This window comes from Magnolia sinica, chromosome 6, assembly GCF_029962835.1.
Source record: "Magnolia sinica isolate HGM2019 chromosome 6, MsV1, whole genome shotgun sequence".
In the NCBI taxonomy this organism is placed as follows: domain Eukaryota; kingdom Viridiplantae; phylum Streptophyta; class Magnoliopsida; order Magnoliales; family Magnoliaceae; genus Magnolia; species Magnolia sinica.
The window spans coordinates 49,814,956-49,887,044 of record NC_080578.1 but is presented as its reverse complement, the minus strand read 5'-3'; the positions used below and the strand labels follow the sequence as shown (position 1 = coordinate 49,887,044).

The 72,089-nt window shown below is 39.5% G+C and overlaps 4 long non-coding RNA genes and 1 other non-coding gene across 6 annotated transcripts; all 5 read right to left on the bottom strand.

Annotated features, from left to right (window-relative positions):
• Positions 1–8,847: 8,847 nt before the first annotated feature.
• LOC131250356 (small nucleolar RNA R71) lies at positions 8,848–8,954 on the bottom strand. The gene has a single exon (XR_009173278.1). It is a non-coding gene; the product is annotated as a small nucleolar RNA R71 (small nucleolar RNA).
• A 37,956-nt stretch (positions 8,955–46,910) lies between these two features.
• LOC131250031 (uncharacterized) lies at positions 46,911–48,088 on the bottom strand. The gene is made up of 3 exons (XR_009172990.1): positions 47,887–48,088; positions 47,304–47,790; positions 46,911–47,213 (listed from the first exon to the last, which is right to left on the bottom strand). It is a non-coding gene; the product is annotated as an uncharacterized LOC131250031 (long non-coding RNA).
• Positions 48,089–48,696: 608 nt separating this feature from the next.
• On the bottom strand, positions 48,697–50,943 carry LOC131250032 (uncharacterized). The gene is made up of 3 exons (XR_009172991.1): positions 50,697–50,943; positions 49,034–49,156; positions 48,697–48,941 (listed from the first exon to the last, which is right to left on the bottom strand). It is a non-coding gene; the product is annotated as an uncharacterized LOC131250032 (long non-coding RNA).
• A 7,412-nt stretch (positions 50,944–58,355) lies between these two features.
• On the bottom strand, positions 58,356–60,156 carry LOC131250030 (uncharacterized). Of its 2 annotated transcripts, XR_009172989.1 has the most exons (6): positions 59,938–60,156; positions 59,587–59,739; positions 59,456–59,503; positions 59,286–59,335; positions 59,069–59,172; positions 58,356–58,480 (listed from the first exon to the last, which is right to left on the bottom strand). It is a non-coding gene; the product is annotated as an uncharacterized LOC131250030 (long non-coding RNA). The 2 variants fall into 2 exon arrangements; XR_009172988.1 differs by having other exon boundaries at positions 59,456–59,739.
• A 218-nt stretch (positions 60,157–60,374) lies between these two features.
• LOC131250029 (uncharacterized) lies at positions 60,375–62,214 on the bottom strand. The gene is made up of 2 exons (XR_009172986.1): positions 62,124–62,214; positions 60,375–60,819 (listed from the first exon to the last, which is right to left on the bottom strand). It is a non-coding gene; the product is annotated as an uncharacterized LOC131250029 (long non-coding RNA).
• Positions 62,215–72,089: the final 9,875 nt, after the last annotated feature.

Here is a 72,089-nt window from a genome sequence, read left to right as displayed (position 1 = left end):
GCAAGATAACAATGTGACACGGTTTTGAGGTAAAATTACAACCTCATTTCCTATTTCCAATTTCCGATCAGGTAGGAAAAGTAATAATCGACCCTTTATATTGCATTTACTGTGGAGAGGCAGTTTGCCTGCTGTAGCTGTCAGCAGCGACTGGATGATGCCGTGTGGCCCTACTGAGATGTTTGCGTTTTATACACATGTTGTGATGTATCTGGACGAGCCGCCACATATATAATAAATTTGAACTGTTAATTGGGTAAGATCTCTTGTAAGCAGGTGAAGAGTTTTATTTTTCTTTGGGATCAATGGTATAATATTTTTCTACAAAAAAATTGAGCCGTTAGAAATCCTTTCCAACGGCTCATATTCAACTTACATGTGTTGCTGTATTGATCAGAACCATTTATTAATTTTTAGTAGATAAAATTAAATTGGACTCTATTTAATTAATTTCCATCACACTTATGTAAGACTTAATATCACACACAGAGGGTGCATTACGTTAAATTGATTGAGGATTTTGTGCTATATAATACACCGCCAGTTGTACCAATTTGAACCCAGGGAGGGACATCCCTCTTTCCCTTTTCTTCCAAAAGGCTGGGGCACCCACCTCAGACACCACATGGGTGTGGTGTGTGATCCGGACTGTCCATCATACAATCCAGCACATTTTTTGCTTTAGGCCAAAAAGAAAATGAAATAGATCCAAATCTTGGGTGGGCCATGGAGTGGGAAATAGTGTGAATTGAATGTCCACTGTTCAAAACCTCCTAGGACAACTATGATGTTTATTTAAGACTCACCATGGACCCCGCCATGATGTATGTGTTAATCCATACCGACCATCCATCAGCCCAGCTCATTTCAGTACTTAGGCCTAAAAATGGGCCTGATCCACGGCCTAAATGGGCAGCATCTTGATGAACAAATACACCCGGCTCATTGGATTCTTAACAGAGTTACCATAATGTAATTTATTTACCTCACCAAACCTGTCAGTAAAATATGAAAAAAAATGGAAAAAACATTAAAAAAATAAAAAATAAAAAACAAACGATAAACAAACTCAATAGTGACGTCCCGTCCCTGTTGCCTTTTTAATTGTGTGGTCCAAGGGCAGTGGAGCCCATCATCTACGCCACGATTGTTTATATGTAAGATCCACACTGTCCAATCCATCTTGCCATCTCATTATAAGCAGGCCATACAAATAACGGGCAGATCCTAATCTCAGGCGGGTCATACGCATGAAACACTTACTCTTATAATTGGAAAATTTTTACAGGCTCACCATAATGTACCAATTGTATCCAGGCAGTCCATCCGCTTATCCAGATTATTTTAGTGTAGCAGCCCCACAGCCAGGCCGATCCAGGTCCTATATGGGCTACACCACACAAAACAGTGTTGATTTAATGATCACCGTTGGAACCCTCCTAGGCCCACCCTGTTGCCGCGTGCGTGTGGTGTATTTACACCTTCCATTATTCAAACCCTCAGTGATGTTAATTGTCATCTCACTTGCTTACAAGGTCACATATACTACGGTGAAGGGAAATCACAAATATCAATATATTCCAACTCGTTGTTCGTCCTAATTTGGTGTGTGCCCTATACATCCATACCGTTCACACGTGGTCCACCTTGATGTATACAAGTTAACCATTGCTTCCACCCGTTGTGAACCCTTGGTAATGTTCACGTGCAAACTCTTATATTGGCAGAACTACTTTGAAGTGGGATCCACTGCATTGTACGAGTTACACCTACGCAACCCTAGCCTACCTTAATCGTATTTATTGTATATCTGAGCCATTCAGTACCTTTAGACCACTATGATGTAATAAGTGTTACCCATGCCATCCCAACCATTGTAGACCTACCGTGATTATTATTTGCAATCTAACCTATTGATGACCCACTGGGAGATGGAGTACTCCTCTGTATTGTATGAATTTTATCCATGCCATCTATCTTATGGCCGTTTGACACATGTATGGTATATTACCACCGCCCATCATGCAAGACGCATTTGATGCATAATGTATGACCTGAGTAAGCCCAACAAGGTGTACCAATAATGACTAAGGGCTAACTGAGGTGTTTGAGTTTACAATATGCTTAGCAACACCTCGAATGCCAAGTACTTGAACATATATCATACTCATGCATTAGGCCAAATGTTGGCCCATTTAATTGAAGATTTCTGTGAATAATAAAGATCATTAATGACTTCACTTAGGCATTAGGGTGGTGGGCCCATTAGGCATAGGACACACTTAGAATAAAGTCATGTAGGCCCAATAGTAGAAACTGTATCTAGCCGAAGCCCCACTATTAATGGAATATTTGCCTTGCAGTAAATGAGATGCGATTCTAGATGCAAATAGTGCATGTGATTGTGATAATTATTGATGATAGCAATGGTGTTGATAAGTATGGATTAATAGTGGCATGCCATGTGATACTTTGTACATGTTGATGTTGATCATACTCATGCATCATAAAATAATGATATGTGAATCTATGCCAAAGTAAGTCAATCAATGCATAAGATATAACCTTTGCAATTAGATCGCATTGACTATGGAATTGATAAAGCTGATAGTGGCACATGACAAGTATATATGAAATTTCTAGCTTAATCGTTTAAGCAAATCCTAAACACATGGCATTACACGCATACTACGTGCACTTAAACATATGCCTTAGCATGAATGCTTGAATTTATCTATGTATCATGACATACTTGATGATGGAGATACTATAGTTGTACTGTATAACATGAATTGGATCTTGATAATTAAATCTAGATCTATAATGATGACATGGATTATTCCTAAAAAGTGACGGGACACCAAAAATATGAAAATAGTAGAGGATGGCGTGCCTATTGGGTTAAAAATTCCCAAACTCCGATGCTAGTTAGAGATGCCTTTCAATTCTGACATTTCATGGCAAAATGCCCAAGTTTTTCACAAATATAGCAATCAACGTTTCTTCTACTTTTTATTTTTGTGGATTTTTTTTTTCTTATTTACATTTCCATTATTTGGTTTTTGGTGATTTTTATTTAATTTTAGAAAGATGTGCCTTAGTAATAGATTATAATTCGAGTCTCTATTTCTAGGTTCCTCTTTTATCTAAACACGAAGAATGAGATCATCCGGATTCATTTCTTTTCTCTTATGTTGACGAGAAACTTTTGCATTCTTTTCACAAAAGGTGGAAGTTTTTCAATAATTACTGCAGATTGGAAAGCCTTGTCTATTATCATTACTTTGGATAGAATTTCATATGCTATCTTGCACGAATCATGAACTTTATGTATAACTTGTTTATTATCGGTTTTTTTGAAGTCTATATAATGATTATCAATGTATTTTTTATTATTTATTATTTGTTATTTATTTTTATTCCTCATCTTCATTTTTAAATTTCTTCTCTATGTTCTCCCATAATTCCATATATGAAGTATGATGACAATTTATGTTATGGTTTTTATTACTCATCGTACTTAGAATGTGATTACAACATAGGTAATTATCTTCTTCCCATTCATAATGACCAAAGGAAGTGGCAGGTTTGTATATATCAGAAGATGGAACTAATTTTTAATGACATAAATCAATTTTAGAGTTGTCAAATAAAATTTCATTTTCTGATGTTGTCTTTTAAAATATTTTCCATCAAATATTTTTATTTTATGATTTTCTGACATAATTAATGCCATTAAATCAAAATAATATAAGTAGCAATATATATGTCTTTAAAATATTGAAAGTAATATGAATCTAAACTTGATGGACTAAATATTGAAAGAAACTGGCTTTAGAAATTGCAATATTATTGTGTAATTAAAAAAAGATAGAAAAAAATTATAATTAAAGAAATTAAAATAAATATAAAACTAAAAGAGCTGAGGAACCTTACAGAAACGTTGTCTTAGAGATAAGGCCCCATTATAGATTTGGAATGATCTTAGAGAATAAAAACTTTAAATTTAGTGCATTCTCGATTTAGACTCCATGCACGTAACTTTATATATATATATATATATATATATATATATATATATATATATATATATATATATATATATCATGCTCCCCTGCGCACCTACGGACGTGCGCACCTTTGTACACGTGCTATGGGTGTCTAATCTAAACGGTCCATGTGATGCGGAATCCCATAAAATCCCATGTGACAAATTTTCACCTAGATCTAATTTTCTGGTGGGCCATAACAAAGAGAAACGCAAATCAAGGGAGGAAACTGTTTTCATTTTTCATAGCCCATCAAAGTCTTAGATCAAAGTAAAACTTAGACTCGGGGGGTTTCAGGAGGTGCTGCTTCACATGAACGGTTCAGATTTTGGATCCACATCACGTATGATGGGTTCTCAAAAAAGTTTGTACGTAGTACGTACGAACTGGTTCGCAGGTGAGCGTTTCCGTGTGTGTGTGTGTGTGTGTATATATATATATATATATATATATATATATATATATATATATATATAAAAAATAAAGAAATTAAAAAAGGAAAAAGAAATTAGGTTCCTATATTTCTCTAATGCAATAATGTAATTTCAAAAAAGGGTTGCTGTATCTCTTAAAAAGCCTATGAAGTGGAGGGAATTTAACTTGAATTTCAATTTTGAAATTTGAAATTTGAGAGGCATTGTAGAATTTGGTCAATATGACACGTGGCACGAGGAGGCTAGTTGCATGGATAACATTTGGTGTTCTTAAGACATAAAAAATTGAACTGGAATTTAAATTTAATTTTTTTAAATAAAAAATAAAAGTCTGAACTGAAGTCCCGACCCACATGTACACATCCTGCCTACTGTTCGGTGCGCCCATGTGGTAAATAAAGCAACCCAATCCCCCACTCATCGTCTCCACTAGAAAGTTTGCTTCGGGACAAGGATATCTTATAAGGCCTAATTTTTTCATACTCCCATTCGATGTGAGACAAGTAAAAAGACAAAAACGGAAAGATAATGCCATAAAAGATGAAAGCATGGAAGATGAAAAGCTTCTCAATTTTGTTTTCTTTTAAAAATTACTACTTTAACTAACAATTTCTTCTTTGAAACACAATGATTTAGTGCTACTTTTAAATTTTAGTTATTAAGAACTCTATCTCCACACACATGTACGACATCTAACCATTCATTCATTGTCCTTTATGTGGATGGACTTATGTCAAAAAAGAAATGTACGATGGAGGACGAATGAAAAGCCTGATCTTCTCTCGCCCGTGGTTCAAAAAATCTATGACTTGACTCATAACTTCATTAGGTCAACTTAACTGGATCACTGTTCAAACATATGTTACGGTTCTTCATGACTAGAAAATGTCAAGAAATTGCAGCGTGGATACCATCTTTTTAGTGAAGAAAATTTTGGTCATGCAAAAATTTTGAAATAATAATAATAAGATTTATACTTATATATATATATATATATATATATATATATATATATATAAAGACAAAAAAAAAAAAAAAGAAGGAAAGATAATGCCATAAAAGATAAAGGCATAGAAGATGAAAAGCTTCTCAATTTTTTATTTTTTATTTTTTATTCCTTTTAAAAATTACTATTGGTGATGCTGAAATTTGGTTATTCTTGTTAGATTGTCTGAAATTACAGTAAGACCGCTACTATTAAAGTAGGGATGTATGTCCAAGTATCCAAGAGGGGGGTGAATATGACTTTTAAAAGCTTTAAGCATACTAAACTATAAATTCAGCCAATTTAAATCAAGTAAGATTATCAAGAAACCATTCATATTCAAAATTTAAGATAGCGAGAAGTATGAGTGCTGAATTTTATCAAACATATATTATGCATAAAGTAAATATTTCAACGGTTAATACATATGAGCAAGAGCAATCATCACAAATATAACAATATATAGTGGTTCGGCTAGATGCCTACTCCACTCCCGGCTAACGCACTCTACCCTAGAGTGTACCGGATTTTACAATTCAATGGTTTTAAATCAGGTTAACCATAAATCTTTACAACCTACACAAGGTATGAACTAGGTGCCTACACAAGGTAAATCTAAATGCCTACACAAGGAAAATACATGTCTACACAAGGCAATAAGTCTTACATAAGGATACTATACGTATTCTCCAGTCGGAGGTCGTTGAGGGTCAAATATTGCATATTATCCCCCATTTATATCTTGGTTTATGAACATAATAATATTTAATGTTTTATTTTACTCATGTTTATGTTGCAAGGTGAATTTAAGAGCTTGAATTGAAAAGGGTAATAAAAGTATGGATTTGATGCTTAAGAATCACCAAGGCAAGGGATGGATCTTAGGAGACCAAGATTGAAGAATTCACATGCCAAACATTCAAGAAAACCAACTAAGGAATGAAGAGAATCAAATATTTAAAGTGAAAAAAAAAATCCTGAAATTGTCCTGAAAACAAACATATTCCTGAAATTGTTATGAAAAAGCATATTTTGAAACTCTGGGTCATTCCGTAAAATTATGTAAAGTAAAGTATATTTTGAAAAACTGCGTAGAGTGAAGTTTATTTTAGTAAATTGCATAAATTTGAGGCGGTTTCTAAAGTTTTCTAACTAGGTGCAAAAGTTGGAATTCCACAATTATAAATAGGACTCCTTATGATACTCCAAGGCATCTTCTAGGGTTTAAGGAGTAGAGCAAAAGGGTGGAGAAGCCGTCGCCAAGAGTTTTTTTTCTTCTTTCTTAGTTGTTTTAATGTTTTTCTTAAGAAACTTTGGTCCAATCATGTCTATGGTTGGCTAAACCTCTTAGCTAGGGCAAAGAGGTGAAGCTTGTAGCATGACAGGATGTTTTTATTGCTTTGATTCATGTTTATATTAAACTCAATGGATTCTAATTTGATTTAAGAAATACTTTCAGTTTTTAATTGTTTATTGTGACTCAAATTATAGTAGATCTACAATAACTTTGAGTATCTTCTTTTCCTGATTTAAGATTGTGAAATTAGTAAGTCGTGTTGTTCATCATCGTCCCTTGGGCATGGTAGGGTGATGAAATCCTTTCTAATTTTCACATTTATCCTGCTTTGAGATTATGAGATTGGTAAATTCTGTTGTTTGCCATTGTCTCCTGGGCATGGTTTGGTGATGGAATCCCTGCCAATTATCATTGTTCTCCTTCATTGAAAATTAGGTCAATGAAAGTTAAGATTTGGTTTTATTGATATATTTTTCAATTGTATAGGATAAGACTGCAATTCTAATTGTGTTACTTGAATCAAGTAAGAGGGCTTCTTGATCACTACAAGTGGATCCTTGGCACCCTAGTTCCCACCTTTAAATTCTTAGTTTTAATTACTTAATTAATAATTACTCTCTCAAATACTTTAGAATTAGTTTCACATCTTCTTCTAGTTCTACTTTTAGTTAATTTTAGAAACATCCAAGTTTCAGTCCCTGTGGATTCGACCTCAGTCTTATTGAGATTATTACTATATTACGACCCTACACTTAGGGTTGTGAACAAGTTTTTGATGTCGTTGTCAGGACTAATGGTTGCATTTTTCTAAGATTAACTAGTTTTGGAATTAGTTTAAGATTATGGTTTTTCTACTTTCTATTTTTAGGTTAGGGTTTTTTCTGAATTATTTTAGAAATTAACTTAGCTTTCTATTTCTATGTTTAGAAACTTTCCTTTTCTGTTTTTAGAAACTAATTCACTTTCTAATTCTAAGATAGAAACTTTCTTAATTTGTTTTTAGAAACTAATTTTTAGAAACTTTCTTATCTGTTTTTAGAAACTAATTCACTTTTTAATTCTAAGATAGAAACTTTCCTAATTTGTTTTTAGAAAATAATTTTTAGAAACTTATCTGTTTTTAGAAACTAATTTCCTTTCATTTTTCTTTTTTAGAAACTAGTTTACTTTCCTTTTTCTTTTTTAGAAACTTAGTTGCTTTCTTAGTTTTTTTTTTTAAAAAGAAACTAACTCACTTTCCTTTTTCTAGGTTTAAAAACTTTGGTAATTTGTTTTTAGAAAATTTTCTAATTTGTTTTTAGAAACTAACTCATCTTTCTATTTTATAAATTGTCTATTTCACTTTTTAGATACTAATTCACTTTCCTTTTTCTTTTGCAAGATCCTAACATAAAAACTTCTAATTTGGTAACTTCTTTCTAATTCTCTCTTTTTATATTTCTAGATTTTCATTTCCCTTTATCTTTTTAGGTTTAGGTTAGATTCTGAAATTGAGGGCTAAGAGTGTTTCATGCCCAAGTGGGTCCATGACAATACTCGACGTCTCTTGAGTGAAGGAGGATTGGTTGAGGGGTTATCTATCCATCATAAGATTAGACACCACTCGAGATCCACAGTGTTAACCGAAGTTATGGTTGTAAATCAACTGGCCAATTAACCTCTAAATCCACCCCAACCTAGGGTGAAGGAAGCCCGGGATGAGAACGAGGTGCATTGAGCACCCCCACCTCGTATTTTACGAGACTATTTACAAACGGCGGAAGTGAACACCCCTTCCTGTATGATTTTTCCAGAAAATACAGGAAACATAGATATCAAGCCAGGAGTGATCCAACTCCTTCCAAAGTTCCTTAGGCTTGAATATAAAAAAATTATTTACACTTGAAAGAGTTTGATAAGATCATAGCCACTTTATACTTTCCTAATGTGTATAAGGACACAATTCGGCTGAAAATCTTCCCTTTCTCCCTGAGAAAAAAGGCTAAGACGTGGTTACATTCACTATGTTCACGATCTATTAGCAGATGGAATGACATGACAAAAGAGTTCATAAATAAATTCTTGCCATATCATAAAATGAACACCATCAGAAAGTTGATCATGAACTTCGCCCAAAGGGAAGATGAAATATTCTTCCAATGTTGGGAGTGGTTCAAGGATCTCGTCAGTTCATGCCCACAACATGGTTTTGAAATGTGGTGCATAACAAATTTTTTCCATGAAGGACTGACATCTTACATATGCCAATTTTTCGAGACAATGTGCAATGGGAAATTCCTGAACAAAGATGTTGAAGAAGTGTGAGATTACTTTAATAAACTTGCCGAAACCGCACAATCATGGGACATCTCCCTAAGAATGAGCATCACATCTAAGCCTACTTAATCAAAGGAGAGAGGTGAAATATATCTTTTGAAAGAGGAAGATGATATCAACGCTAAAGTGGCTAGTCTCACAAGAAAACTCGAGGCCATGGAACTTAGGAAGGATAAGGATAAGGATAAGGAAGTTATCTGTTGTATTTGTACTTGTAACATTCATACAACTAAAAATTGCTCAACAATACCTGCGTTTCAAGAAATATTGAATGAGCAATCAAATGCTGTAAACAACTACCAAAGGCCTTTCAAGGCACTTACTTCGAATACATATAACTCCAACTGGAGAAATCATCCGAATTTCAGTTAAAGGAACAGACAATCTGTTACACCTCAAGGAATCCCTAATCAATTCTTAAATCAAGGGAAACCTTAAGAGGAATTGGTTCAAAATCCTCAAGAGCTCATCCAACAAAGTACTATTCAAGCCTTACAAGAACTCACAAAGGCTATACAAAGTATATACTCACGCATTACGGTTATGGAGAAAGGGATGCTTTCAACCCAACCTATCCCCAATCCTAAACCGCAATACGGAGTTAGTGAACCAAGCTCTTCAAATCTAATAGAACAAACAAAGTCTATCACCACTCTTAGGAGTGGGAAGATAATTGATAAATTTAATCTGGTAAGGGCTAAGAAGCCTAAGGACCCAGATGTAGATGAGACTGATAGACCTATCAATGCTCCACGTGAGGTAGAACCAGAACTTCAAAGCAAACCAATTGCTCCATTTCCCCAATGGTTGATAGCACCAAAATCTCTTTCTAACTCTCAGGATATTCTAGATGTACTTAAGCAAGTGAAGGTCAACATTCCTTTATTAGATGTTGTAAAATAGATACCTTCATATGCCAAATGTCTGAAAGATTTATGTATGACCAAAAGACGGCAAAACATTCAAAAGAAAATCTTCTTAACAGAAAAAGAGTGCCATCCTAAAGCCAGATGTGCCATAAAAGTACAAAGATCCTGATAGCCTAACTATCGCCTGTGTAATTGGGAATTACTGGATTGAGCATGCGTTTCTTGACTTAGGAGCGAGCGTAAATCTGATCCCATACTAGGTCTATGAACAACTAGGTATAGGTGAATTAAAACCCACCTGGACTACATTACAATTGCTCGATCGATCAATTCGTATGCCGAGAGGGATAATTGAGGATGTGTTGGTCTAGGTCGACAAATTCTACTATCAAGTAGATTTTATCATCTAAGATACTCAACCCATAGTGGATATGAGAACTCAAATTCTTGTCATCCTTGGTCGCCCATTCCTTGCTATATCAAATGTAATCATCAATTATAGGAATGGAGTCATGAATTTTTCTTTTGGGAATATAACATTAGAGCTCAATATCTTTTTTAATATGAGCAAACAGGCAGAGGATGATGATGATGCCCACGATGTTAACTTAACTGATTCTTTCGTGAAAGATGAAACTCTGATGACCTTATCCTTTGACCCTCTAATGACGTGTTTGGCCCACTCTCATGATTTAGATGATGATATGATTTCATGATTTAGATGATGATATGATTAGGGAGATGTGTGTCATGCTGGATACTATGTCGGTACTTAAAGTTAACTAGTGGAGGCCACAATTTGAAGAATTACCCCAAACCAATATAGTGCCTCTACCATCTAACCTCAAGGCACCAAAGCTTGACCTAAAACTTTTGCCCTCTGATTTGAAATATGCCTATTTAGGTCAAGATGAGACATACCTGATGGTGATTTCTTTCCACCTTGAACAAGAACAAGGGAGTATGCTTATTTCTACTCTCATTGAGCACAAAGGAGCTCTTAGATGGTCAATTGCAGACCTCAAGGGAATTGACCCTTTGATTTGTACTCACCACATTTATCTAAAGGATAATGTGAAGACCTCTTGGCAACCACAATATAGATTAAATCCAAATATGAAGGAAGTGGTTAAGGTCGAGGTTCTTAAGCTATTGGATGTGGGTATCATATACCCTTTATCTGATATCCAATAGGTGAGTCCAACTTAGGTGGTTCCTAAGAAGTCCGAAATCACCATTGTAGCCAATGCCGACAATGAACTCGTGCCAACTAGAGTTACTACTGGTTGGAGAATGTGCATTGACTATAGGAAATTGAATACCATCACAAGGAAGGACTACTTTCCTTTGCCCTTTATTAATCAAATCTTGGAAAGGCTGGCTGGTCATTCCTATTACTGTTTTCTTGACGGATATTTGAGCTACAACCAGATAGAGATAGCCCTTGACAATCAGGAAAAGACCACAATCACATATCCCTTTGGCACCTTTATTTACCGAAGGATGCCATTTGGACTGTGTAATGCCCCTGCCACTTTTCAGCGATGCATGATGAGTATTTTTTCTGACATGGCGGGACAATATTTAGAGGTCATCATGAATAACTTCTCTGTCTTTGGTCCTTCCTTCAACAATTGTTTGGAGAATCTTAAATGTGTGCTAAGCAATGTGAGGAAAATAATTTAGTATTAAATTGGGAGAAGTGCCATTTCATGGTTCGTAAGGCGATTGTCGTTGGACATATCATCTCGTCCAAATGTAGATTAAATCCAAATATGAAGGAAGTGGTTAAGGTCGAGGTTCTTAAGCTATTGGATGTGGGTATCATATACCCTTTATCTGATATCCAATAGGTGAGTCCAACTTAGGTGGTTCCTAAGAAGTCCGAAATCACCATTGTAGCCAATGCCGACAATGAACTCGTGCCAACTAGAGTTACTACTGGTTGGAGAATGTGCATTGACTATAGGAAATTGAATACCATCACAAGGAAGGACTACTTTCCTTTGCCCTTTATTGATCAAATCTTGGAAAGGCTGGCTGGTCATTCCTATTACTGTTTTCTTGACGGATATTTGAGCTACAACCAGATAGAGATAGCCCTTGACAATCAGGAAAAGACCACAATCACATATCCCTTTGGCACATTTATTTACCGAAGGATGCCATTTGGACTGTGTAATACCCCTGCCACTTTTCAGCGATGCATGATGAGTATTTTTTCTGACATGGTGGGACAATATTTAGAGGTCATCATGAATAACTTCTCTGTCTTTGGTCCTTCCTTCAACAATTGTTTGGAGAATCTTAAATATGTGCTAAGCAATGTGAGGAAAATAATTTAGTATTAAATTGGGAGAAGTGCCATTTCATGGTTCGTAAGGCGATTGTCGTTGGACATATCATCTCGTCCAAATGAATTAAGGTAAATAAGGTTAAGATTAATCTTATCTCTAACTTACCTCCACCCAAGAACATATGAGACGTGCGATCCTTTTTAGGACACACTGGATTTTACAAGAGATTCATGAAGAACTTTAGTCACCTCACTCATCCTTTATGCAATCTACTTCAGAATGATGTACTATATGAGTGGATTGAGCAATGTCAGGAAGCTTTTTCTAAGCTTAAGAGCATGTTAACCACTGCACCTATCATGCAGCCACCTAATTAGAGCATTCCTTTTGAAATTATGTGTGATGTGTCCGATTATATTCTTGGGGTAGTGTTAGGCCAGAGAAAAGAGAAGAAGCCCTATGTTATACACTACGCAAGTAGAACTCTAAATCCTGCCTAAGTGAATTACTTAACTACAGAGAAGGAACTCTTAGCTGTGGTATTCGCTTTGGACAAATTTAGGTCTTACTCGATCGGATCTAAGATTGTCATCTACACAGATCATGCGACGCTCAAGTATCTTCTTTTTTAGAATGATGCTATGCCCCACTTAATAAGATGGATCCTCCAACTCCAAGAATTTGATTTGGAAATAAAAGATAAGAAGGGAGTATAGAATGTAGTGGCTGACCATCTTTCCCGCCTTGACCTCTCTAATTCCCTTGAGACGACAAATATAAATGACATGTTCCCTAATGAATAACTGTTTAAAGTCTCCCATTCACCTTGGTTTGCGGATATTGCTAATTATCTTGTCACAAGTTTCACATCGACACATTGGACTGTGCAAGATAAGAAGAAATTTTTTACCGAGGTACGCAAATTCTTCTTGGATGATCTGTATTTGTTTAAATATTACCCAAACAAATCTTAAGGAGATGTGTGCGACCAAAGTGTCATCTCCTTCTGTCATTCTAAGACCTATTGTCAAGCCCCAAACTCAGAAACCGAGCTTACATAATTCCCGATCATCGAATCTGACGCCGACAGCCTCCATATTACCCCATTCTCAGCTCCTGGCACCCATATACCTGGTTTCGATCTTGAGATCCTATGAGGAGGATTTTCAATATAAATTTGTTTCATAATAAGCATAACCACAAGCATAACCCATGAACAATGACCAAAACATTATCACAAAATCCACTATGATAAAAAACTTTAATGTACAATGCATAAAAGGAAATATAAGATAATATCGGAACTCCAAAAGGTCGGCTGCACGCTCCTACTCCTACTCAACTACGACTGCGTCCTGGCATCACCTGTACACATTTATCATGCATAAGCTTATAGAAAGCTTAGAGGGTGGTGTAAGTATGTATGCATGGTAAGTGTGATCAGAATATAATATCAGAGTAATGTGAAAACATGCTGATAAGTCCATGAATGCTATCAACTATACCAAGGCTATGCGATGCAAGGCATGAATGCTATTTGCCGCACCAAGGCTATGCGATGCAAGGCATGAATGTTATCGGCCACACCAAGGCCATACGATGTGATGCAAGGCCTACATAGCCAATGTCATATGCAAAATGCAACTCAAGCATACCAATCCACATATCACTCTAGCTCATCTCTGGAGCATTATATATCAATACAGTTCTCTTTGGATAATCACCGGGGTCTAGTACACTCCAAATGACACTATCCCTCCCCAAATGTGTAGTCCAAGTGAGCATAAGAGACATCACTATCCGCTTGGCCAATAGCTTGACAATACCTATCCAGCACATCGATAGCAGACCCATTTATGAGTTGGTCAGACTTAGCCTAACAATTATCCCCTACCCTCGGGTAGGTAAGGCCACACCCCTTTTCAACCGACTACGATACAGTGGGAGATGCGGCCTCCTAGTATTCGGCCCTCATGCGCTCATACATCCATTCAGTCTAGGCATTAGAGTATCATCCATGGTACCATAAGGGTTTAAGGACTTTCACCCTGGGACATCTTTCGCACCCTCGTGCTTAACAAATATTTTTGGTATCCAATCATGTCATTCACACTATATCTGTGGAGGTACAACCCTGATGTCGCTAGGGAGTATAGTAATCATAATAACACAATGCAAGATGCATGAGTCACGTAGTCCAATCATGCATCAATCCTACGCATACCGTGCGCTCATGTGGGACAACTCCACCTATCAGGGAGTCCCATAAACAACCTGCCTAATGGCATATACAATGGTCAACCACATCTCATAACAAGTATGCAGATGATGCGTATGGGCATGTATCATGATGCTATGCTATCACATACTCATAATCGATATCGATAACTGGCCTATATGCAACGCGGGGTCCATAGACGGACAACAAACCCATAACATGAAGGTCAATCCACAACTGTGGATATAGAAAATCTGATAGCATAGATCCCTCCGTCTACGATGATGACGAACTCTCCTCATAATAAGGTTAAGCCTAGGTGGCTTACTTATAATCTTAAGGATCCGAAACGGGCTTCCTTCACCATACTATCATATAGCCCATTAGATGCCCTAGGGGGACAAAATAAGTCTTAGATGGACTTTAAGATTAAAATAATCTTACCAACAACCAATGGGGGCCCAACATTTTAGGTTAGCCCAATAAGAATAGATGGATCATGCAATTATCAATGGGGCCCAATGATTAGGGTCAACCCACTCAGAGAAGGGTGAGAATGGGCCTAGCAAAGGCCTAAGGGAAGGTCATAATGTAGACATTTTGAAAGTGCTATATTAATAAACCCTAAGTATTGTCAAATTTTGGTGTGACAAACCAATTAAAGTTCGTATCTTAATTTGTATCAAGCTTGTGCATCTGTTCACATTGAATCTTCGACGTTCGTTTTATTCGTGCTGAATCTATCTTGCCGATATCTACGACGAACTTACCGAGGTCTTCAAATTGGAAGAAAGTGAAGACTTTCATATATTGAGTGAAGACAGAATTTTTAAGAACATTGTGGTTCAAGATCTGGAACCAAAAAAGTCCAAGAACTCAAGACCTAGTTGAAGATTATGTTTGGTATGTCGAGTTCAAGCTTTGAAGTTCGCAAGAATTAAAACTACTGAAGTGATCGATAGATTAAGTATTCATATATTCTATCTCACAAGTAAGGTATGATTGACCTAAATTGACCTCAGATCATGATTAGATCATTTCATACTTTCAGTCGGTCATTTTATAAGTGTAAAATTCTGTTCTTTCGACTAGCCCTAGCATTAGCTCAACCAGTCCTAGTATTTCCTCGACCAGTCTAAGATTTGTTATGAATTTTTTAAATTTTTTTGTTGATCTACGACTAGTTCTGAAAATTGCTCGACCAGTCATGTGAATAGCGCTCGACCAGTCATGCAGTGCTCGACTCGTTTTCCAACAAGTAATCTGAACTCACACGACCAGTCGTGTGGTGTCCACGACCAGTCGAGCAGGCCACTTGATCAGTCGTGGGACCCACAAGGCCAGTCGTGCAGCTGAAAAATCTTATCATGCCAGAATTTTTAAAAATCTGTTTGGATAAAGCCAGTCGTAGCTAACCAAAGGCCAGTCGTGCGAACCGATTTTTCACCTATAAATAGTGCTGGAATTTCAGAGTTTTCTATTCAATTCTTATCATTCTTAACCAATCACTCTGAGATAATTTTGAGTACATTCTAAGCTATTTTGTGCATGTTTAAGATTCTTTAAAGTAACTCTTATTTTTTATTTTAATTTTCTATTCCATTCTCATTTTGAAAAGAGATATTTGATTTACCCTTCCTTGAGTTCAAAATCAATACAAGGCCCTTGCTGATTTAATTAAAAATCATCTAGACTTTTTTTGCTTGTTCTGTAATTTAATTCATTTCTGGTTTGTGAGATTGTTCCAGAAAATTTCTATTCTGGTTTTATCTGAGGTGATCCAAAAAATCTTAGAGAGAGGGTTTTTTAGAATTGCGTAAGCCCATCTAAAGACACAATTGTGAAGGTTTTAGGTGAACCTTGAAAAACCTATTTTGATTAGTGAACGTTAATATCCCGAGGGAGTAGATATTAGGAGTGGAGTAGTTGTGTGGCTGTTTATTAACAGTTGGTGTACACACAAGCGAACCACTATAATTCTCTATGTTTGGTGGTTGTGTGATTTATTTCTTTATCTTTTATGACTAAGATCGTGGAATGTATTTGTGGATGTGAATGTTGTAATCTTTATATTTCAGCATTGTATGGTGAATGGTGTAATAGATTAGTTTCTATTTCTTTCATATCCTCTTGAGTTTGAGTTTTTGATACTCACCCATGTTCTAGTAAGGTTGTCCTGCCATAAACCATTGGTTTTTGGTGTTAGGTTGTCCTTAGAACCAAGTTTGTATCAACTTCTCATTACTTGATTTTTGAGGTTGTTATTTCCTTTTGTTATTTGTATTCCTTTTGGCTTTCTATTGTTTATATTTCGCTTATTAATAGCTGTTTGACATAGTCCTATTCACCCCCCCCCTCCCCTCCTCTAGGACAAATAGCTCAGCCTTTTCAAGTGATATGAAAGCATAATAGCTTGTTTATTTGGATTTAATTCCCGAGCTTACCGATCTGAGCTTTTAAGATGTTAAGTTTTGTAAATCAAAATGGGCCCCATACATATACCATGGTGGGCCTAATCACTTGGGCTTTATATATACCAAGGTGGGGTCCAGTTGAACTATAGATCTGTCTTATTTTTCATTTCAAGCTGTTAAGGTAAGCTCACCAAGTGGTTGGACAGTTTGGATGCAACATATGCATCAAGGGTGGGTCCCATAAAGATGGACGACATGGGTGAAACATATACCTCATGGTGGGGTCCCCCTGCCGTCCAGCAGCCAACTAAAATGGCCGGACGACATGGATTGAACACATACATCTAGGTGGGCTCCACCGTCCACAGCAGTGGATGGTATGAATAAAACACATACATCACTGTGGGCTCCACTGTCCACCTGGACGGTGGGAATAAAACACATATCATTGTGGGTCCCACGTGGGGCCACCGTAATGTTTATCTGCCATCCAATCTGTCCATGAGGTCACACAGACCTGGACGCTGAGGAAAAATAAATTTCATCTTGATCTAAAACTTCTGTGGCCCATAAAAGGGTTTTAAGGGCAGACGTACAGTCCCACTGTTTCCTCTGATGTGGGCCACTTGAGCTTTAGATGTGGCTGATTTTTGGAGGGGGCCCACTTTAAGTAGGGGCCCACCTAATGAACAGTTTGGATGACATACACACATCATGGTGGGGCCCATGGTTGGGATCGTGGGTCCCTGCTCATCCGCCCGTCAGCAGCAGGCGCTGCCTACGCCTCTGACAGCGGCAGCAACAATTCTGCTGTTGTGTGTGTATATATATATATATATATTAGAAATCTCATTTTTTTGAGGTTTTTCTGTCGTAGGGCCCGCATCAGGGGAATCCACCCTGCCCATTGGATTCTATGGCTTAAGACAAGCCAAATGAGCCCAATATTCGCTATATTTTTGGCGCATCAAAACAATAGGATGAATTTCAATGGTAAACACACTGTTTGCTATGCTATGGCCCGCTTGAGAGTCAGATTTACCTCATTTTTCGGCTCAACGCCTAAAATGGTATTGGAAAAAGGATGGACGGCGCGGATTGAATTTTTACATCGAGGTGAGGCCTACATGGACAGCCCTCTCCAAAGCTTGAGAATTAAGCTAATATTTCTTTTTCCTTTCACGTCCAGCGTCCTTGGATGCTGGACGGTTTGAGCATAACACATGTACAAAGGTGGGCCTTGCTCAGGTGGGCCACTAAGTGCTGGATGGTATGGATAAAACACACATGTAAAGTGGGTCTCACCTACAGATGGCTTGGGAAAAATACATGCTTCATGATGGGGTCCATTCGGGTGGGCCACACGGCCATATCACATAACAATAAAAGAAAATGAAAGAGAGGGAGAGAGAGAAAGGAAAGGTGGGACACACGTGTGATGGAGGGAACCTGACATTATGGGCCCTCCCTTGCATGATTTAAAGCATACAACAAGTGGGTCCCATTTCATATGGGCCCACCGATCAAAATCAACGGTGGAGATCCTTTCTCCACCGAAATAGAAGGTCTAGATGACCCCTTTGCAAGGTAGAAAATAAACATCATGATGGGGTCCATGGAGAATGGCCCATCATGGAATGATCATGAAGATCAAGGTGGGCCATTGGCCACATCATAGGGTCCAAAGTGAGAGCCATACCATCAATCGGTAGGCCTCACTTGGCCCATCACAAAAACATGAAAACTAGCTTATAGAAGCACCCACCGTTCGATCTTCTCGGTCCATTGGAACGCCGGTCTCCTTGTGCTTCACTTTGATGGAGAGGATGAGAAATGGATGGCTAGGATGAAGGATTTTGGGATGGGAAAGTGGGCCACACAAAAATCACTTTTCTGTCACACTTGGGATGCTTGGACGTCCATATTTTTCTCTCCTTTGTTGCTTAGAAATGTGTGAAGAGAAAGAGGGAGAGAGAGGGTTGTTATAAGAGAAGTGATGGTTGATGGATGTGAGGTGGTGGTGTACTTGACTAGCATGGGTGTGTAAGAGAGAGGATGAGAGAGAGTCGACTTAGTGGTTGCTTGACTTGTGGAGAAAGAAAGCATGGGTTGATTGATTTGAGTGATTGATTGATGGGACATGATGTAGAGATTCTCTTGGGATTGCAACTGCGTGGCGTTTCTTCGAAATCAATGCCGACCCACATCTCTCAGCCAGGGTATCAGATCGGTGTATGAGTCGTGGCGATGGAACCGCGACGACAGTGCGGTCGCAATGGTACAAGTCTTGGATTAAGCCGACTTGAATCTACAGGATACAACTTAGGGTCGCGCGCAAATATTGATTATCGGTCGCAGTTTGCCGAAATTCGATGGGAAGGGTCGCGGGATTCGACGAAATAGTACGGACTAGGATATAGGTCTTACACTCACCCTTGTAAGTCCTTTAGGAGGCCTCTGGCAGGAGTGTACGTGGTGAGTGCATTGTGTGGACCCTTGCTCTGTGGAGAGCATAAACATCTGGTTAAAGGTGAACCAGTCAAAACCTTGGGTTTGAGGTGAACCATATAAAACCTTGGGTTTGAGGTGAACCGTGTAAAACCTTAGGTTTGAGGTGAACCGTGTAAAACCTCCGTTAGGGTCTTGTGGAAGATCCTTGGCCACTGTGCTTAAAAGTGGGTACAATGTGTGGACCCTTGCTTCGTAAGAGCATAAACAGTCAGCCTCAGTGTAGGTTGTAAAGGTTGAAGGTGAACCTGATTTAAAACCTTAGGTTTGAGGTGAACTGCTGTGAAACCTCCTTAGTGAAATCTGGTACACTCAAGGGTTGAGTGCGGTTACCGGGAGTGGAGTAGACAAGTAGTCGAACCACTGTAAAAATGACTGTGTTTGAGATTGCTATTCTTTTGTTTGTGTGATTTGCTTTAACATTTTCAAATCTGAATATCTGTGATCACACCTCACACACTTACATAGTCATATCCATCATAAACTAGTTTAAATATTGTTTACTTCTTAAATAGTTTGTGATTGGATCCTCTACCGGGCTTGGAAGCCAGTAGAGTTACTTTTGAGTAATCTTAACATGTGTATGTTGTTAGGATTAGTGTAATAGGATTTTAAATAAACCATAAAACCTTAAAAATTCCTATTCACCCCCCTCTAGAACATATTGACATGTTCCCACTTCGACTAAAGCGGTCTTCACCGTAATTTCAACCACTTCCCATTGGCTTTCTTCATGAGGACCACGTTAGCGATCCAGTCTGGATAATGTACCTCCTTAATGAATCTGACGCTGAGCAGCTTCGACACTTCATTTGTTATGGCCAAGTACCTCTTGGCGTCGAACTCTCTTCTCTTCTGTTTCACTGGTCTGTGATCTGGATCCACATTCAGCTTGTGGACCATAACATCGGAGAAAATCTCCGGCATACATCTTTGTGTTGCAGTAAGGAAGCCAGCATCTAAGACCGATGGTTGGAATTCAATGACAATCCAGCAAAACTGTTCTGCTCGAGTACGACGGTCACCAAGTCCTCCATGGAGGAGTCTTCTGTAGGAGCTCTGGGGTCGAGGACATTAACAGTGAGGGTCTGCTTCACCAAACTCTTTCTTACAGGTATTGCATAACACCTCCAAGCTTCACGCTAATCCCCTCGGAGGTATTCGACCCCTCCCTCGACAGGAAACTTCATCATAAGGTGATAAGTAGATACGACCGCCTGCATCGCATTAAGGGAAGGTCGGCCCAGAATCACATTGTACACTGACGGCACATTCACTACAAGAAAGTCCACCAAGAGTGTGACTTGATGTTGCCCTTTCCTTGCTGCTACGGGGAGGGAGATGGCTCCCTCGTGGTTTTGATTCCCATAGACGGTGCCAAAAAATGTTGAGGTCAAAATTTGGACCACCCTCCACTCAATGTGTGAACTCGAAACGGGCCCTGGTCCTGTACAAAAAGATTAACAATGAAGACCCTAGCTTAAACAGGGGACCCTCCGATGCTTAAGTCAGGCTAGGGAATCTAGATTTAAATTGCATAATGTAGAGAGAGGGTCCAAGATATTGCATACCTATAGCAATAGGATCCCCTGGTATTTATACCTGTAGGTAGAGAGGATCGCGTCCGTTAATCTCGGCATGATTTACTTAATCACATGGATATTATAATCCTAGAGATATTATCTGCAATCTTTAGGTCATGTGGCGTATTGTGTCTTAAGGACACGTATCCTTGGGTGAGATCTTCGGTCCCGCATTTAGGTTAGTCTCCAGGATCGGTACGCGGAGTGTCCTCACCTGGGCTCGTCCTCAGCTTGTCCAAACCCGATGTTGAGTCCTAGATTCAGAGTGTCTGTCTAGGCTCGACCTCGTCTTGCTTAAGCCTAAGACTGAGTAATAGCAGTCAGAATTTACTGTCGGAATGCTCGGGGTTGGAGTTCATAGGATGTCGTCGTCTTTAGATGGGGATGAGAACATGGATGAGGGCTCGTCTCGAGAATGAGGGTGAGGGCTTGACTTGCCCATCCCATAGTCGCGACTCAAAGGTTGGCTTGTACTTGTCGCAATGTTCCCCTTTCGAGGTCTCAATAACTGATTCAAGTGGCTTAGGATGACCCTGATTGTCCTTATTCAGGTTTCCCCATAACAACATGTGTAAAGAGTACGTAAGATCATATTTCAAAAACCCGAAACTAAAAAATCCACCAAGTTGATGCCATGTGAAAACTGAATCCAATCTTTAATTAAATTGACTCGATGGTTAAAATTTGTATTTATATTTATAATAATAGACATTAATTAAGATGTGTTTGGTAGACACCTAATAATTAGTTGATCTCATTTTAGTAAACAATAATCATATGGTAGAGATCTTAATCTCCAATACATAATAACGGTTAACAAAAACTTATTATGTATTGGAGATCAATATCTCTGACACACCACTACTATTAACTAAAATTAGATCAACTCATTTTTAGAGTGTGTGTCTATATATATATATAAAGTATAAATCTAATTATTATTATTTTGAAAATTTTGTATGACCAAAATTTTCTTCTCTAAAAGACAATATCCTCACTGCAATTTCTTGACATTTTTTAGTAGTGAAGAACTGTAATATGTGTTTAAACAATGATCAAGTTGAGTTGACATAATTAAGTTATAAGTCAAGTCATAGAGTTTTTGAACCACGGGCAAGGGAAGATTAGACTTTGCATTCATCCTCTATCTTACATTTCTTTTTTTTAACATAAGTCCATCCATATAAAGGACAGTTCCGATGTCATACATATGTGTGGAGATAGAGTTCTTAATAACTAACATTTAAAAGTAGCACTAAATCATTGTGTTGTAAAGAAGAAATTGTTAGCAAATGTAATTGTTATGGGTAAAACTGGACTGACCGAGTAACAAGGATCCAATAAAGACAACAAGGCAAACAACTTGAATGATGGATTAGATAAGAGCTCGACCTCGAGAAGTCGAACACGACCTCCATAATTGATCCGAGTACCGATCATGACCGATGGCCTTAGTCACCTATTTAACATTTCACTATCGTGACCAATGAACAATTATAAGTATTAACCCAATCTTAATGATAGCCCCCGACCATGATCAACAGTTAAGCATGGTCTACAGGATCTTGGGCAACCCGACTTATAGGTCGATATCAGCTGTTGACCACGATCTCCTCAGATGCTGACCACTGTGAGATACTTCTCCATGTATAGGAGGATTACCTCCCCAAGATTTTTGCCAAAGATCCCGCCCATATAATCACTGCATATCCAGAAGATGATCCCTTCTAAGATACTTATCTGCGTAACGAAGGTATTGCCATGTACGTAAGAGGCATCAAGTGATTATAAATAAGAGCCTCACTGAAGGTAGAAGGTATGCACAAAAACCCTAATATGACTAGACCCAGAGTACTTATTCTAACTTAGGCATTGGAGGGTCCCTAGCTAGAACCATGGCCCGTATCGTTATTTGGTTTTGCAGGTACATCACGGTCTAACAAGGAAGACTAGATTTCAGCATCAAAAGTTTTGATGCCATTCGTGAGAAACGACAATCAAGCCACCCTGAATTCACCTGTTGTATCTCCATTTACTCTGCAAAGGCAAAATGGAGGAAGAGAGCCTTAGCCGCTATTTCCACATAAGCCCCCGCACCAGAAGAGTAGCATGTTGATACCCAGGATCCCCTTCACAACATCATACCGACTCTACTCCTAAGTGTCAATGCGAAGTCTTGCAACCAGGGAAGTCGACTCGTCTCCTTGGAAAATCAGGTTGAGGCCTTAACTGGCAATATAAACTGCATAATACGAGCACTGGAAAGGTAGAATCCACTCTTGACCATGGATCAGAAGTAAACGCGACAATCGAACTATCTCAACCCCCTCAAGTGCCTAACGACCCACACATAGTCAAGCAGCGACTAGGGCAACATAGTCATGCACCCACACACACCATGGGAACCATCGTGCTTACTGACTTTGACCTACGTCATGCGTTGGAGAGAAAAAAGTGCGAGAAAGCTCCCTAGGTGATAGCAAGGAACGAGGTCCTGTGGGAGGCCGAGCTCAGGGAGATTCGAGGACAACTCAACTATATTCAACAAACGTACCACGCTCAGATTCTGACCTCAGTTGAGGCCATGTTGGAGGAAACAAAACCACTGTTTACTGACGACATCATGAGATCTCAACTTCTACCAAGATTCTGGATGCCTCAAATCACTTCCTGCTCTGGAGTCGGAGATCCTGCCGAGCACCTGGAATCCTTCATGGCCTGGATGGAGTTACACGGTGCCTCTAGCTCAGTCATGTATCAGGTGTTCCCCCTAACCTTGTTAGGAGCAATGTGAAAGTGGTATAGACAGCTAAAACGGAAGTCAATTAACTCCTTTACCCAACTCAATAAAACCTTCATCACATAGTTTATCGGAGGAAAAGATATAAGGAAGCCAACAATCCACCTCCTCACTATTACCTGAAGGGAGGACGAGCTACTGCAAAACTATATTATTTGTTTTAATGAGGAGGCAGTGCAGGTGGATGGCTACTCTGACTAGATAGCTCTGACCGCCATGATATCCGGCCTATGGGAAGGAAAGTTCATCTTCTCAATTGGCAAGAATCCTCCGACCACCTTGGCCGACCTTCTTAACCAAGCTAAAAAATACTCTAACAAAGAGGAACTCTTCAGCTTGCGAAAAGCCACTTGGAGCTCGGGAAGATTAGCCAATGACAAAGCATAAGGAGGAGAGAGAACCCTCCATCGTTAACAGTAAGAACAGAAAGGATGATGATCCAAACAGAGGCTCGCATCCTAATCGATGACCAGAAAGCAAGTTCCGCTCCTATACTCCGCTAAATGCTACTCACGAGCAGTTTCTCATGGAAATTTACGACAAAAGGATTCTGAAGTGGCCAAGCAGGATGAAGGCCGATGCAGATAAGAGAGACAAACGAAAGTATTATCACTTCCACTGTGACCACGACCACACTACTATTGACTGCTTTGATCTCAAGGAAGAAATTGAGTCCCTAATTTGGGGCGTACATTGTGATATTACGTTTACAGAAGAAGGGATGCACGATCAGACAAGAGGACTAACAACAAGGCGATGGGAACAACAACAAAATGACAGGTGAGATATGCACTATCTTCGGAGGACCCGCGAGGGGTGGAGACTCAAACAGGGCTCGCATGGCTCATGCTTGGAGCATCAGTAGTAACAACACAGAGAATCATATTCATCTTATAAGTAAGGCTGTGAGCAGAAGTTGATTCCCTGTAACTTGACCTTTATTGAGGAGGATGCCCGAGGAATCCATCACCCACACAATAATGCCTTGATGGTGACCATGACAGTTGCCAACCACAAGATGCACTGCATATTACTAGACACTATCAGCTCGACTAACGTACTCTTCACTACCACCTTCAACAAGATGGGGATCGGGAGATCCCAACTATGTCCCGCCTGAACTCCCCTAAATTTGCAGGAGAGAAGGTCACCTCTGAAGGAAGTATACTGCTGCCTATGACTGCAGAAGAGGGTCATAACCAGACTACCATGATGATCGACTTCCTCATAGTCGATGGTCCTCTGTCTACAATATCATTTTAGGACGACCATCCCTCAAATCATTTGAGTAGTAGTGTCTACTTATCATCTCACGATGAAGTTTTCGATTAAGCATGGGGTTGGTCAAGTCAGAGGCAATCAGCACAAGGCCCGACAGTGCTATTAATGGCATTAAGGGTAAAAGTATGACAACATACGATGGAGATCAACTCCCTCGACCCTTGAAAAGAATCAACTAAAAGAGGGTTTCATGTGGAAGACCTAGTGGCTATCCCCATTTGCGAGGCCAACTCGACCCGCATGTTTCAAGTTGGTTTGTTGTTAGCCCTAGGTCATCAAGAGGAGATTGCCAGCCTACTAAAGTGACACGTTGACATCTTTGCATGGTCCCACTAGGACATACTCAGCATCAAACTAGAGGTGATGGTTCATAGATTGAACGTCAACACCAACCTTCGACCAATGAGGCAGAAACGACGAGTGTTCGAACCAGAACAGTACACCATCATTGGTGAGGAGGTCGGCAAGCTCCTAAAGGTTGGATTCATTGAAGAAATCTACTACCCCGACTAGATAGCAAATATCATGCTAGTGAGGAATTGAATAGAAAATGGTGAGTATGCGTTGACTGCACGAACTTGAATAAGGAATGCCCTAAAGACAGTTTCTCTCTTCTGAGGATCGATCAGCTAGTCGACAGCACAGCTAGACATGAGCTCCTCAGCTTCATGGATGCCTACTTAGGTTACAACTAGATCACCATGTGCACTCACGACAACTAGTAAATGACCTTCGTCACTGACAAAGGGCTCTACTACTACAAGGTCATGCCTTTTAGATTAAAGAACGCCGAAGCAACATATGAGTGCCTCGTCAACAAGATGTTCGTTAAACATATTAGACACTCCATGTAGGTCTTTGTCGATGACATGCTAGTCAGGGGCATCAGAGCAGCAAACCATGTAGCTGACCTCGAAGAGATGTTCACCATCCTGAGGAAGTACTAGATGAAATTGAACCAAACAAATGTGCCTTCGGGGTAAGCTCTGGAAAGTTCCTCAACTTCCTGGTTAACTAAAGGGGGATTGAAGGAAATCCTGATAAGATTTAGGCACTGCTGAACATGAGCTCGCCCAAAACTACAATGAAAATTTAGTGCCTCATAGGCAAAATAGTGGCCTTCAACAGGTTTGTCTCTAGAGCAACAAATAAATGTTTGTCTTTCTTCCAGAAACTCAAGGGCAAGACAAAGCCAAAGTGGGATGAAGACTCTGAATAATCCTTTTAACAACTCAAACGGTACTTAGAGTCTCCCCCACTACTTTCAAAGCCCGAGCAGGGAGAACCTTTGATACTTTACTTGCCCGTTTCAGCCGCAACAGTTAGCTCGGCCCTTATACGAGAGGTCGATGGCAAGAAACTTCATGTCTACTATGTTAAAAAGGCATTGGTCTAAGCTGAGACCAGATACCCTGATGTTGAGAAGCTCGAGCTAGCCCTAATCGTATCATTGTGACGCCTCTGCCCCTACTTCCAAGCCTACACCATTGTGGTCTCGACAAATTAGCCCCTTTATTAAGTGCTCTAGAAACTTGAATTATCAGAAGATTGACAAAGTGGGAAATCGAGCTCGACGAGTTCAATATTGAGTACTGACCTTGTGCTACTATTGAGGGCCAGGCAGTAGTCAAATTTATTAATGAATTCAGTAATATTGAGCCCCCTGAAAAAGCCAAAAACAAGGAGAAAACTGACCTATAAGAGTGGAACCTTAGCATTGATGGGTTCTCTAATTCAAAAGGAAGTGGAGCAGGAATAATCCTTATCGCACTCGACCAGATCTACACACATTATGCTTTAAGATTTGGGTTCCCAACATCTAACAATGTGGCAAAGTATGAGGCACTCCTCATCGGGCTTAAGTTGGTAAAGTCTATGAGAGCCTAAACCCTGAAAATCCAAAGCAATTCCCAGCTTATCGTCAACCAAGTTGCTAACAAGTACCAAGCAAAAGGAGAGAAAATGATCACTTACCTCTAGAAGGTAAGAGAACTTATCAACAAATTTAGTAAGTGTGAATTCGCCTCAGTTCCCCGAGCAGAAAATTCTTGAGCAGATGCTCTAGCAAAATTAACTACAGTGGATAATGACGACATCCCTAAATCAATCTCTATTGAGTTCTTACTTGAACCCAACATCGGCCAACCTGAACCGGAGGAAGAATTTCCTATCATCTTAACGCTAAGCTAGATGGACTCGATCATAGGATACCTCTAGTAAAACTAGTTGCCCGATGACAAGCTTGAGGCAGAGCAGCTCGATACACTATGATAGGGGATGTCCTCTACAAAAGAGTGTTCTCCTTACCATACCTGAGGTGCCTTCAGCCTAACAAAGTCGAATATGTACTCAAGGAGGTCCAGGAAGGAGTCTGTGGTAATCACTCGAGCGGAAGAGCACTCGCCCACAAAGTGATTCGATAAGGGTACTACTAGTCGACCATTCATGTGGATGTCAAGTAGTATGTAAGGAAGTGTGACAAATGCCAACGATTCACTGCGATGCCTCAACAGCCATCCGAGTAGCTGACCCCTATGACCGGTCCTTGGCCATTCACCCAGTGGGAGATCGACATCATAGGACCACTATCGATGTGCAGAGGTCAAACCAAGTTCATTGTTGTAGTGTCGATTACTTCACTAAGTGGACTGAAGCCAAGCTGCTGGCCAAAATCACTGAAAAGAAGATCACTAACTTTGTTTGGAAGAACATCATCTTTAGATACGACATTCCACACACTATCATCACTGACAATGACAAGCAATTCGATAACGCACAGTTTCGAGGATTGTGTGAAGGACTCGGCATTCGCAACGCCTACTCGTCACCTTGGCATCCACAGGCCAATGGACAGGTAGAAGTAGTTAATCATAAGAAATCACTTAAAGACCACGCTCAAGAAGTCTAAAAGGGTTTGGGCCGAGGAGCTACCGCATGTCCTCTGGGCATACCGAACAACAGCTTGGACATTAACCGAGCAAATGACCCTGACTCTGGACCTCCTCGAAGGAGAAAGGGGATGAGCACAGTTAAAGATCATCACCTATCAACAACGGGTCACCCAGTACTATAACTCCTGGGTCAAGGTGTAAAGATTTCGATTAGGGGACTTGGTCCTTCGTGAAACCTTCCAGAATAGCAAAGAGCCCGGCTCGAGAACTTTGGGGCCAGCTGGGAAGGAACCTACAAGATAACAAGCATAACGTGACTGGGTGTATATTGATTCATGGACATGGTTGGTCAACCCTTACCTCATCCATGGAATTCCGAGCATCTAAAGATCTAATATTCATGGGGACTTAAGAAGTCTTATAGACATGTTGATAGTGATTGATCTACTTAACATGAATTGAATTTACCAAGAGTAACCTCCCTTTCAAAAGGAAAAAATGTGCTTAGGATATTGCTACTATTTCCTTTCTACCATTTTTTTAATGAATTCTACAATAAAAGAACTTCTATAGGTCAGGGGAAGAGAAATTCTTTTAACATTATTTACCTCAACTATCCAACTATGCGTTCAATCACGGAGACTTCCCTCAGTTTAAGGGAAGAAAGTCATTCTCAATGCCCGGCCTACTACTATGACTACTACTATGTGGTCAGCCTATCGATTCTATCGTGCATGGCCTACCACTACATAATCAACTTATCAATCCTACATTGCTCGGCCTACTTACTCTACTTCGTTCGACCTAATAAACCTAAATCATTCACCCAATATTCAAGACCAATCATTACAAATAGTATATTTTCATTAATAGAAAAAGGATATTACAAGATGAATAACCAAATAAAATTTATACAAAGTATATGAGGGAGAAGGATGAGGCCTAGTCTAGTCCCAGGGATAGCTACTTAGTTCCAGCTTCGGCAGGGGCTAGGTCTTCGAAAGCATCGTCGACCAAGCAGTCCAAGTCAAGCTCTAGGTACTTTTGCTTGATAAGCTCCTGGCACTGCCCGTAGTCGAGATTGAAGTATTCCTCCAGCTCCTTGGTTTGCTCCCCAGAGGCCTTATATGCCTCCACTACCACTCTACTTGAATCGTTAGGATGTAGGCCTCAACCTCAGCCAACTTGGCCTCAACCTCTACTAACTTAGTTGTGACCTCCGTCGACCTGGCCGCCATCCCACCTAGCTCGGCCTCCATCCTCGTGGACTTAGCCTTCGCCCTTGCTCGCTCGGCCTTAGAGATGGATAGGTGTGACCTGAGCCCCTCCAATTTGGCCCACATTGCAACCCTCTCTCACCGAGCCTCCTTTAGTTTGGCCCCAAGAGTTGCTTGCTGCTCCCTCAATATCTACATGTCCCCTTAGAGAGCCTTTGCCTGAACTATGGTCGTGTCCCTGACAACAGCATAGACTTTAAGCTTGACAACTTTAGCCTGAAGGTCTGCCTCCATCTTCTCGAAGCTATGTCCCACCTCTCGGAATGCTTAGTAAGCAATTAAGGTGTGAGAGTGGTCCAAAGAAAGAAATAAAAAACATAAGACACCAGATGAGGAAGCAAAAGACAAAAAGAATAACATATTAAAAGAGAAAAAGAAGACCCACCTTTTATAAGGAGGCCACTAGGTCACCTAGGAGAGTCATTGAGTGGACGTTCAAGAGGGCGGTGATGTCCTCCTCAGGCACATGCCGAGCCATCCACTGGGCTAGGAGAGATATATGATAGCCCTGGGAAAAGGGCTCGACTTGCTGGCCTCAGAAGCCTGACGCCTCGAAGTTCCACCCTCCTTGGCTTGTGGGACGTCATCGGCGGAGGTCTATTCAACGTGATGAGCCACATCCTGGGACAAGGACGACTCCAAGTGTGAGGCCCGTATCCTAGCCCGCACCATTTTGTAGATTGCTGTGGTCCTCACGGTCAAATTCTGGTGACTTGTGATCTGTTATCAGCATTTGCACGCAATACTGAGTTGTGTCCTGTATATTAGAGTTGGCTCGGCATTTGCACGCAACCCTAAGTCATATCCTGTATTCTAGAGTCAGATCAACACGAGACTTGTATCCTTGCGACCACAGCGTCGCCGCGTTCAGTTTGAGAAAAACGCCGTGCGTTGCTAATCCCAAGAGAATCCATCACATCAATCCCATCAATCATATCAATCAAGTACACATCACTCCCATCACTCACACGTATCCCCAAGTACAACCACCCTCCCCAAAGTCAAGTCTCTCTTACAACCAAGTACACATCCATCACCCATCACCCATCTCTTACCCATCACACCCCATCACTCATCCGTCCCTCTCTCTCTCTTACAATCTCTCTCTCTCTCTCATCTCTCTCTCATTCTCCTAAGCAACCCAAGCACCCAACGTCCATGACTTCCATGGAGAAGCTAGTGAGGCCCACCTTCCTACCTCCCATATCCACCATCCAAGCTTCATCTCAACCTTTGAAGTGCATTCCATGGAGCTCTAGGATGCATCGGTGGAAGAAGAAGTCTAAGAAGATGATCGGTGGGTGTTCATCATCTCGATCTTTGATGATTTGAGGGCCCACATGTAGTGGGGCCCATCTTGATGTATGCATTGTTTAGGGAGGGCCCATAGTGGCAGGTTCCCTCCCCTTCTCACCAATCTTTCTCTTCTTCTCTATTTCTCTCTCCCTCTATTTCCTATTGTGGCCCACCTGATGAATGTGTGGATCCACGCCATCCACATGTTTTGGGACCCACCTAGATGTATTTGTTGTATATCATATCTTCTTTCCGTTTAGAATGGAGGGGCCCACTGCTACCCAGTGTCGGCAGATATGCGACCCCACCATGATGAATGTGTTGTATCAACTGTCCGTCCGTCTGGACGTGACCCATTGTGATGTGGATTTCATCCACACCGTGCATTTGTTTTGCTACAGCAGCAACAACTGTTGCTGACATCAGCAGGTATGTGGCCCCACCATGATGTCGTGAGTATATCCACCATCCACACAGCAGGACGGTGGGACCCACCTCTCTGTACACCTCCTATCAATACCACCCACCTATTTGGAGATGTGGGCCCACCCACACGTGTGACACGTGTGGGGTGGGACCCACCTTAGTGTATGCATTTTAAATCCACACTGTTTGTCTGGACGCTGGGCTACATAAGATATTATATATATAATATAATATACATATTATATAATATAATATATATATATATATATATTATATCTGATGGGCCCCTGCGTGGAACCCATCTTGAGTATATGTTATTTATCCAGACCGTCCATCTGGACGGTAGGCTAGCCATGACGTCACCAGGCTTTAAGGGTCCCACCATGGTATGTGTTTTATCCCATTGTCCATCTGGATGGTAGGGACCTCTGTGATGCGTGTTGCATCCCACCGTCCAATACATGGATGGTGGGGACCACTGTGATGTATATGTTTTATCCTCACCATCCATCTAGATGGTGGGTACCACTGTAATGTATATGTTTTATCCGCACCATCCAGATGGGATGGTGGGCCCTCCTATGATGTATGTGTTACATCCAAACCGTCCATCCATTTGGTAAGATCATCTTGGGTGGGCTACGTACGTGAACCCCACTCTGATGTATTGTTTCATCCAAACCATCCATCCATTTGGTGAGCCAGTCCTAGGCTTGGGAAGAAAAATAAGACAGATCTAGTTATCAGGTGGATCACACTGTAGAAATAGTGGAGTTGAACGTCTACCATTGAAACCCCTTTTGGGATTACAAAATTTTTGAACCAATATGATATTTTTTTCCTCTAAATCTAGGTCTTGTGACTTTATGAATAGATTGGATGGGAAATAAACCCTATGTTGGGGCCCACTGGAATTTTAACTGTGGGACCCTTTATCACCACTGTTATGTGTGGTATGGTCTGGATGATCCATTGGATATGATTCATTTTTTTGAATAATGCTCTAGATGATCTTTAACAATAGATGAATGGTGTGTTGGTTCGGCCCATTTGATTCAACTCATTTGATCTGCCCATTTGATTTAGCCCATTTGATTCAACTCATTTGATCGACCCATTTGATTCGACCCATTTGATTCAACTCATTTGATTGACCCATTTGATTCGGCCCATTGTGATGTATATGCAGCCCATGAGTGAGGCCCGATGTGATGTATTCATGGCCTATGGAAAAGGCCCATTATGATGTATTTGTGGCTTATGGGCAAGACCCATTGTGATATGTATTAGGCCCATGACGCGTGGCCCTTTTAATGTATTCAAGGCCCAGATACATTGCCCATTTGATACATATGAGACTCATGTGTAGGGCCCACGTGTTATGTATTTGAGGCACATGGGTTGCGATCCATTATGATGTACTGAGGCCCATGGGTCGTGATCCATTGAGATGTATTTTCTGCCCATATCATGTGGCCCATTGTGATGTATTTCTGACCCATTTGGTAAGGCGTAATGAAATGTATTTCCAGCCCATATGGCGTGGCCATTGTGATGTTTTGTAACCCATTTAATGAGGCCCATTATGATGTGCATTAGGCCCATGGGTTGTGGCCCATGCGATGTATCTAAGGCCCATGTGCAGGGCCCACCTGCTGTGTATGTAGCCCTTGTATGAGGTCCATTGCGATGTATATTAGGCCTTTATGTGAGGCCATGGGCCCACCTCATATTTGGCTTTATATGGGTCACTACTTGAGAACGATATTGGTTGAATGTCCACATTGATGGGCAATGATGGTTGGATATCCACAATGTGACCTTCCCTTAGGCCTTGTTAGGCCCATTCTCACCGATTCCGATTGTTGATTTCGATTTCGATTGTCGAGGCCGATTATAAAGGCTGATTCCGATTATCGAGGCCGATTCTGATTGTCGATACCGATTCCAATTATCGAGGCCGATTATTAAAGCTGATTTCGACTATCAAGGCTGATTGTTGAGGCTGATTCTGATTTCGATTATCGAGGCCAATTCCTATTATTGATTCTGATTTTGATTGTCGAAGCCAATTCCTATTATTGATTCCGATTCTGATTGTTGAGGCCGATTATCTTAGCCGATTCTGATTATCGAGGCCAATTGTTGAGGCTAATTTCGATTCTGGTTGTCGAGGCCGATTTCGATTGTCGAGGCCTATTCCGATTCTGATTGACGAGGCCAAGTTCGATTGTCGATATCGATTCCGATTGTCATGGCCGATTATCGAGGCCGATTCTGATTGTCGATACCGATTTTGATTGTCGAGGCTGATTATAAAGGCCGATTTCAATTGTCGAGGCCGATTGTTAATGCCAATTTTGATTCTAATTGTTGAGGCCGATTGTTAATGCCAATTTTGATTCTAATTGTCGAGGTCGATTATCAAGGAGATTTCGATTATCGAGGCCGATTGTTGAGGCCGATTCTGATTCCGATTGTCGAGGTCGATTGTTGAGGCCGATTGTATATGTCGATTGTCGATGTCAATTATCGAGACTGATTTTGATTGTCAAGGCCGGATATCAAGGCCAATTGTCGAGGCTCAATGTGATATATATGCAACCCGTATTTGAGGTCCATTGTAATGTGCATTCGGCCTGTGTTTGAGGCCCAATGTGATGTATATGCGGCTTGTATTTGAGGCCCATTGTGATGTGTATTTAGCCCATGTTTAAGGCCCAATGTGATGTATATGAGGCCTATGTGATGAGGCCCATTTTGATGCATTTGAGGGCCAGGTGATGGAGCCCATTGTGATGTATGTTAGGCCCATGCAAAAGGCCCATCGTGATGTGTATTAAGTTCTTGAGTGGGGCCCATAGTGTTATATATTTGGCCCTTGTGTGAGGCCATGGGTCCGCTATATGTTAGGCTCTATGTGGGCCATTCCTTGGGGATAATGTTGGTTAAATGTCCACATTGTTGAGGTCGATTTTCGATGCCAGTTATTGATATAGATTATGAGTATGTGATAGCATAACATCATGATACACGCCCATACGCATCATCTGCATATTTGTTATGAGATGTGGTTGACCATTGCAATGTCATTGGGCAGGTTATTATGAGACTCCCTAATAGGTGGAGGTTATCTCACATGAGTGCATGGTATGCATAGGATTGATGCATGAGTGGATTGTATGACTCATGCATCTTGCATTGTGTGTTTTGATTACTATACGCCCTAGCGACATCAGGACCGTAGCCTCCACAAGCATATCGTGGATGGCCAAATGAGACACTGAAAATTTATTATTAGCATCGGGCTGCCATAGATGGCCCTGGGTGAAATTTCCTAAACCCTCTTGGTACTAGAGGACGCCCCAACGTTTAGATTGAGATCAGGATTTCAGTTGGGGTGTGCGACTAACCTGAGATCAGGAGTTTACCACATTGAGTCTGACTATCCAAATCAAGTATGGGATTGGTTTGGATAGAAGTCCCTTGTGGTGGACCCCATAGCCTGCGATACTATGTACTATCATCCCGGCTTCACACTCTAGCTTGGACATTTCATTCAAATCGCATTTGCATAATCGATCCGCATTGTAGAGCTGATCTACATTACTTTCTCAGTAATGATATTTGACTCATTATGATCTGCATTGCGTACTCTAATGTTGTATGACTCATGGACTTGTTAGTATTTTTGCTTACTTTGATATTGTATGATTATGGCATTAAATTATATACTTGCCACTTACCTTGTGCACACACTTTCACCACCCTTTAAGCTTTCTATAAGCTTATGCACGATAGATGTGTGCAAGTGATGTTAGGTTGCAATGACGTTGAGCTTGGAGTGTGAAGCTGTCTTCTGGAGCTTTAATTTTATTTTGACATATGTATTTCCCTTTCATCATTGTATTTAAAGTTTATATTAGTGGATATGTGATGATGATGTTGCCTTTGTGATTTGGGTAAACTTGTGGTTATGCTTATTATGCATTAAATGTACATTAGGAAAAAAATATTCCTCCTTATAGGATCCCAGGATCAGAATCTGGCGTATGGACACTAGGAGCTGAAAATGGGGTACTACGGAGGCTGTCGGCACCGAATTCGGTGATCGGGAATTTTGTGAGCTCGGTTTCTAAGTTTGGGGCGTGACACCAAGTCTATAACCTCCATTGCCACTTACTGAGGAGAAGGACCTTGCATGGGGGAGCCTTCAGAGCCGCCCCACTTATAGCAACCGAGGTTAGCTGCTCGACAATAAGCCCTCTGAGGACAGGCTCAGGTATGTCCTCCGTGGTGATAGATGAGCCCCCCCTCGGCAGACAAGAGGAGGGACAAGAGCCTTTTTAATTGTACTCTTTAGACGTTCTTTCTTGGCCTTGGAAGGAAGCTTAATCTTCTTTGGAGGGCAAGGACGGCCAACCATATCTATAAAAGAAGATAACTAAGTCAAGCACGAAGAGATAAAATCTGAAGGTAGAAACTTAAAGGAAATCCAATTACAACGTTCCTACCGGCTCGACTAAAGACAAGTCAAACTGATACAGAGATTGAGGAGTGATCAACCTCCTCCAATTCCCCTCGGCAACACTCTGCCCCTTCGCATGATTAACTTGTTAAAGTTACAGCTTAATCTTCTTCGGAGGGCGAGGACGGCCAGCCATGTTTACAAAACAAGATAACAAAGTCATGCACGAAGAGATAAAATCTGAGCGCAAAAACTTAAAGGAAATCTAAATACAACGTGCCTATCGGCTTGACTAAAGACAAGTCGAACTGATACAGAGATTGAGGCGTTATCAACCTCCTCCAATTACTCTTGGCAGCACTCTGCCCCTTCACGTGATTAACTTGCTGAAGTTACAGCTGAGAGAGTGTGGGTTGTTTCCGAGGAAGAGCTACAAAGAAAAACAACTAAGGTCAGCAAGTAAAGCCATAAAAATAAAGAAAAATGTACTTCAGTAGCTTGGTAATTTCTGACCTAGATATGCGAATGTAGTGGGCACCCGAGAATGCAGCCTGGCCACCTCAGCCGTTGGGGCCTCCCACTCTCCTCACACAAAGAACCACTTATCCTTCTAGCCTTTGTTAGGCGATGTGTTATCAATGATGAGGGCCTAACCCTTGTTCACTCGCATAGAAAAATAATACCATCCCTAATGAGTAGGTTTGGCCTTCGTTCTATACAAATATAAAAACACATCTACGGATAGATCGGCGTGCCCAAGTTGACACTTCAAGATAAAGGTCCCAAACAAGGGCCTCCAAGCATTCAGAATGAGTTGGCTTAGAGCCAGCCTCAGGCGGTAGATGACCTCCCTAACGATAGGGTGAACACGAAGCCGAATACCACACTGAAGGGCGATGATGTATATGGCCGCCTTGCCCTCGCGAGGCTAGCTTGGGACTTTTCCATGTTCAAGAGCTCGGAGCACCACAGACTTTGGAATCTGGTACTCTGCCCTAACTCAGACCACATCGGCATCTTACAACCTCAACCTAAAGGTGCTAACATCCTAAGACAACCCCATAACAGGCTGAGCTGTCGACCTCTTCAGAGTGGACATCACTGCCTCCTCTTGACCTCCCGACACTAGAGATAGTGCACCCGAGAGTGTGCCCAACTGGGATTCCACAGTTTTAGGGTTGGACTCCCTGTGGAATGCTCCAGACACAGAAAACCTATCGGAACCGTCCGACATCTTGACCAAGAAAGAAAAGAAAAAGGGAAGCTAAGAGGACCAGAAAAGGGAAAGATTGGCCGGAAAAGCAAAAAAGGAGAGGATTTCCGACTTATTGGAAATCGCCTAGCCCGACAGTAATAGAGAATGGCAGAGGTGAAAGAGAGTAAATAAATTTAGTGGGGGGGGGGGGGTATCCCCCTCCCCTATTTATAATCTCCTTGGCTGTGGCATTGATTGGCTGCATTCAATGCCAGAACCCGAAGAGGTGCTACAACACACACCTCTTTCTACGTGGCAGTCACTGGTTTGCGGACAAACTCAACCACTGGGGTAGGGACATGTGCCATCTTGCTACTCATTCAGAAATGAAGAGGTGTTGCTCTACGCACGCCTCCTCATATGACCCATCAATATCATTACTAAATCATCATTGACTCCCACGCTTGATGCCCTTTCCTCTTCTACAACGAGCACTGATGGTTGTATCCAAGCTGGCCTCCTGCACAAGCCCTCATCCTCGAACATCAGTCCAAGTCCAATTACTTTCCAAGCCTCTGGAAAGCGCTTGGAAGTAGTGGGGCTACTGTTATGGGCAAAACTAGACTGACCAAGTAATGAGGATCCAATAAAGATAACAAGGCAAACAACTCAAATGAGGGATCAGATAAGAGCTCGACTTAGAGAAGCCAAGTATGACCTCCAAAATTGATTCGAGCACTGATCATGAGTGATGGCCTCAGTCGCTTATCTAGCATTTCACTATTGCGACCAAGGAACAACTATAAGTATCAACTCGACCTTGAAGATAGGCCCTGACCATGATCAATAGTTAAGTTCGGTCTATAGGATCTTGGCTAACTCGACTTAGAGGTCTGCATCAACTATCGACCACGACCTCCTCAGATGCTGACCACTAGGAGATAATCCTCAGTGTACATGAGGATTACCTCCCCAAGATTTTTGCTAAAGATCCCGCCTATATAATCACTACATCTCCAGGAGATGATCCCTTCTAAGATATGTATTTTCCTAACAAAGGCATTGCCATATACGTAAGAGGTACAAAAGATTATAATAAGAACCTCACATACGATAGAAAGTATGCACAAAAATCCTAATACGACTATACCTAGAGTGCTTATTCTAACTTAGGCATCGGAGGGCCCCTAACTACAAGTAGAGCCCCCATCGTTATTTGGTTTTTTAGGTACATGACAGTGAAAGTTCCCTTGTTTGTCAATATACATGAATTGTGAGTTCGTCTGTCAAGTGAGACTTAAATCGAAGATCATAAGTTCAAGACTCATTAAGATGAAAATGTATGAATGCGCTTAAAAGGTAAATTGTTGTTGATTTTTTTCCTTTTTTTTTTTAAATTTATGATGTTAAACTTATATGTATTTATGCGTGGATGAATGTAATGTGGATAAGATTGTTTGTGTTTGGATTGATGTAGTTTATGTTTGGATGAATGTAGTTTATGTTGGAATTACGTAGTTTGGGTTTAGATGGATGTGAATGTGAATATGATGAAATATATTATGTAACAGGTATATATCACGAAGAATATGATGAAATATATTGTAACAGGTGTATATTGACCCTCTCAAATTTGAAAATGTGCTTTGAAGGATCATGAGGGATGGTCCATGACAGTCCTTTTTAAGGACGGTCTATGGCCGTCCTTTGAAGGCTCATTAGAGACAGTCTATGACAGTCCTTTTTAAGGACGGTCCATGACCGTCCTTTTAAAGGACGGTCGATGGCCGTCCTTTGAGGGCTCACAAGAAACGGTCCATGACAGTCCTTTTTTTGTCAATAAGAATGACGGTTTTTTACCGTCCTTTAAGTAATACGCCACGTCAAAATTTGACGACCCATGCGAAGGTCCATGACCGTCCTTTTTGGTCATTTGAGATGGTTTTAGACTGTCCTTTTTTCGCTATTTTGGCTTAGTGCAAGATACAGATTCCAAGAGGTTTTGGCACTACAAAATTTGACAAATCTAGGTGCTAGATAAGAAAGCATTCATAAAAAATCAAAAAGATAAATATACTAATTTAAAATTAGAACTTGAAAAAAATCTGTTTTGGAGAAATCTCATTTTTCTGATTGCTTTGAGAAAACTAAACTAGAGTTAAATCTAAAAAATTTTGAAATTCAAAAGCTCAAAATTAAAAATGAGAATTTATTATTAGAAATTGCTTCTCTTAAAAATTCTAAAGAGAGTTGGATATACACCTAAGGTGACCAGAGACTTGAAAAGCTTCTAACTGCATCTTGTCATAGTAACGACGAATCTGGCTTGGGATATATCAAGAATCACTCAGAAAAATCTAAAAACTCTGCTCCTATATTTGTTAACAGTGAATCTTCAAAATCTAAAATAGAAATTACAAAGGAAATAAAAAAGAATAAAAAACCTTGTCAAAAAACTTTTTATCCAAAAACTAAGCCCAACTATCAAAGAAAAAAATTATAATCCTTCCCTAGTAGATAAGATGGTCGACTTGCTTACGGAGCTCTTAAAATCCAACTCTAGAACTAACAGAGTAAGTAAGAATAAAGAAAAATCATACTCTCAAACTAATCATGTTGTTAGAGATCCTCCTAAACCCAAAACCACATTGAAATGGGTTCCAAAAAATAAGTGTCTTGTCATCCACACAACTTTCAATGCTAGTAGCCATTCAAGATGGTACTTGGACAGTGGATGCTCTAGACATATGACAGGTGATAAGGTGATACAATCAAACATCAATCAAATTGATGGCCGCTCAGTAACATTTGGAGATGGCGGCAACTGCAAAATCAGCGGAAGAGGTAATGTAAAACTTCTCAATCTTCCTGTTTTTAAAAATGTCTTATATGTTGAAGGGTTAAAACATAATTTGCTTAGCATATCTCAAATTTGCGATAATAATTATAGTGTTAAATTTTCAGATCACGGATGTGATATAATTAATAATCAAGGTCATATAATATTAAATGGTCGAAGAACCTCCGAAAATTGTTATGTCATTGATGAATCATGTGAAATTACGGTTTACACCGCTGATACTGAAGAGTGAATATGAGACAATGTCCTAGAGGGGGGTGAATAAGACTTTTTCTATTATTTTGCTAATTCAAAAACTTGATTGCCTAACTTAAATAATCATTCAATTTAAAGTAAGTAAGACAATATAACTCTAATGGCTTCAATCACAAAGGCCATTGAAGATATGCATATATAATAGCTAGCCTAGTGATGTGCACTTGTGTATGGAATGTGTTTCCTATCAATGAATAGCATTCATCCATTCATGTATACAAAATTAAACTTTCAAGCATATATAATCACGACCAAACATATGTGTAAATGATCACCCAAACACAAGCATTTATAGTGGTTCAACTACGGCCTACTCCACTCCCGACATCCACACTCAATCCTAGAGTGCACCTGATTTCACTATCAATGGTTTTAAATAGGTTCATCAATAACCTTTACAGTCCTATACTAAGGACATAAATTTATGCTTTCCACAAGAGCAAAGGTTCCACACTTAGAACCCACGTTTAGGCCCACCAGCTAAGGTCCCACACAAGGCACCTACCGTTTAGGCCTATCGGCCAAGGTCCCACACAAGGCACCTAGGTTAGGGCCCATCGACCACGGTCTTACACAAGGAACCTAAATAAGTTTGTTGATAGCAAACTCTTAGCCTCAATCCTACAAGAGGAAAGAGACTAAACTTTTGAACTCTTATAATGACACTTACTTGTCGGATTAAGTTCTCTCTTGTATGTTGTCTTGAGTTGCTAGATCTTTACACTCTTGTGCTTGAATCGGCTTCCCGGTGCTCCCTCGATCGTGTCGCTTGGATTTACCTATTGGCTCATCTTCATGATCTAGAAAAACCTTGTATATGATATATTTATAAAGGTGACCAAGGTTTATGGGAGTTGGTTAAATCTCTTATCTAGGATAGTGAGTGGATTTCCTAAGGGATTCAACATATGGATGCTTTAGAGTATCAAAAGGTAAAGGGTTTTCTTATTGGTTTAGCCTTTGTACTCTAGAGAAGGCCGGAGTTCATGTTCTTCATTAAATGGGAGCTTTGAATGCTCATAAGAATGAGGGATCACAATGAAGAGAACATGAACTCGTATGGATAGAGTCTAAATGGGGATAGGATAAGCTTGAGATACACTAGAGACTCTATGGTGCCTAGTTCCACTGATTTTGCAAGTTCCCACAACCATTTTTTTAGATAAAAGCTTCCAACGGATAGAAAATGGCTAGTTTACGGTGCTGCCAAAGTGACCTTCGAGACCACCGAACTTGCTTCGGTAGTACCAAATGATCTATCGACATTACCGAATTAAATTCCCAAGTTGTTGATTGAAAACAGTCTCTTTTGGTGGCACTAAACTTTATTCATCGGTGGCAGTCGGTGTCACTGAAATATCCAGTCAGTGACACCGAATTATCATTGTAAGCTTGTTGGACTGTTTTGAGTCCATTCGGTAACACTGAAGGTATCTTCGATGGTACCGAAGGTGCTTTTCGGTGACACTTTTGTCCTACCGACAGTGGACAGATTTTCCTGTTTTTCCTGTTTTGTCCAATAATTCTTTCATCGACTTGGGACTTGCTTAAGCCAAGACTATAGAATATAAAATATGGACTTGGGATTGGCTTAGAATAGATGACCTAGGTGGGTTTTCTTATTTGGATTGAGATCATCTATTTGCAAGGTTTAAGATTGTAGAAGCAATCCTTTGTCTACAATGTGGCTTCGATGCTTTTGATCCAGTTACGTCGTTGGCTTTCACTTGTCAAGAAATCATCTGAATACAAGACACAACTAGTCAGTAATTGACAAACATGGGTGCAAATAAGTGCACTAACAATCTCCCCATTTGTTAATTACATGATAAAAACAACCTAACCTACAACCTTGTCATGGTCCATACCAATGACATACTAAAACAATAAAGATTACATATCTAAAATTGTAAGTGCTATGTTATATATCAAGCACCATGTATTGTTAAATTTTGTAGTGACAAACCACTTTAGAATGATGGACTTGTTCATGATGGAAAGTTCACATTCATACGAAGATGTGTTACAAGACATGAAGACTGTTCTATCTACATTAACTTCATGTCCAACATCAACTTCAAGTTTAAGACCAAGTTTAATTACATGTTCAAGTTCTAGACCAAGTTCAAGTGCTACTTCAAATGTAAGATCAAGTTCAAGTGCACTTCATAGTTGAGAAAAAGATCAAGTTTGAAGTATGCAAGTTCAAGCTTCTAATACTTCAAGAAGAAGGTCTACCGGATCTACCAAAGCTACAAGTTCAATGTTCAACATTTCAGGTATAAATGACCCTTGAAAGACCTTAGGTTTAGGTCATTCATATTGCACATTTAATTTGGGTCATTATGCTCATTATAGGCTATGCTTCAACTAATCCTAGTCAATGTTTGACTAATCCAGGCTCTGGCTCGACCAGTTGAGGGTTTTTCTCAACCAGTCCAGATTTAAATTCAAAATTTTAAAATTTTCTAGTAGGTCCTTGACCAGTCGAGCACCCTTCTCTACCGGTCATGGAGACTGGCTTAACTTGAACTCCATCAACCATTTTGGGCCCCACTCGACCAGTCGAGGTTCAGTTTTATCCGATCGCACTAAAATTTTTAAAATTTGGTTGCTTCGAGGACCAGTCGAGGCTGATCTTAGACCAGTCAAGGAAACCATTTTTCAACCTATAAATAGAATAAATAGAGGACTTTTCTCAGCTTTTTTCATTCATTCCAAGTCAATTCAAACCACCACTCTGAGAGATAAGTCCTCGTGATTGTCAAGCTATTGTACAGTAATTTAAGATTCTTTTTATAGCTTTTTTGATTTCTAATTTCTTGATCTCTTGCTACTTCAATCTGATTTGATAAAAGGGAATTCTGATCTATCCCTTTTGAGATCCAAGAAATTGAATCAAAGTAGCTTAAGGTTGGATTAATTTAAAATTCATTTAGACCTAGAACCCTTCCATTTGTGTGATTGAACATTGGACATCTTCATCTTCAAAGAAGCGGTTCTACCAGGCTACATTAAAAGAGAATCTCCAAATAAGTATTTGATTTATAGCTTTTGATTTTTTGAGATTGCCAAAAAATATCTATTGTGGTTTTGAGTGAGATAGCTAGAAAATCTCACCATAGGGTTTTTAATTGTGGTAGCCCATCGAAAACACAATTGTAAAGGTTTTAAGGTGAACCTTGGAAAACCTTCTTTCATAGTAAAAGTCAATATCACGTGGGTTGTGATTATTGGGAGTGGAGTAGGTGTGGCTATTTTTGAACAGTTGGTGTACACACTGAACCACTATAATTCTTGGAGTTTAGTGGATGATGATGTATGTGATTTATGTCTGGTGAATACCTGTATTTATTTCATGTACTTGTAGTGAATATTGTAATAACTAGATTTATTTCAATTGCTTCTAATATTAGTTCGAGTTTTTGATCCTTATTGAGTTCAAGAAATCAGGTTGTCCTACTATAAACTTTAGTTTTTGGTGCAAGGTTGTCCTTTGAACAACATTTGTACAGTCCTATTCCCCCCCTCCCCACTTTAGGATTGAGAGCTCGCCCTTTTCAAGAATAAAATTTACAATTCCAGACTTGACATGTAATACAAAATCATGCTGCTCCCCCTTAGTGTTTATCAACAATAACTTGCAATAAGGGAAACAAATAATTTCTATAAGAAATAACATTGTTTTGGTGGGTAAGTTTCTTCTCCACCTTTTTATCAATTATTAGCAAAGGATTTACCAAGAAATAATCTAATAACATAAATACAAAAATCTAGAGGGTAAAAGAATAGAACAGATAGATGATATAAGGAGATAGGCATAAAGATCATCATCCATGGAAGAGAAGGGAAGAAAAATAACGAAAATGGATGAAAGGGGAGGAATAAAAGCATTTACCTAGGAAGTACCAAAGACAGCTACCATAAAATATGAGAAAGGAAAGGATTTACCTAGGAAGTACTGTTGAAACGGTTGAGTCGGTAGCAAGAATCTCCAACAGAAGTCCAGGGAGAGCAAGAAAACAAACTAGGGCAAAAACGAACTGTTTAGGGTTCGACTTTTATAAACAGCCCCGCCCGATTTTGGTATCACCGAAGATTAGTTTGGTGTTATCGAAGTTCCTTCGAAAAGTGATTTTTTCACTATTTCCAAAAATGTACAAGTATATATATTCCTCATTTGAGTTTGTACATTTAAAAAGTATCAAAATGGATAACATATATGTCCAAACTGTGAATGGAACTTCAAGGATCAAAATTCAATATACATATATGTTCAATTTTTTTTTTAAGGTTGTGATTCCTTAGATCTGAAAATTAGTGCAAATGGGCTGTTATGTTTATATTGCACGTATCCCAACAGATTTTTGGAGATTTCCAAATCTGTTGGCATCTAGCAGTTTTGTTAATATATTGGTGAGTTGTTGCTCGGTAGATAAATGGTCCAATATAATGATGTTTTCTTCGATAAGTTCATGAATGAAGTGATGTCGAATGTTTATGTGTTTGGTGCGAGAATGATGAACTGGAATTTTCAAAATATGATGGCACTTGTGTTGTCATAAAAGAGTGTCATTGTTGATTGTGTAATACCATAATCCAGCAACATTTGCTTCATCTATAGAAGCTATGCGCAACAACTCCCTGCTGTAATGTATTCGGCCTCAGTAGTGGATAATGAGATTGAATTTTGCTTTTTGCTATGCCATGATACAAGACATTTATCGATATAAAAACAACCACCACTAGTTGATTTGTGATCATCAATGTTCCCAGCCTAGTCGGCATCTGAATACCCAGAAATAATGGTAGACATGTCAAAGGGGTACCATAAGCCATAGTCAAGAGTCCCAGCCACAAATCGAATGATCCTTTTTACCATGGACCAATGTGATTCTTTGGGATCAGCCTAAAATCTTGTGCATGCAACAACACTAAATGAGATATCTGGTCAACTAGCGGTTAGGTAAAGTAAGCTGCCGATCATACTGCGATTCAAGTATTGATCCACACTCTTCCTATTGATATCTTTAGAAAGTTTGAAAGTGGTGCTTATGGGAGTATTATGAGTGCAGCTAGAATCAAGTCCAAATCTTTTAATTAGATCTTTTGCATATTTAGATTGGCATATGAATATTCCATTAGCCATTTGTTTCACTTGTAGTCCCAGAAAGAAGTTCAGTTCACCAACCATGCTTATCTCAAATTCAGATTTCATCAATTCAGCAAATTCATATAGCTGCATCTTCACAAGTGGATCCAAAAACAATATCGTCCACGTAAATATGAGCAATGAGTAGGATATTCCCAGTCTTTTATGTAAATTTGTCTTATCAACACTCCCCCTATAAAAAATATGGTCGAGCAAAAATTGTGTTAGGCGCTCATACCATGCTTGATGAGCTTGCTTCAGACCATAAAGCACTTTACTTAATTTGTATACATGTTGAGGGTATTTAGGATCCAGAAATCCTTTTTGTTTACATATACTTCTTCCTCAAGTACACCATTGAGAAAGGCACTCTTAACGTCCATTTGAATTAATTTGAACTTTAATGCGCTTGCAATAGACAAGAGAATTCTTATAGACTTGAGGTGAGCTATAGGGGAAAATGTCTCATCAAAATCTATGCCTTCAATTTTTGAATAGCCTTGTGCCATGAGTCTAGCCTTGTTCCCTACTATATTACTAGATTCATCGGATTTGTTCTTGAAAACCCATTTGGTTCCGATGATATTCGTATCATGTGGCCTGGGAACTAGTTGCCACACCTCATTCCTTTTAAATTGTTGTAGCTCTTCTTGCATAGCTGCAATCCAAAATTCATCTTGAAGAGCTTCTATAACATTTTTGGGCTCTATTTTCGAGGTCAAGCACAAATAACTAATAATGCCCTCAAGTTGGCGTCACATTTTCACACCATCTTTAGGATCTTTGATAATTTGATTGATGAGATGATCCTTAATGAATGGTAGATTATTCGATGGTTGAGGTTCAGGGGGTGAGGAGGATTTGTTATCTGGTTTACCTGTTGTGTATGAGTCCACTTCATCCTCTAAGTCAATTTCAGGACTGTTGTCATCATGTGGTTGGTCATCAATAACTACATTGACGGATTCTTGAATGGTTAGTGTCCTTAAATTGTATACTCTATAAGTGCGACTATTTGTAAAATATCTGAGGAATATGCCTTCGTCGCTTTTAGAGTCGAATTTGCCTAGATGTTCTCTATCTTTAAGAATATAACATTTACTTCAAAAGACTCAAAAATATTTTACACTAAGCTGCTTTTCACTCCATAATTCATATGAAGTCTTGTTCAATCTTGCTCTAAGATATACTCTATTAATTATGTAGCAGGCTGTGTTGACGGCTTTGGCCCAGAAACATTTAGCCATGTTTTTACTATTTAGCATAACTGAGCCCATTTCTTGTAATACCCCATTTTTCCTTTTTACCACTCCATTCTGTTGAGGTGTCTTTGGAGCTGAGAACTCATGTGTAATTCTATTCTTATCACAATATGATTCGAATTCACTACCAGAAAATAGGGTAAAGGCTACGGATAAAAACCGTAGCTAAAAGTCTATGACTACAGTTGAAATCCGTAGCACGACCGTAGCCATTAGTGTTGTAGCCATAGGTCTAAAAGCTATGGCTACGAATCAAATCCGTAGCCACAGAGATAATGAATACGGATTAAATCCGTAGCCATTGCTTCTGTAGCGCTAAAGTATTTACAGCTACAGATTATATATGTAGCTAAAAGTTGAACAAGGACCGTAGCAATAGGTTGAAATTAGCTACAGATACGATTTTCAAATACAAGGCTACGGTTAATAGCCGTAGTCAATGAAACTATAGGTATGGATTAAATCCGTAGCAATATTGTCCGTAGTTTAAAATTATATACAGCTACGGATTTTATCTGTAGCTAAAAGAAGAATGAGAATAGTAGCAAAAAGTTGAATTTAGCAAGAGCTATGGTTTTCAACAAAGGGCTACGCTTAATAGCCGTAGCTAATGTTTATTGTAAATTAAAATTTTAATTAGTAATGGTAGCTCTTACCATTGTAGTTCACCCTGATAACTCATATAAGCTAATATATATAAATACTTCATGGCTAAATCATTCATTCATTTAATCAAACACAATAATTCATTTCCATTCACAAAAGTACAATGCCAACATAATAGTTATATGTCTATTTAAAGTTCTCATTAACAATAAGATCCAATGCCTTCTCGCAGCCAAATAGCTTTTCAACAATCGCAAATGAAAACTCCATGGATGTGCATCTACTGGTTATCAATTTACAATCAACTAACACCCTATTCTTAGCTTCGCTTTGATCGGAAAGCTTACTGCACATGGATGATCATATACCTATTTGATCTGAAGGAGAATCAATGTTATATGCTGCCAGTCATTCTTTCAGCTCGAGCACCTCATCATCTTCCTCTTCACTATCAATGGCAGTCGACATTTTCTGCTGAAAGATCCAAACTAAAAAGGCAATGAGAAGTCCACAAAAATAGGGAGATGCTTGGGAAATAAGAAGTTTCAGGATTTGCAAGCACACCTTTCTAGCAGGAGCCTTCTTTGGAGCTCCCCTACCTTTGGGTTTTACCCCCTCAGAAACATGTCCTACGGAGAGAAAAAGATAACATGCATTGAGATGAATGAAATCTTCAAGATGGGAAAAAAATGGTAACTAATAATCCATCCATTTTAGGTTTTAATTTCTGTGCTGCCGATTGGCGTGTACGTTCAAACACGCCAATCGGGTTTCAATTTCTATGCTGCCGATTGGCGTGTACGTCCAAACACTAGGTTACTGACAAAGATGATTTTTTATTCATCAGAAAAGAATGATGCGTACCAGTTTTAGCTGTAGTACTAACTGATGCTACAGATTCAACAATAGTATTTGCTTCATTGGCTTTCTTGGTGTTGCTCTTTCTTGGGTTCTTTTCAACTTGTCTAGAAGCCTTAGCGAGAGGCTTGCCTACCCTACCCTCCGTCTGTCCTGTCACCTCCTCCACCTGGGCTTCTTCCTTCTCATGCTCCTGCATCGATTGAAAATCAGACAAGAAAGACCCCAAAAAAAAAAGAAAAAAAAATGGAAAGTCATTTCCTCAAAATTGGGATGAGATGAGACGCACATCAAGTGCTGTAATGAAAGCATCAAGATCTTTCATCCACAAAGATGTTGGAGTTTCCTTCTTCAATTCCTCCACCTCTATTTCTTGCTTTCCCTTTTCAACCAACGGCTCTTGAACCTTTTCTAGCATCAAGGTTTCAATCGACATTGATAGTAGATACTCATAATCACTTGCTCTTGCAGCTCTTCCCACCTCCAGTGTCTCTTCATTTTCTTCAGTTTCTATTGCCGCGTTGGTATCAACGCCTTTGGTTTTAGGGAATGGTGTGAAACCCTTCTGCTGTAACACGAGGACCAGATATCATATCAATGATCTTACCGAGACTGAACATGGCCATCCCAGACCTACATTCGACAAGATCGTGATAAAATTTTCCATGATTTGAGGCTTCTTAACACCCCACTACAGTAAGAAAGATGTTAGAAGAAAATCAGATTCACATGGAAAGAGCAACACATCTAAAATTCAAATCTCTGTCGGAATAAAAAAGAAAAAAAATGAAAATTATAATTCCAAATACCTACTTCCAGTTCATGAAGAAAGACTAAAGATCACATCGAAATCCATCGCTCTCCCTGAGGACCTGAAATTCCAAACTCCCAACCTCAAATTCAAGAAAAAAGAGCAAAAGAACAAAGCTAAATTCAAATATCTCTCTGAAAATCTGCAAAACCCTTCACCAACTGTTCTATACAACAGCAACTGTTCAACTAAACCCTTCATACCCCAACAACTGTTCCACACACTTCAAAAATCTGCTACCATTGTTCTGTACAACAATAGCATTAAGATATATTTAAACAACAATAGTGAGTGAAGGGCCAGTGAATAATCATACATTTTGAACTGTGTTTGGATAGAGATGCTAAAAAAGATTATTTTCTGTTGATCTAAAGAGGCCAGTGAATAATTAGATATGATGCATCATGTGTTGATGAATCTGTAGCTCCACCATTTTGCAGTCTTGGATTAGCATGCACAGATGATACCTGCAACCTTCTCAATTCCTCAGAAAGTTGGTGGGAGATGAGCTGGCCAAAATGGGCTTGAAGGACCTGTGAAATGTTCATGTAAACTACAATATGCATAATAGTTCTCTATGACCCTATGTATAGGTAATAGAAAAAGAAATTTTGGAAGTAAAAACCTTCAAAAGAGTAGAACTTGTCTCTAGATAAAGATTCATGACAGAGCTGGAATGTTGGAAAGGATTGGCAGATGCATCATTTGTTGCTGTAGAAGGTATTTCTTTTAAGAACTTGAGGCAATCCTGGGAAAAAAGAAAGAAAGACATGTCCATGAGTGGACTCTAAACATTTTCATGTTCAAGAAGCTTTAAGAGAAAAAAAAAATGAAGCATGTATTGAGGACAAGTTCATTCATACAATGGTAATGAAATAAAGCATGTGAATCACCTCGAAAAAATTATCCCTATATGTGCACAGAAGTTTTGGATCAAGCTTATATTTTTGTTTAAATGGACCACACCACATGAAACAGATAAAATGAACTACTATGGTTGAAAATTTCTTGGGGGGCACAAAAGTTTTGGATCAAGCTTATATTTTTGTTTTCCATTCATCCATGTCTGTATGATCTTATGAACAGGTTGGATGACAAATAAACATCACTGTGGGGCCTAGGAAGGTTTCAACAGTCGAAATCATTATCTCCACTGTTTCCTGTGGTATGATCCACTTGATCTTTGGATATGATTCAATTTTGGGCTCAACCCCTTAAATTATATGGAAAAACGGATGGACGGAGTGGATAGACCACATACATTCAAGTTGGGCCCAACTGAGTTTCTGAGTAACTCAGTACGATAAGAGTGTACTGAGTTACTCAGTACGCAATTCGATTTCCTTAAAATGTCATGTCCACATTCAATTGGAAAAGTCAAACTGCATGTACAAGATTTTCCAGAAGTGAACTTTGGGAACAAATTCATGATGGCACCACCAGATGAATGGTCAGGGTCACAGAAATGTGGAGGCCAACAACACCATTGCTAGCAAAACCAAAAACACCTTTTTGTTCGGCCAAACATCATCTCTAGTTTCTCACTAAGGACCCAACAATTCTCAAAGTCTATCCTTGTAAATTCATCAGAAATTGGGTCAAGTAAAAAGAATTGATGTATTTTTTAAACAGTTAAGATTTATCCTTCAAACTTCATCAAGTTTGAGAAATCAAGTTCTGTTTTCAACTGTTCTCATCCGAGGAAAACATCAAGATTCATGCATTTCATGTGAAAGCTGACCCCAAATGGCTGGGACAAGGCTACTACTATGATGACAACATCAATGAGCCTTGATAGTGTATCCTTCTCTTCTGATTGATAAGCTAAAGTAGAAAGATTTCAATGCAATATCACAATGTGGCGAAGTCAGATCCATTTATCTGCTACTACTGGGGCCAACTAAGAGTCTGGACTAAGTGACAAGAAAGGAATGCTAATAACAGTTCATCTTATGACCAGAAGATGCTTGTTTTTTGTCTAGTAATGACAAAATTTCATTGTTAGGAAATGAATGAATGACCAACCAAGTTTTCAAATAAATCAAAGTTAGATTAGGCTGCATTTGGACTAAAATACCCAAGAAAAATTAATCAACAGATAGCTAATCCCATGATATACCACATAAGAAAAGCATTTGTTGTTTCAAATGCCACCCACTCTTTACAATATTGGCAACATTGGACTGGACTGGACTGTCCCACATGAATTTTTTTCTTGGGAATTTTAGTCCAAAAGTAGCTGAAACCTCTAGCTTTATAATTTAAGAAACGAGAGAATGGAGACTTACTGTAATACATCGACAACATGACCACGGTCCATTAAGAACTCCCGTAGCTACAACAGAGCATCAAGATGATCAGACAATGCTATGAATTATATTAGTCTTTGTTGCTCGTAGCTGTCACCTTTATCATTACCATCGCATTCTCCTTTGCCTCCTGATGAAGTTTCTTTGACTCTTGGACCACCCTAATTTCCATGATGAGTTCTTGTTCAGCAAAAGCCTTCTGTGCAGATTCCTCCTTTTCATGCTTCTCCTGTTCAGCTCCTGCGCTTTCTGCCTCTGCAGTAGCCAGTCGGGCTTGGAGATCTCGGCACATCTGGTATAAAATGCATGCTAAGGTTAGAGAAGAGGTGAGGTCTGAAAATCTTAATATCTTTCTATCAAAACAGTGGGTGGCATTTGAAACAATTGATACTATCAAACATAATAATTGCTTAAATTAAATATATTATTTAAAACATAATATCTTTCTATCAAAACAGCGGGTGGCATTTGAAATGCCAAGTGCATTCGCACTTTTGCGAATCCACACATGCTAGTTCTAGCAGATCAAAGGCAATGGGAGTTGTCCATAAACTTTGGGTAGCCTAGTTTTGCATAAATTAAGGGAATGGTGAGAATATAAAGAGGGATATGTGTACACAACTTACCTGCATAGGGAAACTTTCGATTGGTGAGTCGATACATCAATTTCTTCTTTGGTGATTTGTTTGGGGCTGCAAATCGGTAGGTAGCTAGGCTTTCAATTTTGGAATAATGATTTGTTTGGAGCTGCAAATTCCTGTAATCCATATTAAATTTCAGGATCTTCGACAAACAGTGTAATTAGTAAAAAAAAATCTACTATGAGACAATGTTAACCTTTCCATTTGTGGACTATAGTAGGAGAATCTAGTGACCCACACTGAATTAAAAAAGAGAATTGATAACCTCCAGGCACCTCTACCATAATTTGTAGTACGAGTGTTCAACCACGAAATGGAAAAAGAAAAGGTAAATAAAAAAACCTTTTTTACATCTCAGAGCTAAAAAATGCCTTGTACTGCAGATAGCAGTATAGGTGCCTGTAGGTGGTTAGTTCCGATTGAGAGAAGTCCTAGATTTGTTGCTAAAAGGATGCAACAAATCCAGGGGATTCTTAGGGCACAATCTGTCCACTGAGATGCAATGGATGAATGGTCTGGATTACTGATCCATGGCCATCACTTATCCTAATTGAAATTCGGCATGCATGCAATAAGCAAAGTCACAAGTTTATGTGTTCAGATTTTCGTTCAACCATTGCTCCAGATTTATGTGTTCCTTACGAGAAGCAACTGCAGCTAGTTTGGTGCTGAATGTAAATGGAGTCATGTCCAATACTGATAGTCTGATTGGAAGATCTGTGAGATGACATGTTGTAATGACCTTGAAAATTTTGTGCTTATCTTTCCCTAAGTAGTTGTTTTTGGATAATTAGCGCTATACTTGATTGCTTGTGAAATCTGCATCAATCACTTTAAATTCGATCAGCATGACTCAAAACTTGTAGATTAGTTAGCGCTATGTTACTCTGAAATCTGGGATCCATCGCTAAATCCAGTTGTTCTGGGGAATTTTTAGAAGATCTGGATCGGACCTGGACCGCGCATCGAAAGTCCGATAGCGATGATCTTAGGCTGTTGCGGTCACTATGTTGGGCTTGACCATCACCTCGAAAATCAAGTCCATGTGATGTTCTGGGTCGATTTGATTGAGTTCGGAGTGAAGAGTGTGAGAACGGTTGGATATTTATTAAGCTTTTATGAAATTTGAGTCGTGTCGCTTGCACGATGATTTTAAGCTATCTGACCATTGGATTTTGACCCAATTTCACCCTCTGATCAGGGAAGGTGGCCCAGGCATATCCTTGTGCTTGTGGACCTGATCGAGATTCTGTGACCATTGAATTATGTGTGGTCCGCCACGACTGATCTGAAGAGCCGGTCGGTAGGAAAACTCAGCCTTACCTAGATCCATGGTCAGTGAGCTTAAGTCCGACCTTTCGTGGTGTTTGGCCCACCAGAAGTGCTTCGTTGGATCGAGAGAGGCTTACTTTGGTTATAACCTAAGTATACCTTTGCCTTGGGGTTATTTTCATCAAAGATAGGCCTATTTATAGTCCTTAAACCCTAGCTCTCTTTTCCATACGATTTTTCTCTAACCCTAGCTTGGAAAGAGAGTGGAAAAGAGAGAGAAAGTGAGAGAGAAGTTTGGTGTATCATCTTAGATTCTTTCCTGTTCTTCTACATCCTTGAACCTTCACTTTGAATCGTTATTCTGACGATTCTGAGTTCATCTTGGGGTAAGTTAACCTAACCCTAATCTGTGTTAGAGCTTAGATTAGTCTTGGTATTGTTGTATCTCATTTCTATCCTTGTTTTAGGGTATTCTATCGCCATTGACGAAGACAACTCGTCTAAATCAGTTCGGTGTTTCTTTTCTAGCTTAAGGTGCGCACTTTAAGTGTATAGGTTATGGTTTTCAAGGCTTTCAATGCCAGTTAATGATTTATTCTTGTTATGGATGAGATTTCACATGCCAAATGTTGTGTTTATGTTGTGTTCCTAATATGTATGTATTATATTGAGATTTGTGTATTCTATGTGTATGTATAAAGTACCGTATACGTATAAAATATGCACTTGTGTTTGCCATGATTATTTGTTGTGTATGTATGCTAGATGTATGTACGACAACTCCTTGGTAAAAGGAATTGTCCAAATGCTTGTATTTCAACATACGTCATGTATGTTGTTTTATGTATTCTAAGTGTTTGTAGAAATGCCTGAATGATCTAAAGTATGATGTTTCAACCTAGTATGGGCGTTGAGAAGCGATTCTCAACTCTCCCACTAGTGTGCGTGATTTTCCTTCTTGCTAGTTACATTCCTTGTTATTTAATTTCAAGCATTTCTTATGCTTACATTTATGTTAAGTTGATAATCTTCAAGTGCTTATGTACCATGATTTGAGTTGTTGTTCCTTTACTGTTCTACATTCAATATGAATATCTGTTGTAGTGTAATGTGTGTGGGACTATGCATTAGTCCACGAAATCGGAAATCGGCCTTAAGGTTGTGGCTGAGATTGCTTTCGCCACAGCGGATGTAATTAGACGAACCCGAGCTGTATTAGAGTTGGCGGCAGTGGTTTGGCCACGCAGAGTGTTTGCGCACTCTATGTCGCTCAACCCAACGTGCGCTCGTGCTAGTCGAGTTCGTCAAGTAACCCGATTGTCCATGTATGTTCACCATGTATGGACGCTACTGCTTGAATCTAGGGTACCGAACTTACCAGTGAAATCCTATTAACCATGGTACCTTGATCCGCTAAGACTCATGAGCCGGACATGGTGGTATGAGACACCGTGGTCGAGCTGTCGGCCTACGCTGGGGTGACGAGCCTCCCCGTAGTGACCAGTGAGCAACTAAACTCGTGAGCCGATTATGGTGGTATGAGACACTATATTCGTGCTGTCGGCCTACATTGATTGGTGACGAGCCCTTTGTAGTGACCTCGAGCATGCCTGGATACCGCAATGAGGTGACGAGCCGAACTGTGGTAATAAAGGTATGAAAGGTGTGCATTGATTGGTGACGAGCCCTTTGCAACGACCTAAAACCATATGATCGTATGAGAAGTCTAGGACTGACGACCCTAGAATGGATCACTGTTTAGATGGTGATATGAGGAAGGTACTTTAGCTTCCCAATCCTGCAGTATGAAAAGGACTAATAACAACTTGGTAATCATATCCATGCACCGCATTTGCATGTGCTTTGTAGATGTGGCGCACTTTGAGGTGGTGTCATGCGTAACGTAAGATGAAAACGCTGAGGGTGTACGCGTGAGGGCACGCATCATTCTGCATACATCATTGCATTAACAAGAGTACTTAGGATTTATTTAATTTTCTGCTTTATCATTACTGCTTGATTGAACTGATAACATGTTAACCAGTGCCTTATTGTTCCACTGAGTTGATCACTCACTCCCACGTTCTGGGGCGGTGTTAAACACCCACCAGACTCTGTCTTAGGTTCTGATGTTGCAGATGTTGATGCGACTTCTGAGGCAGAGTGGGAGATGGATGATGATGAGGCTGCTTTCTCTTATATGCAGTTTTCAGACGGGTTCTAGCGAGCTTGTTCTAATGCGCGGGACTCTGGGATTATTTTTGAGATTAAAATGATGTAATCTTGATACTTGTAATTTTGATAATAACACTTTCATCACGACCTGGTTTGTGTATATACTTCAGGGATTCACACTTGTACACATATATTTCTATAAGTCTTCTGCTTGCTTTATTCACTTATCCCTGAATTATATCTGTGCTTTGGCTTAATCTATTCCATGTTTTATGCACTAATACAGACAACATACATCCATCATTAAATATGTTGTATAAGTGATGTTTTGGAACTCGGGAGCTGAGTTATGCTCGACCCCCGAATTTTAGGGCGTTACACATGTACATGAGTACAAAAAGCAGCAAATGCAGACATGGAAGAGAGTTGTAATACCTGTAAACTCCTTGTGCTATAACCTTCAACTGTGACAGTGGCACTGGTGACTGCTGTGCCTGCTAGGAAATAACTTGCACTTGATGCATCGCCTTCAACGTATGCATTTCCAGGGGACCTGTTTCTACGTTTTCTTCATGTTACTCCCTATATATACTAATTCTACGTTTTCTTCATGTTACTCCCTAGAGCATGTCTATCTCTGTGTACAAATAAAACAATCATGTTGATGGTATATATGTAGGAAATTCCTCATATGGCAGAATATACACAATGGTAAGGGTATATACATGTTCAGCTATATACACAACCATATGACTATGTATTGAGCCCCAATACACAGCCCCAAGAGAGTACACAACATATTATGATAATAATTTGAGTTATTTCCTATTTTATAGAGTTTTATCAATATTGTGGGAGATCCTCACTGCTACTAATTATGGTAAGTGCATTCACACTTTTGCCAATCCACACATGCTAGTTCTAGCAGATCAAAGGCAATGAGAGTTGTCCATAAATTTTGGGTAGCCTAGTTTTGCATAAATCAAGGGAATGGCTTAAATATAAAAAGGGATATGTGTACACAACTTACCTGCATAGGGAAACTTTCTTCTTGGGTAGCCTAGTTTTGCATAAATCAAGGGAATTGTTGTGTAGGCCCTATTTGGTAGACACCTAAAAATGAGTTTATTTCTTCTTTATTAATAGTGATTATGTATTATAGTTCAGGACCTGTAATACATAATTACTGTTAACTAAAATGGGATGAACTCATTTTCAGGCCTCTGACGAAAAGGGCCTTAACATTTCCTTCACAAGTCTATGATCTTTTATTCTGTCTATGAACACCAACGTGTACAAGCTCAGTGGGGCATTAGAGACATGAAGATATGCTTAACATAGATTGCAGCCCATGGATTATGGTGAATTTCAACTTTCTTAGTTGCAGTTTTGAGAACTCTCACATCTCACTGTGGAATATCCTCTAAACTAATCAGCTGTATTCACCTCAGCTTTCTATTGTGAATTGTTTCAAGAAGTAGCTGTCAGGAAGTACTCAGAACTTCTTTTGTGTTTTCTTTTTCTCATAGATTGGCACATCCAAACAACTGATATGTTGCCGAGTTGCAGTTGCTAATTTCTTTTGGGTTGCAAGGCTGAGAAAAATGAGAATGTAGAGGCGGCATTCTTGTAGTGTGTTATTATTACTCTTAATGCAGGCCTGATAAAAATGAGAATGGAGAGTCATCCACTAATTATGAGCTCATTTTAGACCTGAAATAGAAATTGAGGCAATTCCAAAGCTCAAGTAGATAACACCACAGGAAGTAGTACGGATAATGACACCCACCTTGAAAACTTCACAGGGCTACTATGATGGCTAATTGCCATCCAACTTGTTCATAAGGTCTCAAAATTTGCTTACAGTCAAGCAGTCCAAAGTGGATCAGGGTCACTACCGATCCGGTTTTAAATGGATCATGGTTCTTTTTTCTTTTTTCTTTTTTTTTTTACCCATTTAAAATTCAAGTTAGTCATAGGTCCACAATGTTAGACCTGATTTATTTTTTTTGTTTTTTTTTAAGGGTCATGTTAGGTCTCATGTGATAATTTGAATTTCATCAGGTTCAGTTAAGATGGGTACATCAACACAAATTAATTAATCCAAATTATGGGACTCAAATATAGATATGTAATAATACCAAAATCATTTTGGTTGAAAAATCCTAACCACAAATTCATGGATGCTTGTTGAAATCATATTGGTGCTAATGTATTATAAATTAACATATTGCACATGATAAGTTGAAAATCTTTAAATACCTAATGATGAAATCAATAGTTTTCCGAGTATATCACATGAAGGAATGAAACAATATACATGAATGGTTAAATCCAGATTGTCCTAAACTGGAATAAATCCAAAACCTAACCAAATACAAGGTCCCAAGACAAGAGGGTATTTAAACCCAACTAGATCTGGGCTTAAACACAGTACCTGGAACTGAAAGCAACAACCCAAGCACAACCACTTCATGCAAGTCTAGGTATGAATACACTTGGACCTGGCTTGAAACCAACCAGTTAATAGCCTTACTTGAGAGGGAGGGGAATGAGGAAATCATTCCAAATCATGGTCTTAAGACTTGGATCGAGTCCCATGCGACATGTCTGAGTCAACGGACTTGCCTAGACCCAATCCATTTCAACAACACAAATTACCTCCGACTCTAAGTTGACATGTCCAAGCTGCTAAGACTCAACCATTTAAAACAGCAGACCCGGGGCTGGCTTCAGCCTAGACTCTAAACTGGTAGGGCCGAGCCGTCAGGACGGTCTTATTAAATTTTTTTTTTTGCTTGGCCTGGGCCTAGCTTGTTGACAGTCCTACATGTGGTCACCGAGAATCCAATGATTTTTGTAAAAGAAAATGGTCATTTGTACAAAATACGACCTCAAGTGTATGTTGAAGCGTGGCCCCATGGCATGGGTTGTTGACTCAAGCCATTGAGCTATTTAGCCCCGCCATAGTTGTATCCAGCGCTAAAATCCCCCTTGAGTTGTTTGGTTCCACTTATTTGATTATCTGACTACTGGATTCCAACAAATCAAAGGTTAGGATTGTTCAACCAATCTGATTTTGGGATTGACATAGTAAACAGTCACCTTTAGAGGTATTCAAACACATGATATATCTTAATCTTAACTTTACCTGAAATATTCAACATTGGACAGTTATTTTTCTCCCATTTGTTCTATTTTTAATTGATAAATTCTGTTACGAAAGCAGGATCATTACATGTTCTTAGGCCACAACACCTATACAGTGGTGGGACCCAGTTTTTGACATTAAAGATCTATGCAGCTCCTGCACTGTGGACCTAAAAAACATATGTTGCGATTGGGATTGTTGATTTGGTGAGCCATATATGGATGGGCCAGAGGCCAAAAATTGCAGTGATCAGATGGTTCTACCCATCCAGTTGTCAGCTCTCTATCACTAGCAACAATCATCAATGGCTACTGAATTATCCACTATCAATAGCAATGCATACAGATATATATTACAGATATACAAAGAATACTAATAATATCAATTCAGAAAGGAAATTACCTGTGTTTTCCGCTTCTAATCTTCGATGGCCTCTTTCACCATGTTGACCCTGATCACGAGGATCAAAGGGGCAAGAGCGCTGACAGTAGAGTAGGGAGCAAGCAGAGTGAAAGTCAAGCATCCTGCAATTAAAAAACCAACTTCAATTCTCCAAATCCACAACCAAAAACACCAAAGGGAGCCCAAATTCAGACAAAAGATCCCATCTTTTAAGCTAAAAACCTCTAACTTCAAGTCCCCTTTTTCTAACAAAAACCCAGAAACCAAACACCCCTTCAGACAAAAAAGGTCCAAAAAACAAAGATTCAGACCAAAAAATAAAAAATAAAAATCCCAACTTTCAATGCCAAAAGCCTCCACCAACAGAAAAGCTCTCAAGTCTCAACCAACTCCTTAAAAATCCAATCTTTCCCACATTCCACTCCCTCAAAGGCCTATAAAACATCAAATAAAGGGACCCAATACTCAAAAAATACAAACAAATTCAATCCCCTTAAGAAACAACTTCTGTGCATGGAGTCTTTGACCAGACTTTCATTTTTAAAAAAAAATTTACCATTGACTAGTCACCACAAAGATGAGAAAAAGGCATATATAGCTTAAAAGAAAAAAAACCAAGATGAAAAAATTGTGGGAATATTTCAAAAAGAAAAAAAAAAGACTAGTTCTGAGTAAAAGAGAATCATAGAAGTTGAATTGATGAAGACCACCTGTTCTTTTGATGTGGCCATTGTCTTTGGAGCATTGGGAAGGACCTTGTGGCTGCACTTCATTCTTATCCATCTGTTCTCATTGGTTTTTGATGCAGGAGTTTCTAGATTTCATGTATTAAGGCCATCAATAATAAATCATTAAGTGTATCAAAGAATAAACTAACTTGGAAATAAACATAGAAATAATAGATTTTATTCTTTCATCCAATATAACCTGCTCCGATCACTCCAACTGTCTGCCCCTTGATTAAATTACCAGCAAACCTATTGAAAGCAAGAACCCAATTAATGAATTTATGTTAGCTACGTTTGGGCTGCATTTGGATGCACTAATTAATTGAATTGCAAAAATCCATAAAAGGGAAATATATTTTCATTCATGACCATTCTCTACATCATGTCCAATCGCCTTAGCATTCCTAGTAGATTATCCTATAAAAGCAAGAACATATATAAAAAATAATAATCAAATTAAAACCTAAAAATAATATGCTACTATTTGTGTTAAAACATACCATGAGCAGAACAGAAGCAATGGGCACCATGGTGCATTGGGGTGTGAAAACTGTCTTGGGTCAATTCTCTACAAGCAGTGTAGGTGGTAATCCAGACTTGATTTGATGGATCTCGGTGTGGATGAAGCATGCTCGTAGACTTCGATCGACAGCCTATACATAAATGATTGTGTAAAAATAAAACAAAAGCCTGCGAAAAGGACAAATTTGATGGTCAAGAACTTCCATTTAGCTTTGACATGTTGAATCTATGATACAAGTTAGCATGGAGAAACAGGCTAATTCCATTGCTGAGATCACCCCAACTGGTTCTTTCTTAGATTACTATTTAAGATTGTGATATGAAATTACCATTTTCATCCAATACGAGCTTCAAACCATGTAGGTACTAGTGCGGGTGAAGCGTCAATCGGTCCTAGAAATGGTGGTAGTGGAAGCATGAATCAACTTCAAACATATCCAAATGCTTTGGCCCCTCGATGAGATTTCTGTGGACTAAAAAATTTACACTGCCACAACTTAAAAATATACATTAAAGCCAACCATCAATAGAAGGACCAAACAATTCATCAACTCCCACCATTTAATGGTAGCTGGAAGGAATCCATAGGTACTTTGAAATTTGAATTCTCCATACTCAAGTTTGAAATGCATGCTACTATTCGCACCCACAAATTGTTGGATGGTGGGACTTTGAAGATGTGTTTGCACCAACTCTCTGTGCACACTGAACAGACAATCTTATCCAAATCAGTAAGTAAAAAATACTGAGGCAATTGAGAAGAAACTGTGTAACTTAACAGAAACAAGTTCTATATGTTGCCCCAGCTATGGGAGGAGATTGCAAACTAGAACAATGACATCAACACTTGCTGACACCAAGCCAACTCATCCAAGTCGACTCAGTTTTAGCCACCACCATTATGAGTTAAATCCCTTATAAATCATACATGCATGGATTCTGACCATGCTAGAATGTGACATTTAGGATCTGATAGATAGCTGAGTTACTCTCCAAGACAATTTTGATTCCCTAAGTGGAACATCAGGGATCACAATAAGAGTTTAGTACAGAGCATAGATTACCTAGGCTGCAATTGAATCAAGCTCATCAAAGAAAAACACTCACGGAGCTGATTGGTGAGCTTTATCGAATATCTCCCTCACATTAGCCTCACTCTCTCTAAAACACATAGTCATCAGCTCAGGTCCCTTGATGCTTATGAAGTTAGCCTGGCACTCATTTATGAATAATTCATAGCTGGCAGATAATTTGTGAATTACTCAGGAAAATCCTTTTTCCTAAAAAATTTCATGAATTATCCATGATTGTTTCAGAAGGGCAGAGCACTCTGTATTATAATGCAATTAGAAGAATATCTATAGCTATTCATAAACAATGGTGATTCCATGCATGCATGTGTTAGAAAAGAAGAATTGTATGATACCAAGGGCAGAGTATGATGGACCATATTGTGCATGAATCCACCTGGAAGATACAGACACGTACTCACTCCAGTCAGTCCAATGTGTGGACCCACTGGGGTGGGTCATTGCTACAAAAACACACTGACTTGACAATCATAATGTCCAATCAATGGACATGCCCATTGAATTCTATCAGTTGGCAATTTCTCATTCTAGCTAGCCAGCTGATTCCCAATGATGGAAGAATTATAATCAATCCAACATACACTCCATTATAGCACTACCATAATTTGGACAGTCAGAGTTGAAACATATCCACAAAAAGCAAAATGCCGACCATGTGCATGGTGGTTTCATGAATGATTATCATCCACCATACCCTGCCATAGTATCATCCAAGTCCTCTGTAGCAAACAACAAATGCTGCAGTTCTTGGAGTTTACATATCAATATCAAAGAATATCAAACCAACAAAAAAGAAAAATCAGAACTGCAAAAAGCTTCCAGCAACATTCTTTGATGCAGGATACCATTTGGGTACTGCAATCCATCCACCCTGCAATCTCCTTGGTGTCGAAAAATCAGGCCAACCCAAAGCTCCGGTGGGCCAAACCATATGGGGCAGTTGAGGTGAGGTTGCTCATCATTAAAAACTTTCCACATTATATGTAGGGCCATCGTGTTTCATATCTGCCAACCAATCCATTCAGAAGATGCGCCCAAGCAGGATAGATGGACACACCAAAGATTAGTCCATTCCAAGACTAAGGTGGGCCACACCATGTGATTTGAGATGCTTTAGGCATGCTTTTTCATGGTGGCCCACCTGAGTTTGGATCGGCTTAAATTTTTATTTTGGCATACTAAGGAGATATTGAGGGGGCTCATATAATGGATGTTATCAAACAGTTTTAACCACATAAAAAACCCTAAATGGGTAAACGAGAGCAAAAACACAGGAAATGCAGCAAATGAGGCGATAAATTCAAAAATCATGACAGAAAGATCCGATTTCTTTACTGATAATCGAGATCTTCGGTCGAGAATCGGAGAAGATTCACAAAACATGCATAAGGAAATCAATAAACAGAATAGGAGAAATCGCTCACCTTTCCACGTCCGTTGAGATAGCGAGAGAGAGAGAGATTGCAAGGGCTTTGAAAATGGGATACGAGAGAGAGAGAGAAGGGAGGTGTGAGATTAAGATTGAGAGAGAGAGAAGACGGGTGCGGGAGATTGAGAGAGAGAGAGAGAGGGGAGAGAGAAAGGGATGGACGTGAGAGGGAATAGGGGTGAGTGAGTGGAGGGAAATGAATTCCGTGATAGGAGGAAAAGATAAAAGGCAGCGCGGTTTTTTACATATTTTACCTGCTACGGTCTTTCTACAGTTTTTAACCATAGCTAAAAGCTAAAATGACCGTAACAATTGAACAATCTGTAACGGGCCCTCCACGGCTCACATTTGATGGGATCTGGACGGACGGCCTTGTCAAGGGCTTTGTGGGGTCCATATTGATGGAATCGATACATCCACTCCGTCCATTAATTTTGTAATATTTTTTTGTAGGAAATGAACCCAATATCTAGGCAAATTAAAGGTCTAATTGAACCACACCATCGATCAATGGATTAATCTCCACTCTTTCCTACCATGTGGTCCACTTGAGCTTTCGATCTACTTCATTTTTTGGGTTCCCGCCTAAAATATTCTTTAAAAAATGGATAGACGTATTAGATGGAGCACACACATTTTAATGGGCCTCGTAGAGTCCCTTATGACGTATCCAAGGTTGTACGTATGTCTGGCGGAGTTATCTTTTTACTATGGTTTAGATAGTTTTAGCTACGGTTTTAATCTGTAGCAAATGAGCTACGATTTATAGCCGTAGCCAAAAACCAAAATAGTCCGTAGCCTTTGGTCATTTTTTTGGTAGTGATTGATCATTCTCAAACTCTCCACTTTGATTACTCCTAATTCATTTTATGAAATACCCTTTTTCATTTTGAATCCTTTTTGCCAACTTCAGGCATTCTTTAAATGCATTAGATTTTTCCTGAAGAAAGGCAACCCAAGTGAATCTTGAATAATCATCCACTACTACCAAAAAAATATCTCTTTTTCCCATGGCTATCAACTGTAGTAGGTCCCACTAAATCCACATACAATAGGTCAAGAGGTTTGGAAGTTACTATGGTGGTTGTTTTTTTGTGTCCAACTTTTATCTGTTTGCCTTTTAGATAATCACCACACACAATCTTCTTCTTTTTCCTTATCTTAGGGAGACCTTTCGCCAAGTTTTTTGAGCTTAACTTTGCCAAATTCTGATAGTGGACATGCCTAAGTCTTTTATGCCACAGCTTGGATTCATTGTTTAAGCCTATGTGGCACTTTGTGGATGGGACACTTTCTCTACTGCTTTCAATTACATAGTAGTTGTCACTTGTACGAAGACCTTTCATAACTAGTTTACCTATGTGATTTGAGATCTTGCACATATTTTTGGAGAAGGTTACAAAATGCTCTTTGTCAAAAAGTTGGGAAATGCTTAAGAGATTGTGTTTCAGACCCTCTACACAAAGAGCATCTGTAATCTTGGGCAAGCCAGGCCCAACTACTGTCCCTTGTCCAACAATCTTGGCTGAGCTCCCATCACCAAAAGTGACTAAACCACCATCAAATTTTGAATACTCACAAAACTGGGTCCAATTACCTATCGTATGTTTGGAGCATCCACTATCAAGATACCACTTGGAACTATTGCCTGCATTAAGTGCGGTGTGAATTATAAGGCAGTTGTTCTTGTTCTTTACAACCCATTTGCAGTAGTTTTCTTAAGAGATGTTATTTTATCTTCATTTTGGATTTGCTTAGATTTTTTAGGTATTTGTGTTAGATTTTCATGTTTCATCAGTTCCCTGGTTTTCTGATTCAGTTGATTCACTTGGTTCAACAGCTCCACCATCCTTTTAGTTATTTTGGGTAGAGTAGGGTATTTTCTTCATACAGTGATGTTTATTTTGAAGAGCTTTTGGTCTTTTGGACTAATCTTCCAACTGGATTAAATTTTCCTATATGGTTTAGCCTGGAAGTAAGGTGAGACTTACCGGATGTAAGACACTCAAACTTGTAGTGTCCTAAATCTCCATAGGAGGGATAGAATGGAGTACATTTTGTGTTGCTACCAGATGCAATAGTTTTCTTTATTACAGGTAATGTAGAAACGAGGCTTGATTTCCAAGTTTCATAGCCCAAGCCTCTTTTATCTTTGTGGCTTCTTCCCATACTAAGAAGCTTTTCAAGTTTTTCATTGCTTCAGGAAAATTTGTAACTAAGTTCAATAAATTGTTTTGACTTTTCTATGTCAAATCTTAATCTGTGATTTTTTGCTTTAAGTCTTTCATTTTTTAATTCTGATTATTTAATCTGTTTGGTCAGTTTTTGTACCACGGATTTCAGAGATGTTGAGGTTCTTTGAAGTTTGTCATTTTTGACATGGTATTGCTGAAGATCGTTAATTAATTGGGTATTAGTTCTTAATGTATCTTCTAACTCTTTTTGCAGTTGTTTATTCTTATTTTCTATAATTCCAAGTTTTCTAAGTATAAAGATACTAAGTATATATAGTTGATTTTAGACATCATATATAGTTTCCTTTACTTCTTGTTCTTCTACTACCTCATTATTTTGATGTTCATTTATCACCTCATTGTCCAAGCTTCGTGCTTATGTTAGGATCTCCCTCTAGGTTATTAAACCCTTGAAGAGGAACCCGCTCTGATACCAATTGAAATTCTGGTTTACACTATTGATACTAAATAGGAAATCTGAGGCAATGTCTTAGAGGGGGGTGAATAGGATTTTTTATTATTATCTTGCTTATTCAAAAACTTAATTGCTTAACTAAAATAATCATTCAATTTAAAGCAAGTAAGGTAATATAACTCTAACAGCTTCCAAGCAATTAGAGGATCCAATCACAAAGGCTATTAAAGATATGCATATATAATAGTTAGCCTATTGATGTACACTTATGTGTGGAATGTGTTTCCTATCAATGAATAACATTCATCCAATCATGTATACAAAATTAAACTTTAAAGCATATATAAGCATAATTAAATAGATGCGCAAATGATCATACCAAACATAAGCATTTATAGTGGTTTGGTTACATGCCTACTCCACTCCCGACATCCACACTCAATCTCAGAGTGCACCGGATTTTACTATCAATGGTTTTAAACATGTTCACCAATAACCTTTACAGTCCTACACTAAGAACACGAATTTATGCTCTTCGCAGGAGTAAATGTTCTATAGCTAGAACCCACATTTAGGCCCATCGGCCAAGGTCCCACACCAGGCACCTACCATTTAGGCCTACCAGACAAGGTCCCACACAAGGCACCTACGTTTAGGCCCACCGACCAAGGTCCCACACAAGGAACCTAAACGAGTTTGCTAATAGCAAACTCTTATCCTCAATCCTACACAGGGAAAGAGACAAAACTTTTAAACTCTTACAATGACACTTACTTGTCAAATTGAGTTCTCTCTTGTATCTTGTCTCAACTTGTAAGATCTTTGTGCTCTCTTGGTTGAATCAACTTCCTGGTGCTCCACCGATCGTGTCACTTGGATTTACCTGTTGGCTCATCTTCACGATCTAGAAAACCTTGCATATGATATACCTATAAAGGTGACCAAGGTTTATGGGAGTTGCTTAAATCTCTTATCTAAGATAGTGAGTGGATTTCCTAAGGGATTCAACCTATGGATGCTTTAAAATATCAAAAGAAAAAGGATTTTCCTATTAGTTTGGCCTTTGTACTCTAAAGAAGGCATGAGTTCATGTTCTTCATTAAATAGGAGCTTTGAATTCTCATAAGAATGAGGGATCACAATGAAGAAAATATGAACTTGTATGGATAGAGTCTAAATGGGCTACGATAGGCTTGAGATACACTAGAGACTCTATGGTGCCTATTTCCATTGATTTTGCAAGTTCCCACAACCATTTTTATAGATAAAAGCTTCCAACAGATAGAAAATAGCTAGTTTACGGTGCTATCGAAGTGACCATCGGTACCATTGAACTTGCTTCGGTAGTACCGAATTATCTATCATTAGTACTAAATTGAATTCCCAAATCGCTAATTGAAAATAGTCTCTTTCGGTGGCACCAAACTTTGTTTGTCGGTGAAAGTTAGTGTCACCGAAATATTTGGTTGGTGACACTAAATTATCGTTGTAAGCTTACTGGACTATTTTGCACCCCTTTAGTAACACTGAAGGTATCTTCAGTGGTACCGAAGGTACTTTTCAGTGGCACCTTCGTCCTACCAACAGTGGACAGATTTTCCTATTTTTCCTATTTTGTCCAATAAATCTTTCACCAACTTAGGACTTACTTAAGCTAAGACTATACGATATAAAATATGGACTTATGATTGGATTAGAATATATGACTTAGGTGAGTTTCCCTATTTAAGTTGGGATCATCTATTTGCAAGGTTTAAGATCATAGAAGCAATCCTTTGTCTTCAATGTAGCTTCGATGCTTCTGATCCAATTGCGTCTCCGGTCTTTATTTGTCAAGAATTCATCTGACAACAAGACACAACTAGTCACATAATTGACAAACATGGGTGTTGTAATGCCCTGAAATTCGGAGGTCGAGCATAACTCAGCTCCCGAGTTCCAAAACATCACTTATGCAACATATTTGATGATGGATGTATGTTGTCTGTATTAGTGCATAAAACATAGAATAGATTAAGCCAAAGTACAGATATAATTCAAGGATAAGTGAAGAAAGCAAGCGGAAGACTTAAAGAAATATATGTGTGTACATGTGCGAATCCCTGAAATACATACACATACCAGGTCGTAATGTAAGTGTTGCTATCAAAATTACAAGTATCAAATTACATCATTTAATTCCCAAAAGAAATTCCAGCATCCCGCGCATCAGAACGAGGCCCACTAGAACCCGTCTGAAAACTACATAAAAGAGAAAGCAACCTCATCATCATCAATCTCCCGCTATGCCTCAGAAGTCACATCAGCATCTGCAACATCAGCAGCTAAGACAGAGTTTGGTGGGTGTTTAACACCGCCCCAGAACGTGGGAGTGAGTGATCAACTCAGTGGAACAATAAAGCAAATGTTAACATGTTATCAGTTCAATCAAGCAGTAATGATAAAGCAGAACAATTAAACATGTCCTAAGTACTCTTGTTAATGCAAGAATGTATGAAGAATGATGCATGCCTCACGCGTACACCCTTAGCGTCTTCATCTTACGTTACGCATGACATCGCCTCAAAGTGCGCCACGTCTACAAAGCACATGCAAATGCAGTGCATGAACATGATTACCAAGTTGTTATTAGTCCTTTTCATACAGCAGGATTGGGAGGCTAAGATACCTTCCTCATATCACCATCCAAACAGTGATCCATTTTAGGGTCGTCAGTCCTAGACATCTTATAAGATCATATAGTTGTAGGTCGTTGCAAAGGGCTCGTCATCAATCAATGCACGCCTATCATACCTTCGTTACTACACTAAGGCTCGTCACCTCAATGCGATATCCAGGTATGCTCGAGGTCACTACAAAGGGCTCGTCACCAATCAATGTAGGTCGACAGCACGAATATAGTGTCTCATACTACCATAATCGGCTCACGAGTTTAGTTGCTCACTGGTCACTACGGGGAGGCTCGTCACCCCAGCGTAGGCCGACAACTCGACCACGGTGTCCCATACTACCACGTCCGACTCATGAGTCTTAGCGGATCAAGGTACCATGGTTAATAGGATTTCATTGGTAAGTTTGGTACCCTAGATTCAAGCAGCAGCGTCCATACATAGTGAACATACATCGGATAATCGGGTTACTTGACGAACTTGACTAGCACGAGTGCACGTTGGGTTGAATGACATAGAGTGCGCAAACACTCCGCCTGGCCAAACCACTGCCAACAACTCTAATACGACTCGGGTTCGTCTAATCACGTCTTACGTGGCGAAAGCAACCTCAGCCATGAACTTAAGGCCGATTACCAATTTCCTGGACTAATGCATAGTCCCACACACATTCCACTACAACAGATATTCATATCTACAATTTATAATAGTAATGGAACAACAACTCAAATCATGTAGTACGTAAGCATTTGAAGAATATCAACTTAACATGGAATTTCACATAAGTAAGACTTGATATTAAATAACAAGGAATGTAACTTGCGTGAAGGAAATCATACACACTAGTGGGAGAGTTGAGAATCACTTCTCAACGCCCATACTAGGTGGATATATCACACCTTAGATCATTCAGACATTTCTACAAACACTTAGAATACATAATACAACATACATGACGTATGTTGAAATACACACATTTGGACAATCCCTTTTACCAAGGAGTTGCCGCACATACAATTAGCATAAGTACACGACAGATAATCATGGCAATCACATGTTCATATTTCATACGCATACGGTACTTTATACATACACATAGAATACACAAATCTCAATGTAACACATGCATATCAGGAACGCAACATAAACATAACATTTGGCATGTGAAATCTCATCCATAGCAAGAATAAACCATTCACTAACATTGAAAGCCTTGAAAACCATAACCTATATGATTAAAGTCCGCACCTTAATCCAGAAAAGAACACCGAACTGATTTCAGACGATAAGTCTTCGTCAACGGCGACAGGATAACCTAAAGCAAGAATAGAAATGAGCTACAACAACACAAAGACTATTCTAAGCTCTAACACAGATTAGGGTTAGGTTAACTTACCCAAAGATGAACTCAGAATCGCCAGAAAAACGATTCTAAAGTGAAGGTTCAAGGAAGAAGAAGAACAAGAAAGAATCTAAGATGATTCACCAACTTCTCTCTCACTTTCTCTTTTTTTTCCCTCTCTCTTTCTAAGCTAGGGTTAGGAAATTCATATGGAAAAGAGAGCTAGGGTTTTAAGGTCTATAAATAGGCCTAACATTGATGAAAATAACCCCAGGGCCAAGGTATACTTAGGGTATAACCAAAACAAGCCTCTCTCGATCCAACGAAGCACTTCCGGTGGGCCTATTACCACGAAAGGTCGGACTTAAGCTCTTTGACCATGGATCTAGGTCAAGCTGAGTTTTCGTACCAACCGGATCTTCAGATCAGCCGTGGCGGACCACACTCAATTCAATGGTCACCGAATCTCGATCAGGTCCACAAGCACAAGGACATGCCTGGGCCACCTTTCCTGATCAGAGGGTGAAATTGGGTCAGAATCCAATGGTCAAATAGCTTAAAATCATCACGCAAGCAACACGACTCAGATTTCATAAAATCTCATTAAATTTCCAACCGTTCTCACACTCTTCACTCCGGACTCAATCAAATTGACCTAGAACATCATCTGGACTTGATTTTTGAGGTGATGGCCATGTCCAACATGGTGACCGCAACTGCCTAAGATCATTGCTATCGGACTTTCGACGCGCGGTCCAGGTCCGATCCAGAACTTCCAAAAATTTCCAAGAACAACTGGATTTAGCGATGAATCCCAGATTTCATAGTAACCTAGCGCTAACCATTCTACAGGTTTAGAGTCATGCAGATCAAATTTAGAGTGATTGATGTAAATTTCACAAGCAATCGAGTTTAGCGCTAATTACCCCAAAAAGCTATTAAGGAAAGAATAGAGGTAGTACTCGGGTCTTGGCACAAAATTTTCAGGGTCATTATAGGTGCAAATAAGTGTACTAACATCATGTTCCTCAAATCACTCTTGCATATGTGAGACTTGTATCCTAGTCCGTACCATTCTATAGACTTCCGCAATCCTCCCGATCGAATTCCAGGGACTCGCAACGCGTACATAGCATTTGCACATGACCCTGAGTCGCATCCTATCAATCTGAGTCGGCTCGCCCGAGACTTGTACCATTATGACTGCGTCATTGCCGTAGTTCCAATGCCATGTCTCGCATGCTGATGCGATACCCAGGCCAGGAGTTATATGCCTAAGAATAAATAAAGGAAACACCACGGTCAATGTGTGCGTCGTTTCCAGGAAGATTCCTGGTTGAGAAAATGAAATCTCTACCCATACCCCCTCTTTCCACCTCTCTCATACCTTTCATGCCAACAAGGCATTGCTATCCATACCCCATCTCATCTCATGCCCCAAAAGTCAACAAGCCCCATCCCTCACCCATACACTCCATGTCATCCATCCATACAACTCTCATCACTCTCTCATTTCTCTCTTCACTCCATTCAAGCAATTCTCAAGGAGAGGAAACGTCCATGAGAGGAGCCAAGTGTGGCCCACTCCCTACCCCTAGATCTCTCATCTTCACCCTCCAACCTTCATCAACCTCCATCAAAGTGAGAGCCAAGGAGTTTGGTGTCCATCGAACCAAGAAGATCCAACAGTGGGTGATCTTAGGTCTAGAATTAATTTTTGATGCATGGGCCAAGTGGGGCCTACCAATTGATGGTATGGATCCCACTTTGGACCCTAGGTTTGGCCAATGGCCCGTCATGATATATATATATATATATATATAGTATCTCCACCTTGATTTGCTATTTCGAGGGCCCACATATTTTGGGACCCATCTTGATGTATGTAATCTGCTTAAGGGAGCTCATAGTGGTGGGGCTCCCTTCCATCACGCGTTTTTTCCCTCTATCTCTCTCTCTTTCCATATTGATGGCCCACCTTGATGATGTGTGAATTGACCCATGCCGTGCATTTAGTGGACCATATCGTTGTCCAAAGAGGGGCCCATCTCGCTGTCATGCCTAGCCGACCCACCTTGCTGCCTATTCTCGGGCCGACATGGATGAAGGGATAACATAAATATCACCTTGCTACAACTGGTGGGCCACATGCGTGGACCCACTAGCCGTTAATCTAGACCATCTGCCAATAACGTCCACGGGCTGGACGATTCAAAGATAAAATTATAATATACATATAATATAATATAATATGTTATATATAGCTGGTGGGCCCACGTGAGACCCATCATATGTATTCGTTTCATCTCCCTTCCTCACCGTCTTATGAATTAGATGGTGGGAATCCACCTTTGATACGTGGGATCCACCATGTCGCATGTGTTTGATCCACACTGTGCATCCACCGTGATGCATGTGTTTTATCAACGCCATCAATCTTCTCTGGACGTGGGACCCACCCCACACGTGCTACACATGTGGGGGTGGGGCCCACCTTGATATATGTGTTTGATCCCCACCGTCTATCCATCTATGCGGCCTGCCGTGATGCATGTATTGTATATCTATGTTGTCCATTTGTGCGGTCCGCCGTGATGCATGTATTATATATCTATGATGTTCATTTGTGTGTCCTGTCATGATGCATGTATTGTATATCTATGTTGTCCATTTGTGTAGCCTGCCATGATACATGTATTGTATATCTATGTTGTTCATTTGTGAGGCCCTCCATGATGCATGTATTGTATATCTATGCTCTCCATTTGTGTGGCTCGCTGTGATGCATGTATTGTATATCTATGCTGTCCATTTGTGTAGCCCACCATGATGTATGTATTGTATATCTATGAGGCCCATTGATGTGGCCCACTTGATGTATATGAGGCCCATTGATGGGGCCCAATGTGATGTATTTATGGCCCATTGATAAGGCCCAATGTGATGTATTTATGGCCCATTTGATGAGACTCGATGCGATGTATATGTAGCCCATGTGATTCGACCCATTATGTTGTATATGTGGCCTATGAGTGAGGCCCATGTTGATGTATAATAAGCCCTGGTGTGAGGCCATGGACTCACTATATATTTGGTTCTATATGGGCCACTCCTTGGGAGAAATGTTAGTTAAATGTCCACATTGATGGGCAATGATGGTTAAATGTCCACATTGTAACCTTCCCTTAGTCCCTTTGTTAGACTGATTATCGATGCGGATTATCGGTGGTGATTATCGACACTGATGCTTTATCGGTGCAAATTATTGAGGCCGATATTAATCATCGATGCCGATTATCGA